The following is a 72,089-nucleotide window of genomic DNA, read 5'->3' as shown; positions in this document are numbered from 1 at the left end:
TCAAGGAACCAGAGGGACCAAGGTAGGTATCAAGAATCCAGAGGGACCAAGGTGGATATTACAGAACCAGAAGGACCAAGGCAGGTATCAAGGAACCAGAGGAACCAAGACAGTTATCAAGGAATGAGAGGGTCCAAGGGAGGTATCAAGGAACCAGAGGGACCAATGCGGGTATTATAGAACCAGTGGGATCAAGGCGGGTATTCAGGAACTAGAGGAAATAATGCAGGTATTACAGAACCAGAGGGACTAAGGCAGGCTATCAAGGAACTAGAGGAAGCAAGGTGGGTATTATAGAACAAGAGGTACCTAGGTGGCTATCAAGGAACCAGAAGAACCAGGAGGGATATTATAGAACCTGAGGGACCAAGATGGCTATCAAGGAACCAGAGGAAGCAAGGCAGGTACTAGAGGGACCAAGCGGAGTATAATTGAACCAGAGGAACAAAGGCGGGCATTACAGAACCTGAAGGTCCAAGGTGGGTACCAAGTAACCCGAGGGACCAAGGTGGGTAGTTTAGATCCAGAGGGACTAAGGTGGGTATCAAGGAACCAGAGGGACCAAGGTGGGTATTATAGAACCAAAGTGACCAAGGTGGGAGCAAGAAACCAGAGGGACCAAGGTGGGTATCAAGGAACCAGTGGGACCAAGGTGGGTATCAAGGAACCAGAGGGACCAAGGTGGGTATAAAGAAACCAGAGCGACCAAGGCAGTTATTATAGAACCAGAGGGACCAAGGTGGGTATCAAGGAACCAGAGGGACCAAGGTGGGTATCAAGGAACCAGAGAGACCAAGGTGGGTATCTAAGAATCCAGAGGGACTAAGGTGGATATAAAGAAACCAGAGGGATCAAGGCAGGTATTATAGAACCAGTGGGACCAAGGTGGGTATCAAGAAACCAGAGGGACCAAGGCAGGTATTATAGAACCAGTGGGACCAAGTGGTTATCAAGGAACCAGAGGGGCCAAGGTGGGTATTATAGAACCAGAGGGACCAAGGTGGGTATCAAGAAACCAGAGGGACCAAGGCAGGTATTATAGAACCAGTGGGACCAAGGTGGGTATCAAGGAATCCAGAAGGACCAAGGTGGGTATCAAGGATCCAGAGGGACCAAGTTGAGTATTATAGAACCAGTGGGACAAGGTGGGTATTTTGGAACCAGTGTGACCAAGGTGGGTATCAAGGAACCAGAGTGACCAAGGTGGGTATCAAGGAACCAGAGGGACCAAGGTGGGTATTATAGAACCAGAGGGACCAAGGTGGGTATTATAGAACCAGAGTGACCAAGGTGGGTATCAAGGAACCAGCGGGAACAAGGTGGGTATCACGAATCCAGAGGGACCAAGGTGGGTATTATAGAACCAGAGGGACCAAGGTGGGTATCAAGAATCCAGAGGGTCCAAGGTGGGTATTATAGAACCTGAGGGACCAAGATGGCTATCAAGGAACCAAAGGAAACAAGGCAGGTACTAGAGGGACCAAGAGGAGTATAATTGAACCAGAGGAACAAAGGCGGGCATTACAGAACCTGAAGGTCCAAGGTGGGTAACAAGTAACCCGAGGGACCAAGGTGGGTAGTTTAGATCCAGAGGGACCAAGGTGGGTATCAAGGAACCAGAGGTACCAAGGTGGCTATCAAAGAACCAGTGGGACCAAGGTGGGTATCAAGGAACCAGAGGGACTAAGGTGGGTATTATAGAACCAGTGGGACCAAGGTGGATATCAAGGAACCAGAGGGACCAAGGTGGATATAAAGAAACCAGAGCGACCAAGGCAGTTATTATAGAACCAGAGGGACCAAGGTGGGTATCAAGGAACCAGAGGGACCAAGGTGGGTATTATAGAACCAAAGTGACCAAGGTGGGTATCAAGAAACCAGAGGGACCAAGGTGGGTATTATAGAACCAGTGGGACAAAGGTGGGTATCAAGGAACCAGAGGGACCAAGGTGGGTATCTAAGAATCCAGAGGGACCAAGGTGGATATAAAGAAACCAGAGGGACCAAGGCAGGTGTTATAGAACCAGTGGGACCAAGGTGGATATAAAGAAACCAGAGAGACCAAGGTGGGTATCTAAGAATCCAGAGGGACCAAGGTGGATATAAAGAAACCAGAGGGACCAAGGCAGGTGTTATAGAACCAGTGGGACCAAGGTGGGTATCAAGAAACCAGAGGGACCAAGGCAGGTATTATAGAACCAGTGGGACCAAGTGGGTATCAAGGAACCAGAGGGGCCAAGGTGGGTATTATAGAACCAGAGGGACCAAGGTGGGTATCAAGAAACCAGAGGAACCAAGGCAGGTATTATAGAACCAGTGGGACCAAGGTGGGTATCAAGGAATCCAGAAGGACCAAGGTGGGTATCAAGGATCCAGAGGGACCAAGTTGAGTATTATAGAACCAGTGGGACAAGGTGGGTATTTTAGAACCAGTGTGACCAAGATGGGTATCAAGGAACCAGAGTGACCAAGGTGGGTATCAAGGAACCAGAGGGACCAAGGTGGGTATTATAGAACCAGAGGGACCAAGGTAGGTATTATAGAACCAGAGTGACCAAGGTGGGTATCAAGGAACCAGTGGGAACAAGGTGGGTATCAAGGAACCAGAGGGACCAAGGTGGGTATTATAGAACCAGAGGGACCAAGGTGGGTATTATCGAACAAGAGTGACCAAGGTGGGTATCAAGGAACCAGTGGGAACAAGGTGGGTATCACGAATCCAGAGGGACCAAGGTGGGTATTATAGAACCAGAGGGACCAAGGTGGGTATCAAGAATCCAGAGGGTCCAAGGTGGGTATTATAGAACCAGAGGGACCAAGGTGGGGATCAAGGAACCAGAGGGACCAAGGTAGGTATCAAGAATCCAGAGGGACCAAGGTGGATATTACAGAACCAGAAGGACCAAGACAGTTATCAAGGAACCAGAGGGTCCAAGGGAGGTATCAAGGAACCAGAGGAACCAATGCGGGTATTATAGAACCAGTGGGATCAAGGCGGGTATCCAGGAACTAGAGGAAATAATGCAGGTATTACAGAACCAGAGGGACTAAGGCAGGCTATCAAGGAACTAGAGGAAGCAAGGTGGGTATTATAGAACAAGAGGTACCTAGGTGGCTATCAAGGAACCAGAAGAACCAGGAGGGATATTATAGAACCTGAGGGACCAAGATGGCTATCAAGGAACCAGAGGAAACAAGGCAGGTACTAGAGGGACCAAGAGGAGTATAATTAAACCAGAGGAACAAAGGCGGCATTACAGAACCTGAAGGTCCAAGGTGGGTAACAAGTAACCCGAGGGACCAAGGTGGGTAGTTTAGATCCAGAGGGACCAAGGTGGGTATCAAGGAACCAGAGGGACCAAGGCAGGTATTAAGGAACCAGAAGAAACAAGATGGTTATTATAAAACCAGCGGGACTAACAGGGGTATTATCGAACCAGAGCAACCAAGGTGCTTAGCAATAAACTAGAGGGACCAAGGCAATTATTATTGAACCAGTGGGACCCAGGCGGGTATCAAGTAACCAGAGGAACAATAGCGGTTATTATAGAGCAAGAGGAACCAAGTTGGGTATTTTGGAACCAGCGGAACAAGGCGGGTATTATAGAACCAGAGGAACCAAGGTGGCTATTAAGGAACCAGAGGGAGCATGGTGGGTATCAAAGAACCAGAGGGACTATGGCAGGCAATCAAGGAACCAGAGGAGCCAAAGTGAGTATTATAGAATGAGAGTCCTTGGTGGGTTTTATAAAACCAGATAACCAAGATGGGTATTAAAGAACCAGAGGGACCAAGGTGGGTATCAAGGAACCAGAAGAACCAACGCGGGTATTATAGAACCAGATTGACCAACGTGGGTATTATAGAACCAGGGGGCACAAGGCAGGTATCAAGAAACCAGAAGAACTAACGTGGGTATTATAGAACCAGTATAGAACCAGAGGGACCAAGACGGATATGATGGTTCCAGAGGAACCAAGGCGCGTATTATCAAAACAGAGAAAACAAGGTGGTTATTATAGAATCAGTGGGACCAACATAGGTATTAGAGAACCAGAGCAACCAAGGTGGTTATCAATGAAGTAGAGGGACCAAGGCAACTATTATTGAACCAGTGGGACCCAGGCAGGTATCAAGAACCAGAGGAACAATAACGGTTATTATAGACCAAGAGGAACCAAGTTGGGTATTATAGAACCAGCGGGCATGGTGGGTATTTTAGAACCAGAGGGACCAAGGTGGGTATCAAGGAACCAGAAGAACCAACGCAGGTATTATAGAACCAGAGAGACCAAGGTGGGTATTAAGGAACCAGAGGAACTAAGGAGGGTATCAGGAACTAGAGGAACCAAGGCGGGTATCAAGGAACTAGAGGGACCAAGGCGGGTATCAATGCACTAGAGGGACCAAGGCGGGTATTATAGAACTAGAGGAACCAAGGCGGGTATCAAGGAACCAAAGGAACCAAGGTGGGTATTATAGAACTAGAGGAACCAAGGCGGGTATCAAGGAACCAAAGGAACCAAGGCGGGTATTATAGAACTAGAGGAACCAAGGCGGGTATCAAGGAACCAAAGGAACCAAGGCGGGTATTATAGAACTAGAGGAACTAAGGCGGGTATCAAGGAACCAAAGGAACCAAGGCGGGTATTATAGAACTAGAGGAACCAAGCAGGGTATCAAGGAACCAAAGAAACCAAGGTGGGTATTATAGTACCAGAGGGTTTCAAGGAACCAGAGGGACCAAGGCAGTTGTTATAGAACCAGAGAGACAAAGGCGGGTATTAAAGAACTAGAGGACCTAAGCCAGGTATCAAGGAACCAAAGGGACCAAGGCAGTTGTTATAGAACCAGAGGGCCCAAGGCGGGTATTTTATAATCAGAGGGATCAAGGTGGGTATCAGGGACTCAGAGGGACCAAGGCAAGTGTGAAGGGACCATAGGGAACAAGGTGGGTATTATAGAGCCAGAGGGATCAAGGTAGGTATCAAGGAACCAGAGGGACAAAGGCGGGTATTAAGGAACTAGAGGAATTAAGGCAGGTATTACAGAACCAGAGGGACCAAGACGGCTTTCAAGGAACGAGAGGAAACAAGACGGGTATCGAGGAACTAAAGGGACCAAGGGGGTTATAATGGAACTAGAGGAACAAAGGCGGGCATTAGAGAACCTGAGGGTCCATGGTGGGGAGCAAGTAACCCGAGGGACCAAGGTGGGTATTTTAGATCCAGAGGGACCAAGGTGGGTATTAAGAAACAGAGGAAACAAGATGGTCATTTTCGAACCAGCTGGACCAACAAGCGTATTATAGAACAAGAGCAACCAAGGTGGTTATCAATGAACTAGAGGGACCAAGGCAATTATTATTGAACCAGTGGGACCCAGACGGGTATCAAGGAACCAGAGGAACAATAGCGTTATTATAGAACAAGAGGAACCAAGTCGGGTATTTTGGAACCAGTGGGACAAAGCGGGTATTATACAACCAGAGCAACCAAGGTGGCTATCAAGGAACTAGAGGGACCAAGGCAATTATTATAGAACCAGTGGGAACCAAGGCGGGTATCAATGAACCAGAGGGACCAAGGTGGGTATCAAGGAACCAGAGGGACCAAGGTGGGTATCAAGGAACCAGAGGGATCAAGGCAGGTATGAAGGAACCAGAGAGACCAAGGCAGTTGTTATCGAACCAGAGGAACCAAGACAGGTATCAGGGAACCAGAGGAACCAAGGCGATTCTCAAGGAACCAGAGTGACCAAGGCAAGTGTCAAGGGACCATAGGGACCAAGGCAGGAATTACAGAGCCAGAGGGATCAAGGTAGGTATCAAGGAACCAGAGGGACAAAGGCGGGTATCAAGGAACTAGAGGAAATAAGGCAGAACCAAAGGGACCAAGATGGCTTTCAAGGAACCAAAGGAAACAAGACGGGTATCGAGGAACTAGAGGGACCAAAGGGGTTATAATGGAACCAGAGGAACCAAAGCGGGTATTATAGAACCAGAGGGACCAGGCGGGTATTATATAACCAGAGGGACCAGGCGGGTATTATAGAACTAGAGGAACCACGGCGGGTATCAAGGAACCAGAGGAACCAAGGCAGGTATCAAGGAACCATGAGAGGACCAAGGCAGGTATCAAGGAACCTGAGGGACCAACACGGGTATTATAGAACAAGGGGGACCAAGGTGGATATGATGGGACCAGAGGAGCAAGGCGGGTATTATAGAACCCGAGAGACCACGGCAGCTATCCAGAACCAGAGGAACCAAGATGGGTACCAAGGAATCAGAGGAACCAAGGCGGGTATTATAGATCCAGAGGGCCCACAGTGAGTATGAAGGAACCAGAGGAATGAAGGCGGTTGTTTTAGAACCAGAGGAACAATATTGGGTATTATAGAACCAGAGGAAACAAGGCAGGTATGAAGGAACCAGAGAGACCAAGGCAGGTATCAAGGAACCTGAGGGACCAACACGGATATTATAGAACAAGGGGGACCAAGGCAGGTATAATAGAACCAGAGCGACCAAGGTGTGTATCAAAGAACCAGAGGGGCCAAGGCGGCTGTTATAGACCCAGAGAGACAAAGGTGGGTATTATAGAACCAGAGGGACCACGGCAGGTATCGAGGCTCTAGAGGGACTAAGGCGGGTATTATAGAAGAGGGACCAAGGCGGGTATGATAGAACCAGAGCAACCAAGGCGGGTATTATAGAACCAGAGGAACCAAGGCGGGTATCAAGGCTCTAGAGGGACTAAGGCGGGTATTAGAGAACAAGAGGAACCTAGGTGGGTTTCAAGGAACTAGAGGGACCCAGGCAGGAATCTAGGAACTAGAGGGACCAAGGCGTCTATTACAGAACCAGAGGAACCATGGTGAGTATCAAGGAACGAGAGGGACCAAGGCAGGTATCAAGGAACCAGAGGGAACAAGGCGGGTATTATAGAACCAGAGGAACAAAGGCGGGTATCAAGGCTTTACAGGGACTAAGGCGGGTATTATAGAACTAGAGGGACCAAGGTGAGTATCAAGGAACTAGAGGGACCAAGGTAGGTATCATAGAACCAGAGCGACCAAGGTGAGTATCAAGGAACCAGAGGGGCCAAGGCGAGTATCAAGGAACCAGAGGGAACAAGGCGGGTATTATAGAACCAGAGGAACAAAGGCGGGTATCAAGGAACTAGAGGGACCAAGGCGGCTATTATAGAACCAGAGGAACCAAGGTGAGCTTCAAGGAACTAGAGGGACCAAGGTGGGTATCATAGAACCAGAGCGACCAAGGTGAGTATCAAGGAACCAGAGGGACCAAGGCGAGTATCAAGGTGAGCTGGCAAGATGGATACAGAAACAAAAACAAGAAATGCTGGATTCACTCAGCAGGTCTGGCAGCATCTGTGGAAAGAGAAGCAGAGTTAACGTTTCGGGTCAGTGACCCTTCTTCTGAAGAAGGGTCACTGACCCGAAACGTTAACTCTGCTTCTCTTTCCACAGATGCTGCCAGACCTGCTGAGTGAATCCAGCATTTCTTGTTTTTGTTTCAGAATTCCAGCATCCGCAGTATTTTGCTTTTATTAAGATGGATACAGAACTGGCTCAGTCATAGAAGACAGAGGGTAACAGTGGATGGGTGTTTTTCTGAATGGAGGGATGTGACTAGTGGTGTTCCGCAGGGATCAGTGCTGGGACCTTTGCTGTTTGTAGTATATATAAATGATTTGGAGGAAAATGTAGCTGGTCTGATTAGTAAGTTTGCGGACGACACAAAGGTTGGTGGAGTTGCGGACAGTGATGAGTATTGTCAGACGATACAGGAGGATATAGATCGGTTGGAGACTTGGGTGGAGAAATGGCAGATGGAGTTTAATCCGGACAAATGTGAGGTAATGCATTTTGGAAGGTCTAATGCAGTTGGGAGGTATACAGTAAATGGCAGAACCCTTAGGAGTATTGACAGGCAGAGAGATCTGGGCGTACAGGTCCACAGATCACTGAAAGTGGCAACGCAGGTGGATACGGTCGTCAAGAGGGCAAACGGCATGCTTGCCTTCATTGGTCGGGGCATAGAGTATAAAAATTGGTAAGTCATGTTGCAGCTGTGCGGAACCTTAGTTAGGCCACACTTAAAATTTTGTGTGCAATTCTGGTCGCCACACTATCAGAAGGACGTGGAGGCTTTGGAGAGGGTACAGAGGAGGTTTACCAGGATGTTGCCTGGTCTGGAGGGCACGAGCTATGAGGAGAGGTTGGAAAAACTCGGATTGTTTTCACTGGAACGACAGAGGTGGAGGGGCGACATGATAGAGGTTTACAAAGTTATGAGCGGCATGGAAAAAGTGGATAGTCAGAAGATTTTTCCCAGGGTGGAAGAGTCAGTTACTAGGGGACATAGGTTTAAGGTACGAGGGGCAAAGTTTATAGGGGATGGGCGAGGCAAGTTCTTTACACAGAGGGTGGTGAGTGCCTGGAACTTGCTGCCAGGGGAGGTGGTGGAAGCAGATACGATAGCGACGTTTAAGAGACATCTTGACAAATATATGAATAGGAAGGGAATAGAGGGATATGGGCCCCGAAAGTGCAGAAGGTGTTAGTTTAGGCAGGCATCAAGATCGGCGCAGGCTTGGAGGGCCGAATGGCGTGTTCCTGTGCTGTACTGTTCTTTGTTCTTTGAACCAGAGGAAACAAGGCGGCTATTATACACACAGAGAGACAAAGGTGGGTGTTATAGAAGCAGAGAGACCAAGGCAGGTATCAAGGAACCAGAGGGACTAAGGTGAGTGTTATAGAAGCAGAGGGACCAAGGCAGGTATCAAGGCTCTAGAGCGACCAAGGCGGGTATTATAGAACCAGAGGAACCAAGGCGGGTATCAAGGAAATTGAGGAACCAAGGCGGGTATCAAGGCACGAGAGGAACAGGGGCACGTATCTAGGCATTAGAGGGACCAAGGCGGGTATTATACAACCAGAGGAACCCTAGCAGGTTTCAAGGCTCCAGAGGGATTAAGGCAGGTATCAAAGAACTAGAGGAACCAAGGCGGATATTCTAGAACCAGAGTGACCAAGGCGGATATTCTAGAACCAGAGTGACCAAGGCGGATATTATAGAACCAGATGGACCAAGGCAGGTATCAAGGAACCAGAGGGACCAAGGCGCATATTGTAGAACCAGAGGGACCAAGGCGCATATAATAGAACCAGAGGGACCAAGGCAGGTATCAAGGAAACAGTGGGACCAAGGCAGGTATCAAGCAACCAGCGGGACCAAGGCGGATAAAATAGAACCAGAGGGACCAAGGCAGGTATCATGGCTATAGAGGAACCAAGGCCGGAATTATAGAACCAGAGGAACCAAGGTGGCTATCAAGGAACTAGAGGGACCAAGGCGGGTATTATAGAACCAGAGGAACCAAGGTGGGTATCAAGGAACTAGAGGAACCAAGGCGGGTATTAGAGAACCAGAGGAACCAAGGCGGGTATCAAGGAACTAGAGGGACCAAGGCGGGTATTAGAGAATTAGAGGGACCAAGGCGGGTATCATAGAACCAGAGGAACCAAGGCGGGTATCATGGCTCTAGAGGAACCAAGGCCGGAATTATAGAACCAGAGGAACCAAGGTGGCTGTCAAGGAACTAGAGGGACCAAGGCGGGTATTATAGAACCAGAGGAACCAAGGTGGGTATCAAGGAACTAGAGGAACCAAGGCGGGTATTATATAATACCCGCCTTGGTCCCTCTAGATCTATAATACCCGCCTTGGTCCCTCCAGAGCGGGTATTATAGAACCAGAGGAACCAAGGCGGGTATCAAGGAACTAGAGGGACCAAGGCAGGCCTTAGAGAACCAGAGGAACCATGGCAGGTATCAAGGCTCTAAAGGGACCAAGGCGGCTATCAGAGAATTAGGGGGACCAAGGCGGGTATCATAGAACCAGAGGAACCAAGGTGGGTATCAAGGAACTAGAGGAACCAAGGCGGTTTTATAGAACTAGAGGAACCAGGACGGGTATCAAGGATCTAGAGGGACTAAGGCGGGGATTATAGAACCAGAAGGACCAAGGCGGATATTCTAGAACTAGAGGGACCAAGGCAGATATCAAGGCTCTCGAGGGACCAAGGCGGGTATTATAGAACCGGAGGAACCAAGGTGGGTATCAAGGAACAAGTGGAACCAAGGCAGGCCGTAGAGAACCAGAGGAACCACGGCAGATATCAAGGCTCTCGAGGGACCAAGGCGGGTATGATAGAACTAGAGGGACTAAGGCGGGTAATATAGAACCAGAGGAACCACGGCAGGTATTAAGGCTCCAGAGGGACCAAGGCGGGTATTATAGAACTTGAGGAACCAAGGTGGGTATCAAGGAACCTCAGGGACCAAGGTGGGTATTATAGAACCAGAGGAACCAAGGCGGGTATCAAGGCTCTAGAGGGACCAAGGCGGGTATTATAGAACCAGAGGAACCAAGTCGGGTATCAAAGTTCCAGAGGGTCTAAGGCGGGTATTATAGAGCCAGAGGAACCAAGGCGGGTATCAAGGCTCTAGAGGGACCAAGCTGGTATTATTGAACCAGAGGAACCAAGGCGGGTATAAAGGCTGTAGAGGGACCAAGGCGGGTATTATAGAACTAGAGGGACCAAGGCGGGTATTATAGAACCAGAGGAACCACAACGGGTATCAAGGCTCGAGAGGGACCAAGGCGGGAATTATAGAACTGGAGGGACCAAGGTGGGTATCAAGGAACGAGAGGGACGAAGGCGGGTATTATAGAACCAGAGGAACCACGACGGGTATCAAGGCTCGAGAGGGAACAAGGCGGGTATTATAGTTCCAGAGGGACCAAGATGGGTATTATAGAACCATAGAAACCATGGCGGGTATCAAGGAACCGGAGCGACGAAGGCGGGTATTATAGAACCAGAGCAACCAAGGTGGATTTCAAGGCTCTAGAGGGACCAAGGCGGGTATTATAGAACCAGAGCAACCAAGGCGGGTATCAAGGCTCCAGAGGGTCTAAGGCGGGTATTATAGAGCCAGAGGAACCAAGGCGGGTATCAAGGCTCTGGAGGGACCAAGCTGGTATTATAGAACCAGAGGAACCAAGTCGGGTATCAAAGTTCCAGAGGGTCTAAGGCGGGTATTATAGAACCAGAGGAACCAAGGCGGGTATCAAGGCTGTAGAGGGACCAAGCTGGTATTATTGAACCAGAGGAACCAAGGCGGGTATAAAGGCTGTAGAGGGACCAAGGCGGGTATTATAGAACTAGAGGGACCAAGGCGGGTATTATAGAACTAGAGTGACCAATGCGGGTATTATAGAACCAGAGGAAGCACGACGGGTATCAAGGCTCGAGAGGGACCAAGGCGGGAATTATAGAACTGGAGGGACCAAGATGGGTATTATAGAACCATTGAAACCATGGCGGGTATCAAGGAACCGGAGGGATGAAGGCGGGTATTATAGAACTAGAGGGACCAAGGCGGGTATTATAGATCCAGAGGAACCACGGCAGGTATCAAGGAACTAGAGGAACCAAGGCGGGTATTATAGAACCGGAGGAACCAAGGCGGGTATTATAGAACCAGAGGAAACAAGGCAGGTATCAAGGAACTAGAGGAACCAAGGTGGGTATTATAGAACCAGAGGAACCAAGGCAGGTATCAAGGAACTAGAGGAACCAAGGTGAGGATAATAGAACCAGAGGAAGTAATGCGGGTATCAAGGCTCTAGAGGGACCATGGCGGGTATTATAGATCTAGAGGGACCAAGGCGGGTATTTTAGAACCAGAGGAACCAAGGCGGGTATCAAGGCTCGAGAGGGACCAAGGCGGGTATTATAAACTAGATGGACCAAGTTCGATATTATAGAACCAGAGGCACCACGGCGGGTATCAAGGAACTAGAGGAACCAAGGCGGGTGTTATAGAACCAGAGGGACCAAGGCGGGTATTCTAGAACTAGAGGGACCAAGGCAGGTATCAAGGCTCTCGAGGGACCAAGGCGGGCATTATAAAACTTGAGTGACCAAGGCAGGTATTATAGAACCAGAGGAACCACGGTGGGTATCAAGGAATTCGAGGGACGAAGGCGGGTATTCTGGAACCAGATGAACCACGGCGGGTATCAAGGAACTAGAGGAACCAAGGCGGGGATTATGGAACCAGAGGGACCAAGGCGGGTATTCTAGAACTAGAGGGACCAAGGCAGGTATCAAGGCTCTCGAGGGACCAAGGCGGGCATTATAAAACTAGAGTGACCAAGGCAGGTATTATAGAACCAGAGGAACCCAGTTGGGTATCAAGGAACTAGAGGAACCAAGGTGGGTATTATGGAACTAGAGGAACCAAGGTGGGTATGAAGGAAGGAGAGGAACCAAGGCAGGTATTCTAGAACTAGAGGGACCAAGGCAGGTATCAAGGCTCTCGAGGGACCAAGGCGGGCATTATAAAACTAGAGTGACCAAGGCAGGTATTATAGAACCAGAGGAACCCAGTTGGGTATCAAGGAACTAGAGGAACCAAGGTGGGTATTATGGAACTAGAGGAACCAAGGTGGGTATGAAGGAAGGAGAGGAACCAAGGCAGGTATTATAGAACCAGAGGAACCCAGTTGGGTATCAAGGAACTAGAGGAACCAAGGTGGGTATTATAGAACTAGAGGGACCAAGGTGGGTATTATAGAACCAGAGGAACCACGGCAGGTATCAAGGCTCTGGAGTGACTAAGGCAGGTATCAAGGCTGTAGAGGGACCAAGGCGGGTATTATAGAACTAGAGGGACCAAGGCGGGTAGTATAGAACCAGAGGAACCACGACGGGTATCAAGGCTCGAGAGGGAACAAGGCGGGTATTATAGAACCAGAGGGACCAAGATGGGTATTATAGAACCATTGAAACCATGGCGGGAATCAAGGAACCGGAGGGATGAAGGCGGGTATTATAGAACTAGAGGGACCAAGGCGGGTATCAAGGCTCCAGAGGAACCAAGGCGGGTATTATAGAACTAGAGGGACCAAGGCGGGTATTATAGAACCAGAGGAAACAAGGCAGGTATCAAGGAACTAGAGGAACCAAGGCAGGTATCAAGGAACTAGAGGAACCAAGGTGGGTATTATAGCACCAGAGGAACCAAGGCAGGTATCAAGGTGGGTATTATAGATCTAGAGAGACCAAGGCTGGTATTATAGAACCAGAGGAACCCAGTTGGGTATCAAGGAACTAGAGGAACCAAGGTGGGTATGAAGGAAGGAGAGGAACCAAGGCTGGTATTATAGAACTAGAGGGACCAAGGTGGGTATTATAGAACCAGAGGAACCACGGCAGGTATCAAGGCTCTGGAGTGACTAAGGCAGGTATCAAGGCTGTAGAGGGACCAAGGCGGGTATTATAGAACTAGAGGGACCAAGGTGGGTATTATAGAACCAGAGGAACCACGGCAGGTATCAAGGCTCTGGAGTGACTAAGGCAGGTATCAAGGCTGTAGAGGGACCAAGGCGGGTAGTATAGAACCAGAGGAACCACGACGGGTATCAAGGCTCGAGAGGGAACAAGGCGGGTATTATAGAACCAGAGGGACCAAGATGGGTATTATAGAACCATTGAAACCATGGCGGGTATCAAAGAACCGGAGGGATGAAGGCGGGTATTATAGAACTAGAGGGACCAAGGCGGGTATTATAGAACCAGAGGAACCACGGCAGGTATCAAGGCTCCAGAGGAACCAAGGCGGGTATTATAGAACTAGAGGGACCAAGGCGGGTATTATAGAACCAGAGGAAACAAGGCAGGTATCAAGGAACTAGAGGAACCAAGGCAGGTATCAAGGAACTAGAGGAACCAAGGTGGGTATTATAGCACCAGAGGAACCAAGGCAGGTATCAAGGAACTCGAGGAACCAAGGCAGGAACCAAGGTGGGTATTATAGATCTAGAGAGACCAAGGCTGGTATTATAGAACCAGAGGAACCACGGCAGGTATCAAGGCTCTACAGGGACCAAGGCGGGTATTAAAGAACTAGAGGGACCAAGGCGGGTATTATAGAACCGGAGGAACCAAGGCGGGTATTATAGAACCAGAGGAAACAAGGCAGGTATCAAGGAACTAGAGGAACCAAGGCAGGTATCAAGGAACTAGAGGAACCAAGGCAGGTATCAAGGAACTAGAGGAGCCAAGGTGAGGATTATAGAACCAGAAGAACCAATGCAGGTATCAAGGCTCTCGAGGGACCAAGGCGGGTATTATAGATCTAGAGGGACCAAGGCGGGTATTTTAGAACCAGAGGAACCAAGGCGGGTATTTAAGAACCAGAGGAACCAAGGCGGGTATCAAGGCTCGAGAGGGACCAAGGCGGGTATTATAGAACTTGTGGAACCAAGTTGGGTATCAAGGAACCTCAGGGACCAAGGTGGGTATTATAGAACCAGAGGAACCAAGGCGGGTATCAAGGCTCTAGAGGGACCAAGCTGGTATTATAGAACCAGAGGAACCAAGTCAGGTATCAAAGTTCCAGAGGGTCTAAGGCAGGTATTAGAGAACCAGAGGAACCAAGGCGGGTATCAAGGCTCTAGAGGAACCCAGGCACGTCTTATAGAACCAGAAGAACGAAGGTGGGTATCAAGGAGCTAGAGGAACCCAGGCAGGTCTTATAGAACCAGAAGAATGAAGGTGGGTATCAAGGAACTAGAGGAACCCAGGCAGGTCTTATAGAACCAGAAGAACGAAGGTGGGTATCAAGGAACTAGAGGAACCAAATCGGGTATCAAGGAACTAGAGGGACCAGCGTGCGTATTATAGAACCAGAGGAACCACGGCAGGTATCAAGGCTCGAGAGGGACCAAGGCAGATATTATAGAATCAGAGGAACCACGGCTGGTATCAAGGCTCGAGAGCGACTAAGGCGGGTATTATAGAACTAGAGGGACCAAGGCGGGTATTATAGAACCAGAGGAATCAAGGTGGGTATCAAGGAACTAGAGGGACCAAGGCAGGTATTATAGAACCAGAGGTACCAAGGCGGATATTATAGAACCAGAGGGACCAAGGCAGGTATCAAGGCTCTAGAGGGACTAATGCGGGTATTGTAGAACTAGAGGGACCAAGCAGGTATTATTGAACCAGAGGAACCATGGAGAGTATCAAGAAACTAGAGGAACCAAGGCCGGTATTATAGAACCAGAGGTACCAAGGCGGGTATCAAGGAACTAGAGGGACCAAGGTGGGTATTATAGAACCAGAGGAACCAAGGAGGGTTTCAAGGAACTAGAGGGACCAAGGCGGGTATTATAGAAACAGAGGAACCAAGGCGGGTATCAAGGAACTAGAGGGACCAAGGTGGGTATTATAGAACCAGAGGAACCACGGCAGGTATCAAAGCTCTAGAGTGACCAAGGCGAGTATTATAGAACCAGAGGAACCAAGGTGAGTATCAAGGAACTAGAGGGACCAATGTGGGTATTATAGAACCAGAGTGACCAAGGTGAGTATCAAGGAACCAGAGGCATCAAGGCGGCTCCTACACACCCTGAGAGACAAATATGTGTATTATACAACCAGTGGGACCAAGGCACGTGTCATGGAACCAGAGAGACCAAGGTGGGTGTTATAGAACCAGAGGGGCCAAGGCGAGTATCAAAGAACCAGAGGGACCGAGGCACGTGTCAAGGAACCAGAGGGACCAAGGTGGGTGTTCTCGAAGCAGAGAGACCCAGGCAGGGATCAAGGAACCAGAGGGACCAAGGCGGATATTATAGAACCAGAGGGACCAAGGCAGAAATCAAGGAACCAGAGGGACCAAGGTGGGTATTATAGAACCAGTGGAACCAAGGCGGGTCTCAAGGAACTAGAGGAACCAAGGCAGGTCTTATCGAACCAGAGGAACCAAGGCAGGTCTTAAAGAACCGGAGGAACCAAGGCGGGTATCAAGGAACTAGAGGAACCAACGCGGGTATCAAGGAACTAGAGGGACCAAGGCAGGTCTTATAGAACCAGAGGAACAAAGGTGGGTATCAAGGAACTAGAGGAACCAAGGCGGGTATTATAGAACCAGAGGAACCAAGGCGGGTATCAAGGAAGCAGAGGAACCAAGGCGGGAATCAAGGAACTAGAGGGACCAAGGTGGGTATTATAGAACCAGAGGAACCACGGCAGGTATCAAGGCTCTAGACGGACTAAGGCAGGTATTATAGAACCAGAAGAACCAAGGCGGGTATCAAGGTTCTAGAGGGACTAAGGTGGGTATTATAGAACCAGAGGAACCAAGGCGGGTCTCAAGGAACTAGAGGAGCCCAGGCAGGTCTTATAGAACCAGAGGAACAAAGGCGGGTATCAAGGAACTAGAGGGACCAAGGCAGGTCTTATAGAAGCAGAGGAACCAAGGCGGGTATCAAGGAACTAGAGGTACCAAGGCAGGTCTTATAGAACCAGAGGAACCAAGGCGGGTATCAAGGAACTAGAGGTACAAGGCGGGTATCAAGGAACTAGAGGGACCAAGGCAGGTCTTATAGAACCAGAGGAACCAAGGCGGGTATCAAGGAACTAGAGGTACCAAGGCGGGTATCAAGGAACTAGAGGGACCAGGGTGCGCATTATAGAACCAGAGGAACCACAGCAGGTATCAAGGCTCTAGAGGGACCAAGGCGGTATTATAGAACCAGAGGAACCACGGCGGGTATCAAGGCTCGAGAGCGACTAAGGCGGGTCTTATGGAACTAGAGGGACCAGGGTGCGTATTATAGAACCAGAGGAACCATGGCAGGTATCAAGGCTCTAGAGGGACCAAGGCGGGTATTATAGAACCAGAGGGACCAAGCCAGATATTATAGAACCAGAGAAACCAAGGTGGGTATTATAGAACAAGAGGAACCACGGCGGGTATCAAGGCTGTAGAGGGACTAAGGCAGGTATTAAAGAACCAGAGGGACCAAGGCGTGTATTATCGAACTAGGGGGACCAAGGAGGGTATTATAGAAACAGAGGAACCAAGGCGGGTATCAGGGAACTAGAGGAACCAAGGCAGTTATTGTAGAACTAGAGGAACCAAGGCAGGTACATGGAGTTAAGATATAGATCAGTGAGAATCTAATTGAGTGATAGAGTAAATACCATTCATCCCATTTTCCTGTGCTTTGCAAGGTTCCTCTGTGGAGGTGATGGAGGATGGTTTGGAGAACGCCTTGTGGAAATTCACCCTCTTTTTATGCCAACAGATTGGTGTTGATTGGAACCCATGTCTCAGAGAAATAAGATCAACCAATCCTAGCATCAAGATTCGTTTAATCGACTTGCTGACAAGATTCAGATCTGATTGGAGGATGCAGCTCAATCTGTTCTCCGATTGGGCGGTGACCTGTGGCTTATTGATCGAAATCGAGTGGTGAGGGAGGGAGGACCACACATCAGAATGATTGTTTTGGGCTTTGCAAGCTGGGGATAGCAGGGGAATCTTTAAACCCTGCAGGAAAAGTATGACTCAACATTTTCAAAAATATTGCTCAACTATTTCTACCCTTCTGCTTCCCCTTCTCATCCCATTCTCCTTCTTTTTCTCATTCTCTCTTTCCCTCTCCCCCTTCTTCCCTTTTCCCTTTCCTTCCTCCTCATCCCATTCCCCTTCTCCGTCTCCTTCTCCTTGCCCCCATCCTTCCTTCTGCCCAAATTAGAAACAGCCCATATTGTGAATATATTCCTTTTAACGTTATCTGGTAAAATTCCTGAACCCGTGCAAATTAAAGCGACCACATATATGAGTGAGCTTTCGAGTTGCAGGCTGAGGCAGTCAAGACCCTTTAATAAAATTTAAAAATACTGAAAAAGAGTTTCTTTAGCATTTTTTCCCTTTACCCTCAACAGTAAATTAAATGAGACAAAAGAGGCCCGGACAATGCAGTCAGCAATGATGCACACAAGTGCTGCAGCAGCAAATTCATCACAGCACAATTTTAGCTTGAATGGAAACAGGAATTTGTTATAAACCAGTCGAATAACATGACTGTCAGTACTTAGCCACTCTTCAGTCTGCCCCTCTACCTCTGCTATAAACGAGGTGACCTGGTTTCTGGAATAGCCCATTAGATCTGGGCCATCAACAGTAAATCAACGAGCAATTTTCTCATGGCATCCACCTTCATTTGGGAAAGGTTGAATTTGTGTTATTCAAGGTAATTTAAGAAAAAGAATGCAAAACCTGCATTTATATAGTGCGTTTCACGTTCTTGGAAGTTCCAAAGCACATTACAGCTAATGAAGTAATTTTGAAGTATTGTCACTGTTGTATTTTGGGAAATGCGGCCTCAGTTTGCACAAGATCCCACAAACAGCATTGAGGTAATGACCAGATCATCTGTTTAACAATAGTCAGTGTGAACTGGCACCACCTAACCTGCATTTTAGTGTCACCCATGACTGAGACTCTCGAGATTTGTGCACACAAATCTCGACCAACACTCCAGTACTGAGGGAGTACTGTACTGTCAGAGGTGCTGACTTTCAGGTGGATTTTCAAGGCCCCATCTGCTCTCTCAGACGTAAAAGATCCCACAGCAATATTGTGAAGAAGAGCAATAGAGTGCTCCCTGGTGTCCTGGCCGATTTTCATCCCTCAATCAACATCACTAAAAAAAAAGGATGATCTGCTCCTTATCACATTGCTGTTTGTGGGAGCTTGCTGCACACATTGGCTGTGTTTTTCCTACATTACAAAAGTGACTATACTTCAAAAGTATTTAATTGGTTGTAAAATACTTTGGGATGTTGTGAAAAATGCTACATAAATGCAAGGCTTTCTTTCATATTATCAGTAAACTTTGAAACTAGCTGATAACTAAGAAAGGAGTCCTGATCTGGCATCACTCTATTTGTCCTTTTGACACCCCCGTTCCCCCCAAAATCCCATCCAACTTAAAGTGGGGTGCGGGAAATCCCATACCCTCCTGTCCATCTGGCACTCTCCCAGAGCATCATGTATTACTATTGGGTTCGCCATCAAACAATAGAGGGAGGTCTGCCAAAGACACCCAGAGCACATCAGGAACTGTCGGCTCAGGTAACCATATTACCAACCCCTCCATTTCCTCCCACTCAGGTTTTTTCACTTCAGTGTTCTGTTCCTCCTCTCCTACATGTGTTGTCTCTCGCTGGATTACGATTCTGTGGGTGTAAACTGCACCACTTTCAGTACGTCTTGCTTTATGCATGAACTGTTCTGGGTTGGTCTTTGGTATTGCCTGTGGCTCAGTCACAGCAGTCTTCCTTCTGAGTTAGAAGGCTGTGGGTTCTAATCCCACGCTGGAGACTTGAGTGTAAACACTTTGGTTGACACTCCAGTACTGCTGTTTCCTACCAGGCAATGAACAGAGATATGGGCTGATGTTCTCTTACCTCTCTCATGTGTTAAGGTGGAAGGAAGGGGTAAGAATCAGAGTTCTTTCTCCTGACTGATATCCACTGACTTCTGCTGGGAAGTGTGTGTAAATGAACATTCAGTAAAGGAAAGCTTAGATTTGGTTGTGATGTATCTAAAGGCCTGTTAACACTCAGATCAATTTAAAATTGGCATTAAAGGGTCAGTTGAGATGCTGCCCTGTTTTTCTGGGGCCTTCCTTTGGTGCAGCCACCTGGTTCAGGCAGTAGGCCTCATTGCTGCACAAATCAGCACATAGTTTTTGCATTTTCTTCAGGGACACATTGGCGAAACAAGTGCCAAGCTGCCTCTGCCCAAGTGTTCTGGGGCTGAGTGACCTGATCAACTCAGGAACTGCCATTGGCCACTCCAAAAGAATTGGCCCAGAACAGTTTCTGGATTATGTTTGTTGTGGAGACGAGAGGAGTGGGATACTGCAAGTCACCGTCAACCCCAGCTCACTCCCCACCCCTTTCTTTTCACCTGTGCAACCCTCAGCATCTACCTATAGAGGGACACTCGATTGGGGCCTCCGCTCATTGCTGAGATTCAAATGAAGCTCGAGCTCACATTTGGCTTGGACCTCCTTGGCCTGTTGGTCTGTCGGGCAGGATAGAAAGCGCTAGTTGGAGGCCCAGAACTGGAAATCTGCCCTGCTCAAGTGTAGAATGGATGATTGGATGTGGGATTGGTAATGCAGCCAATCCTATAGGCAGTATAAGACTTGGAAGAGCAGAAAGACTGACCAAAAAATAGGCCCAACGTTGCACCAGCAGGGAAACAACACAGAAAGAGGCCATTCGAGCCACTGTGCCTGTGCTGACTCTTTGAAAGAGTTATCCAAATCCTGCACCTAACCCCCACCTCCACCCTTCATGTTCCCTATAGACCTCTGCAGTTTTCCTTTTCAAGTATTTATCCAATTCCTTTTGAAAGTTACCATTGAATCTCCTTCCACCACTCTTTCAGGAAGTTCATTCCAGATCACAACTCATTGCGTTAAAACACTTCTCCTAATCTCTCCCCTGGTTCTTTTGCCAATCACCTTAAATCTATATCCATTGATTAATGACCCTCCTGCCACGGAAAACAGTTTCTTCCTATTTACTCTATCAAAGCCCTCATAATCGAACATCTCTATTAAATTTTGCTTTTATCTCTATTAAATCTCCTCTTAGCCTTTCTGCTGTAAGGAGAACAGCTCCAGTTTCTCCAGTCTTTCCATGTAACTGAAGTCCCTCATCCTTGGCACCATTCTAGTAAATCTCTTATGCATCCATTCCAGAGCTCCACAGGCTGATCTTTCTTATCTCTGCCGCCGGCTGAATTCAAATTCTTTGCTTGTTGCAGCTCCTGAAACCATGCCGAACGGCAACATCTTTTCCATTGGATCATTAGCTGCCGCAGTTCGCTGGTGTTTACAATGAAGTCTGCAAATGCAGGTTCGTTTTCTAATCCAATTGGCAGCAGAAGCTCCAGTTTCAACTCCTACCAGCTGGCCGATTACTTATATTTATAAAAAGTATGTATTTCCCTGTTGCTGTAGAAACACTTTTGCTCACAGAATAATTTAGGAAGATTGTATGTGTGTTATGTTGTTGCCTGGTGCTAGCAAGGGTAGACCAGTCCATCTTGCTGGAAGCTTGGGTTCTGGGAATTAATGGCTGTCATTGTCACTGCTTGGAAAGGTGTTTGGGCCTCTGTCTAAGAACACAGGAACAGGAGGAGGGCCACTCAACCCCTCAAGCCTGTTCCGCCCCATTCAGTTAGATCATGGCTGATCTTAACTTCATCTACCTATCTTGGTTCTGTAGTCCTGAATAACCTTGCCCAACAAAAGTCTTTCAATCCTAATTGTGAAATTTTCAATTGACCCTCAGCATCAACAGATTGTTCAGGAACAAGTTCCAATTTTCCACCACCGTTTGTGTGAAGAAGGGCTTCCTGACATCACCTCGAATGTCCAAGCTCTATCTTTAAGGTCATGTTCCCTTGTTCTGAACTCAAAGGAAATTCACAGGTCTCTACCTGAATGATAATGCATCAAGGCTTCCTTCACAGGCATTGAGCAGAGCGAACGATGGGCTGTTGCAAGAGGGAAATTGGGCAGACATCAGCACTTGCTCTGGCATCCACAAGCATAGTGCTGCAACCCAACAGCATCCTTAGATGAGGATGGACAATCCATGGGCTCCACCCAGACATCCCCAGCATTCCCATCACCAACACTCTAATCATAAAATGTAAAACAGTGATATCCTTGAGGTCACAGCCTTGACTCAGTGGTAGCACTCACAGTTCTGAGTTAGAAGTTCGTGGGTTCAAGTTTGACTCCAGAGACTTGAGCACATAATCTAGGCCAGTGGTCCCCAAACTTTACATATTTCATTTCCCCTTCCAGCTCTATTAGGTGCCTACATAACTGACCAACATAAACCTTTAATGACCAAGCAGTGTGCAAAATGTACTAATTATAATATACATGTAAACCTAAAACAATGGCTTAATATTATTTAATGTGACAGAGGAGCTTGTTTGTTTGAGTGTAGGGACATAATGTTCAGAGTGATAGGTGATAGTTTGAGTCATAAGTTGCTTGCTACACAAAGTGCAGGATTTCCGGGCTGTGCCAAGGTCAGGAACAGAGGTGGACGGGGCCTGAAAATACCAACGTTGGGCAGCATGCTGGTTTCCTGACACCATTCATGGCACTGGCCATTTTGATGGAGGTGGGTTTGGGGCCCAACAAGGCTGCTTGTCCCCATGAGACTGGCAGCCAATTAGGCTTATTAAGAGCCTTGTTAAGGACACTGACAGGAGGCTGACTGGGATTTTGCAGTTGGCCTCTAGTTTCCTGACACAACAGGGGGGGCATATTGACAGCCTGAAGATGGGTTGCCAGTGGCAGGCCAGGGTTCCAGAGCTCCAGGAAGGCCAACAGGATGCAGCCAAGGGCCACCATGCAGAGGAACTTCTGCCTCACAGTGCTGGCCTGGCTACTTATTTTATTTTTTAATTAAAGTTTAAAAAAATTTGCTGAGCAGGCACCTTCATGCTGAAGTGCCCTCTCAGTTACTTACCTTTTAATGCAGCCAGGTGCTCCTTTGACGCTGGAAGACCTCTGATTGCCCCTCCTGCTTCAAAAGCCTATCCATTGCCCTTAATTGGATAGGGAACTTCTCTCTGTGGCGCTCCAGTCAAAATCCCAATGAGTGACTGTTTCCCCCTGGGGACAGGTTTGGGAACTAGAAACAGTCCTGGCTCCTGTTTCCTACTTCAAAGTGGAAATTCAGCCCAAAGACTCTGACAATATCTTGATTTCACTCAGATTAAGTTGTAGTAAACTGTAGCAAAAGCCAACAGTCCTGTCTGACAATTCAGGGAACTCATCTCGCATTGAGACCTAAAACTCAGCCAGATGCTTTTGTTGGAATTCAATCTCGAGTCTGCCATCAGTTGAGATGTCCAGGAAGTTCTCTGGTTCTTTTATTGACAGCTATTGCAGCATGGGTACTGCAGAAAAATCTGTGAAAGGGGAGCAGACCCGGCTCTTTGTGCTTTCCACTGAGGGAAGTAATCACGTAATTGCCTGGCCAGTTCAGTGAGATGTTACTTGCCGTTGATCACCTTTAACACTGTCTTGTAACTGGAGTTCATTCGTTGCCTGGAATTCATGCATGTTTTGGAAAATTTCAGTGTTGTTTTCCTCTCCAAATGTGAGCCCAGAATGCCAACCTTTTATCATTGATTCACAATTTTGTCCTGGACACTGAAGATGGTTGCACTCATCCCTTGAAGTCCTAGAATTAGCTCAGGCAAGAATATATATCTGACAAGTTACCCAGCTGTGAGAGCTAGGCCCTGTTAGACAGTGAGAGAGTGGGAATGGATGGTCTGTAAATAGAGTGAAGTTCAAAGAAACGTGCTAGGACCTTGCCACATGACAGCCATCATTGCTTCATGTGCTCACTTCCCATCTCAATACATAGAGCAGAAAATATTCTGGAATTCAAGGGTTGAACTTTTATAAAGTTTACCATCTTTTCAGCACCGTCCAGGATCTCCTTCAAGTTGGTAGGTTTGCTTTTGACAGCGAGTGCATCCCTAAGTATACTGCAATGCACCCACATTGCATTGGGAACAACTGCTGTGATACGTGTCACTACTCTACTGTTCCTACCAGCCATCAGTGTGTAGGTGCCAATATACTGTGATCAGCTGATAGCATGAAGCCATCAAGCAACCAGAACATCTCCTCAGCTCTTGTTCTGGAAGGCAAAATGTCCTCTTGTGTTGCATCTTTGTAAATACACCTCATGTACACGGGAAGGTGAGCTAAGCCTGACACAATTGTAAATTATTTGGCCACAGAACAAAGTACTGGCTGCTGACACAGTTCACTAATTCAGGTAGGACATCATTGGCCATATCATTAATTTGATGTGACTCTGTTGTTTGATAATGGCTTTAAATGAATTGATTATTGGGCCTTCTATCCAAGCATAGTGCTTACCATGTCTGCAGCTGTAGGTATTATTAGTTCCTCTGCTATGTTGCGAGGTTTGTCTGACTTCACAACACTATAACTTAGTCTGAGGGTTCAAGCCCCTTAATATTGTCAGCAGCAGAGCACAAAACTGTCTTGATTGCCATTAGCTGTGCCCATGTCTGCTTGAAAAATTTTGGTGGTTTGTCCTTCTGTTGTTCGTACTTTGTTTCCAAAGCATCTGCATAGATGGGGTGACTTTAGGCTATTATTTGAAAGGACATCACTACATAACACACACTACAGCTGAGGACATTCACAGCTCTAGACCTGGCAAGTCCCATTTTGATGTACCTTTGTTATATTTATCTTTTTATTATTTATTCGAGGGATGTGGGCATCGCTGGCAGGCCAGCATTTATTGACCATTTCTAACTACCCTTGAGAAGGAGGCGGTGAGTCACCGTCTTGACAACTGAATGGCTTTCTAGGCCATTCAGGGGACAGTTAAAAGTCAATTCCATTGCTATGGGTGTGGACTCACACATAGATACAGATCCTGTTTTGCACCTGATGTCAATGTTTCCCTTCACAATCTGAGATTCATATGTTGGCCAGAATTTTCCTGGTTGGGCCACAAACCCAACATTGGGCTCATACGTGTGATCTGAGCCCATGCTTACCGGCAGCAAGCCACCAGTGCAAATTTATGGGAGATGGCCAATTAAGAGTCCACCTCTGCACATTCACTGTCCTGTTAACAATGGCGGGCGGGTTCCTGAGGTGGGAGGCCGAAGCAGAGGGCCCACTGCACAGGACAGCTGGCAGCCCCACCAAGAGATGTGAGGCAGAAAAGTGAGTCTGCGCACACCTCAAAAAGGAGGCACTCTGAGACGCCTGCTGCAAAGTTGAGAACGAAGAGCCCCATAGATAGAAGGGCTTTTGGGGAAGAGAGGAATCCCCTCCACAGGATTGATTTTGGCTGTGGCTGTGGCTTTTCATCCTGATGGCTCCTTCATTGGGGTGTGGAGCCTCTTGCTCTGCTGCTGGGAGGCCGCCTCCAAGGAGCTTCTGTGCTCAGCACTGGCGACTGCTTAGATGGCATTAAACTGCTGTTGCTTTTGGAAAATTCTCCTAAGTGGGGCCTTAATTGGTCTAATTAGCTTGCCCACCTCTGTGGAATGGGCTGCTAACTTTGCTCTCAGCCCATCCCTGGGAAATTTCCCTGGAGGCAGGAAGGCATTGGCTTCTGTAATATTCTTTGTTCCTTTGGTATGTGAACTATTGTAAGATTCACAGGACTCCAAGTAATATCCAAAGAATATGTGGAGGTTTATTAACTGGAACATATATCAGCTACTGCAGGAGCCACATCTTACTCTGTTGGGCTACACCCACAACTCCCTGGTCACGTGTGACGTGACTTCACTTCCTCCAGTGACTTTCACTTACAGCTTCTTAAGGAGGTCTTCACTTAAGGTCATCCCACAACATCCCCCTTTTTTCCAAAGATAAAAACATATGTACACTATACAATGATGTTGAGGTTCGGGCTAACTATACATGATTAAAGCAGAATGTTATTTACAAGTAAGCAAGGTTAACAATCTCTAAAATATAGAGGACATTTGCTTATTCGTCCCGATTTTGATATCTAAACATCTTTCCAGAACTGAGTTGTCTTGATGACTCCTCTGAGACACTGCTGGTTTGGAACTCTGGTTAACATGTTCTTCCGCTGTATGTCCATCTTCAGACTTTGTCTTTGAATGAGTCCGAGAAGCCACAGTGTTGTCACATGTAGTGTTGTCGTACAGCTCTCTGAGTTGACCTCGGTTCCATCTGACAATGGCCCCATTGGGTGTCTGGACCTCATACGATTGGGGCTGGTCACATATCTTACCAACATCTGCAGGATACCAAGTTCCCGATGCCTGACTGAGGACTCTCACCTCCTGTCCTACTTGCAATCGAGCTAATTTTGGTCCTGCTTGCCTGTCATACGGTGCCTTCACCTTCCCTTGTTTGGAAAGCTTAGAAAAATGATGACTTGCAACATCACCATCACCGACAATCCCTCTGGCCTTCGAATACTTGCTGCAACAAACTGAAGCCTGGAGAGACACCCAGTCATATCGCCTCTTCATGTTAAGATTCCCAGCCTTTACATCGTCCTTTACATGGACTAACCTGATACACTCGACCTGGATATTTTGTACCAGCTTCAGTGCATTACTGACTTCATGTATTGTGACAATTCGTGGACCTCAGCATACTGGAAGTTCTGTGACAGCAGGTCCAGTTGTGTCTACAATATAAAACGTTTGTGGTAGCCATTCGGAGCTCCCATAGCTGCACTGTAAGGTTATCGTTCCAATGCACTTGATTGGAGAACCATTGTAGGCCGTCAGCCTGGCTGTGGTGGGTCACACCATAGATTCCCATTTTGTTAAGTACATGTCCTTCAGTATACGGATGGGCAGAATATTTGCACTTGCTCCCGTATCAATTTTTACTCTGAGCTTATGCTTGCCAAGTCTACTGCGGACATATAACCCCGAATGTGGTGAATACCGCAGATTGTGTGATAACATTGATATATTGATCCAAGTTAACTATGTGAAATCATCCCACAATCTGCTCCGTTCCAATGGAAACAGCCTCAATGCAATCTCAGTGTGCACAATTGTAAATGATGTACAAGGAAAATCTCCAGCAGCAACACCCATCTGGAAACTTAGCTGAGAAATGTTTAAAACACAAGGGTTTAGAAATATTGTTGCCCAACACCTGTTTTTCTGATACTAAACGGCCTCCAACACGGCCAACAAGAAGTGCATGCTCATTAAAAGCTAGAAGAGTGCCACCTGCTGGCTTGACTCAGCCAATATTTATCTCTTAACCAATGGCACTGAAACAGATTATCTAGTCATTAGCATATTGCTGTTTGTGGGAGCTTGCTGTGCATTAATTGGCTACTGTGTTTCCTGCATTACAACAGTGACTACACTTCAAAAGTACCTCATTGGTTGTAGCACGCTTTGGGATGTCCTGAAATTGTGAAAGGCGCCAGATAAATACAAGCTCTTTCTTTATGATCAAGGCCAAAAGGTTGCCGTGGAATCCCACACTGAGGACATAAAACAGTCATGAGACCCTTTAACTATGCTAATAAGGGGCCTAATGCTTGCTTGAGGTGAACTGTGGATTGGCTTGCTCTGAGACGGTGCCAGCTGTACTCAGGAAAATCAGGGGTTCGTAAAGGGATGGTTGCAGGCCACAACCAAGAGGTAACACAGCAAAATATACTTGAGCAAAATAGTGCAGTTGTTGGAAATCTGAAATGAAGACAGAATATGCTGGAAATATTCAGGAGGTCAGGCAGGAACTGTGGAGAAAGAAACAAGAGTTAACATTTCAGGTCTGTGATCATTCATATGGATAGTTCCAATGAAAGGTCATCAACCAAAAACATTAACTCTGTTTCTCGCGGCACAGATGTTGCCTGACCTGCTCAGTATTTGTAACACTTTCTGTCTTGAGGTCAAAATATACTTACCTGATTGTGCAGCTGGGAGCAACTGGAATGATCACGTTTCCTCACCCATCTATACTGCACATTCAAGGAAAGCAAACTGATCACTGCTGTCAGGCAACAATCCCCACCCCATGATCATGACCACGACCGACTCCCCACCCCATGATCATTACCACGACCGTATCTCCACCCCATGATCATTACTATTACCCACTCCTCCCCCATGATCATTACCATTACCCACTCCTGTCCCACGATCATTAGCACTACCCACTCCTCCCCCATGATCATTACCATTACCCACTCCTCCCCCATGATCATTACCATTACCCACTCCTCCCCCATTATCATTACTATTACCCACTCCTCCCCCATGATCATTACCATTACCCACTCCTGTCCCACGATCATTAGCACTACCCACTCCTCCCCCATGATCATTACCATTACCCACTCCTCCCCCATGATCATTACCATTACCCACTCCTCCCCCATTATCATTACTATTACCCACTCCTCCCCCATGATCATTACCATTACCCACTCCTGTCCCACGATCATTAGCACTACCCACTCCTCCCCCATGATCATTACCATTACCCACTCCTCCCCCATGATCATTACCATTACCCACTCCTCCCCCATTATCATTACTATTACCCACTCCTCCCCCATGATCATTACTATTACCCACTCCTCCCCCATGATCATTACCATTACCCACTCCTGTCCCACGATCATTAGCACTACCCACTCCTCCCCCATGATCATTACCATTACCCACTCCTGTCCCACGATCATTAGCACTACCCACTCCTCCCCCATGATCATTACCATTACCCACTCCTCCCCCATGATCATTACCATTACCCACTCCTCCCCCATGATCGTTAACATTACCAACTCCTGCCCCATGATCTTTAATATTACCCACTCCTCCCCCATGATCATTACTATTACCCACTCCTCCCCCATGATCATTACCATTACCCACTCCTGTCCCACGATCATTACCACTACCCACTCCTCCCCCATGATCATTACTATTACCCACTCCTCCCCCATGATCGTTACCACGACCCACTCCTCCCCCATGATCATTACTATTACCCACTCCTCCCCCATGATCGTTACCACGACCCACTCCTCCCCCATGATCATTACTATTACCCACTCCTCCCCCATGATCGTTACCACGACCCACTCCTCCCCCATGATCATTACTATTACCAACTCCTCCCCCATGATCATTACTATTACCAACTCCTCCCCCATGATCATTACTATTACCCACTCCTCCCCCATGATCGTTACCACGACCCACTCCTCCCCCATGATCATTACTATTACCCACTCCTCCCCCATGATCGTTACCACGACCCACTCCTCCCCCATGATCATTACTATTACCAACTCCTCCCCCATGATCATTACTATTACCCACTCCTCCCCCATGATCGTTACCACGACCCACTCCTCCCCCATGATCATTACTATTACCCACTCCTCCCCCATGATCGTTACCACGACCCACTCCTCCCCCATGATCATTACTATTACCAACTCCTCCCCCATGATCATTACTATTACCAACTCCTCCCCCATGATCAATACCACTACCCACTCCACACCCATTATCATTACTATTACCCACTCCTCCCTCATGATCATTAGTATTACCCACTCCTACCCCAATGATTATGACCACTATCCAATCCTCCCCCATGATCATTACTATTACCCACTCCTCAAGCATTATCATTACTATTACCCACTCCTCCCCCAGGTTCATTACTATTACCCACTCCTCCCCCATGATCATTACTATTACCCACTCCTCACCCATGATCATTACCATTACCCACTCCTCAAGCATTATCATTACTATTACCCACTCCTCCCCCAGGTTCATTACTATTACCCACTCCTCCCCCATGATCATTACTATTACCCACTCCTCACCCATGATCATTACTATTACCCACTCCTCAAGCATTATCATTACTATTACCCACTCCTCCCCCAGGTTCATTACTATTACCCACTCCTCCCCCATGATCATTACTATAACCAACTCCTCCCCCATGATCATTACCATTACCCACTCCTCAAGCATTATCATTACTATTACCCACTCCTCCCCCAGGTTCATTACTATTACCCACTCCTCCCCCATGATCATTACTATAACCAACTCCTCCCCCATGGTCATTACCACTACCCTCTCCTCCCCCATGATCATGACTATTACCAACTCCTCCCCCATGCTCATTACCATGACCCACTCCTCACCCATGATCATTACCACTAACAACTCCTCCCCCATGATCATTACCACTCCCCACTCCACACCCATTATCATTACTATTACCCACTCCCCTCTCATGATCATTACCATTACCCACTCCTCAATCATTATCATTACTATTACCCACTCCTCCCCCATGATCATTACCGTTACCCACTCCTCCCCCATGATCATTACTATTACCAACTCCTCCCCCATGATCATTACCACTACCCACTCCTCCCCCATGATCATTACTATTACCAACACCTCCCCCATGATCATTACCACTACCCACTCCTCCCCCATGAGCATTAGTATTACCCACTCCTCCCCCATGGTCATCACCATTACGCACTCCTCACCCATTATCATTACCAATACCCACTCATCCCCCATGATCATTACTATTACCAACACCTCCCCCATGATCATTACCACTACCCACTCCTCCCCCATGAGCATTAGTATTACCAACACCTCCCCCATGATCATTACCACTACCCACTCATCCCCCATGATCATTACCATTACCCACTCCTCCCCCATGATCATTACTATTACCAACTCCTCCCCCATGATCATTACCACTACCCACTCCTCCCCCATGATCATTACTATTACCAACACCTCCCCCATGATCATTACCACTACCCACTCCTCCCCCATGAGCATTAGTATTACCCACTCATCCCCCATGATCATTACCATTACCCACTCCTCCCCCATGATCATTACTATTACCAACTCCTCCCCCATGATCATTACCACTACCCACTCCTCCCCCATGATCATTACTATTACCAACACCTCCCCCATGATCATTACCACTACCCACTCCTCCCCCATGAGCATTAGTATTACCCACTCATCCCCCATGATCATTACCATTACCCACTCCTCCCCCATGATTATTACCATTATCCACTCATCCCCATTGATCATTACCACTACCCACTCCTGCCCCATGAACATTACCATTACCCACTCATCAAGCATTATCATTATTATTACCCACTCCTCCCCCCCCCATTATCATCAACAATACCCACTCCTCCCCAAAAATCATTACCACGACCCACTCCTCCCCCATGATCATTACGACTACCCACTCCTCCCCAATGATCATTACCACTCCCCACTCTGCCCCCATGATCAATACCACTACCCACTCCACACCCATGATCATTACCATTACCCACTCCTGAATCATTATCATTACTATTACCCACTCCAACCCCATGATCATTACTATTACCAACTCCCCCCCCATGACCATTACCACTACCCACTCCTCCCCCATGATCATTACCATTACCCACTCCTCCCCCATGATCATTACCACTACCCACTCCAACCCCATGATCATTACTATTACCAACTCCTCCCCCATGATCATTACCACTACCCACTCCAACCCCATGATCATTACTATTACCAACTCCCCCCCCATGACCATTACCACTACCCACTCCTCCCCCATGATCATCACCACTACCCACTCCTCCCTCATGATCATTAGTATTACCCACTCCTCCCCCATGATCATCACCACTACCCACTCCTCCCTCATGATCATTAGTATTACCCACTCCTCTCCCATGATTATTACCATTACCCACTCCTCAAGCATTATCATTACTATTACCCACTCCCCCCCACTTTGTCAACAACACTACCCACTCCTCCCCAATAATCATTACCACTACCCACTCCTCCCCCATGATTATGACCACTACCCACTCCTCCCCCATGATCATTACCACTACCCACTCCTCCCCAATGATCATTACCACTCCCCACTCTTCCCCCATGATCATTACAATTACCCACTCCTCCCCTATGATCATTACCACTACCCAATCCTCCCCCATGATCATTAATATTACCCACTCCTCACCCATGATCATTACCATTACCCACTCCTCAAGCATTATCATTACTATTACCCACTCCTCCCCCATGATCATTACTATTACCAACTCCGCCCCCATGATCATTACCACTACCCACTCCGCCCCCATGATCATTACCACTACCCACTCCTCCCCCATGATCATTACCACTACCCACTCCTCCCCCATGATCATTAATATTACCAACTCCTCCCCCATGATCATTACCACTACCCACTCCTCCCCCATGATCATTACCACTACCCACTCCTCCCCCATGATCATTAAGATTACCAACTCCTCCCCCATGATCATTACCACTACCCACTCCGCCCCCATGATCATTACCACTACCCACTCCTCCCCCATGATCATTAAGATTACCCACTCCTCCCCCATGATCAACACCACTACCCACTCCTCCCCATGATCATTACCGCTACCCACTCCTCCCCCATGATCATTACTATTACCCACTCCTCACCCATGATCATTACCACTACCCACTCCTCCCCCATGATCATTAATATTACCCACTCCTCCCCCATGATCAACACCACTACCCACTCCTCCCCATGATCATTACCGCTACCCACTCCTCCCCCATGATCATTACCATTACCCACTCCTCAAGCATTATCATTACTATTACCCACTCCTCCCCCATGATCATTACTATTACCCACTCCTCCCCCATGATCATTACTATTACCAACTCCTCCCCCATGGTCATTACCACTACCCTCTCCTCCCCCATGATCATTACTATTACCAACTCCTCCCCCATGCTCATTACCATGACCCACTCCTCACCCATGATCATTACCACTACCAACTCCTCCCCCATGATCATTACCACTACCCACTCCTCCCCCATGATCATTACTATTACCAACTCCTCCCCCATGATCATTACTATTACCAACTCCTCCCCCATGATCATTACCACTCCCCACTCCACACCCATTATCATTACTATTACCCACTCCCCTCCCATGATCATTACCATTACCCACTCCTCAATCATTATCATTACTATTACCCACTCCTCCCCCATGATCATTACCGTTACCCACTCCTCCCCCATGATCATTACTATTACCAACTCCACCCCCATGATCATTACCACTCCCCACTCCACACCCATTATCATTACTATTACCCACTCCCCTCCCATGATCATTACCATTACCCACTCCTCAATCATTATCATTACTATTACCCACTCCTCCCCCATGATCATTACCGTTACCCACTCCTCCCCCATGATCATTACTATTACCAACTCCACCCCCATGATCATGACCACTACCCACTTCTCGCCCATGATCATTACTATTACCAACTCCTCCCCCATGATCATTACCACTACCCACTCCTCCCCCATGATCATCACCACTTCCCACTCCTCCCCCATGATTATTACCATCACCCGCTCCTCCCCCAAGATCATCACCACTACCCACTCATCCCCCATGATCATTACCACTACCCACACCTCCCCCATGATCATCACTACTACCCACTCCTCACTCATTATCATTACCACTACCCACTCCTCCGCCATGATCATTACCACTAGCCACTCCTCCCCCATGCTCATTACCACTACCACTCTTCCCCCATGATCATTGCAATTACCCACTCCTCCCCTATGATCATTACCACTATCCACTCCTCCCCCATGATCATCACCATAACCCACTCCTCACCCATTATCATTACCACTACCCACTCATCCCCCATGATCATCAGCATTACCCACACGTCCCCCATGATCATTACCATTACCCACTCCTCAAGCATTATCATTACTATTACCCACTCCTCCCCCATGATCATTGCTATTACCCACTCCTCCCCCATGATCATTACTATTACCAACTCCTCCCCCATGATCATTACTATTACCAACTCCTCCCCCATGATCATTACTATTACCCACTCCTCCCCCATGATCATTACTATTACCCACTCCTCCCCCATGATCATTACTATTACCAACTCCTCCCCCATGATCATTACTATTACCCACTCCTCCCCCATGATCATTGCTATTACCCACTCCTCCCCCATGATCATTACTATTACCAATTCCTCCCCCATGCTCATTACCATGACCCACTCCTCACCCATGATCATTACCACTACCAACTCCTCCCCCATGATCATTACCACTCCCCACTCCACACCCATTATCATTACTATTACCCACTCCCCTCCCATGATCATTACCATTACCCACTCCTCAATCATTATCATTACTATTACCCACTCCTCCCCCATGATCATTACTATTACCAACTCCACCCCCATGATCATGACCACTACCCACTTCTCGCCCATGATCATTACTATTACCAACTCCTCCCCCATGATCATTACCACTACCCACTCTTCCCCAATGATCATTACCACTACCCTCTCCTCCCCCATGATCATTACTATTACCAACTCTTCCCCAATGCTCATTACCACTACCCTCTCCTCCCCCATGATCATTACCACTACCCACTCCTCCCCCATGATCATCACCACTTCCCACTCCTCCCCCATGATCATTAGTATTACCCACTCCTCCCCCATGATCATCACCATTACCCACTCCTCCCCCATGATTATTACCATTACCCACTCCTCAAGCATTGTCATTACTATTACCCGCTCCCCCCCCATTATCATCAACACTACCCACTCCTCCCCAAAAATCATGACCACTACCCACTCCTCCCCCATGATTATGACCACTACCCACTCCTCCCCCATTATCATTACCACTACCCACTCCTCCCCAATGATCATTACCACTCCCCACTCTTCCCCCATGATCATTACCACTACCAACTCCTCCCCCATGATCATTACCACGACCCACTCCTCACCCATATCATTACCACTACCAACTCCTCCCCCATGATCATGACCACTACCCACTCCACACCCATTATCATTACTATTACCCACTCCTCTCCCATGATCATTACCATTACCCACTCCTCAATCATTATCATTACTATTACCCACTCCTCCCCCATGATCATTACCATTACCCACTCCTCCCCCATGATCATTACTATTACCAACTCCTCCCCCATGATCATTACCACTACCCACTCCTCCCCCATGATCATTACTATTACCAACTCCTCCCCCATGACCATTACCACTAACCACTCCTCCCCCATGATCATCACCACTACCCACTCATCCCCCATGATCATCAGCATTACCCACACGTCCCCCATGATTATTACCATTACCCACTCATCCCCATTGATCATTACCACTACCCACTCCTGCCCCATGAACATTACCATTACCCACTCCTCAAGCATTATCATTACTATTACCCACTCCCCCCCCCCCTCATTTTCATTAACACTACCCACTCCTCCCCAATAATCATTACCACTACCCACTCCTCCCCCATGATTATGACCACTACCCACTCCTCCCCAATGATCATTACCACTCCCCACTCTTCCCCCATGATCATTACAATTACCCACTCCTCCCCTATGATCATTACCACTATCCAATCCTCCCCCATGATCATTACTATTACCCACTCCTCACCCATGATCATTACCATTACCCACTCCTCAAGCATTATCATTACTATTACCCACTCCTCCCCCATGATCATTACTATTACCCACTCCTCCCCCATGATCATTACTATTACCAACTCCTCCCCCATGGTCATTACCACTACCCTCTCCTCCCCCATGATCATTACTATTACCAACTCCTCCCCCATGCTCATTACCATGACCCACTCCTCACCCATGATCATTACCACTACCAACTCCTCCCCCATGATCATTACCACTCCCCACTCCACACCCATTATCATTACTATTACCCACTCCCCTCCCATGATCATTACCATTACCCACTCCTCAATCATTATCATTACTATTACCCACTCCTCCCCCATGATCATTACCGTTACCAACTCCACCCCCATGATCATGACCACTACCCAGTCCTCCCCCATCTTCATTACCACTACCCACTCCTGCCCCATGAACATTACCATTACCCACTCATCAAGCATTATCATTATTATTACCCACTCCTCCCCCCCCCATTATCATCAACAATACCCACTCCTCCCCAAAAATCATTACCACTACCCACTCCTCCCCCATGATTATGACCACGACCCACTCCTCCCCCATGATCATTACCACTACCCACTCCTCCCCAATGATCATTACCACTCCCCACTCTGCCCCCATGATCATTACCACTACCCTCTCCTCCCCCATGATCATTACTATTACCAACTCCTCCCCCATGATCATTACCACGACCCACTCCTCCCCAATGATCATTACCACTCCCCACTCTTCCCCCATGATCATTACCACTACCAACTCCTCCCCCATGATCATTACCACGACCCACTCCTCATCCATATCATTACCACTACCAACTCCTCCCCCATGATCATGACCACTACCCGCTCCACACCCATTATCATTACTATTACCCACTCCTCTCCCATGATCACTACCATTACCCACTCCTCCAGCATGATCATTACTATTACCAACTCCTCCCCCATGATCATCACCACTACCCACTCCTCCCTCATGATCATTAGTATTACCCACTCCTCCCCCATGATCATCATCATTACCCACTCCTCCCTCATGATTATTACCATTACCCACTCCTCAAGCATTATCATTACTATTACCCACTCCCCCCCACTTTCTCATCAACACTACCCACTCCTCCCCAATAATCATTACCACTACCCACTCCTCCCCCATGATTATGACCACTACTCACTCCCCCCCATGATCATTACCACTACCCACTCCTCCCCAATGATCATTACCACTCCCCACTCTTCCCCCATGATCATTACAATTACCCACTCCTCCCCTATGATCATTACCACGACCCAATCCTCCCCCATGATCATTAATATTACCCACTCCTCACCCATGATCATTACCATTACCCACTCCTCAAGCATTATCATTACTATTACCCACTCCTCCCCCATGATCATTACTATTACCAACTCCTCCCCCATGATCATTACCACTACCCACTCCTCCCCCATGATCATTACTATTACCAACTCCTCCCCCATGATCATTACCACTACCCACTCCTCCCCCATGATCATTACTATTACCAACTCCTCCCCCATTATCATTACCACTACCCTCCTCCCCCATGATCATTACTATTACCAACTCCTCCCCCATGCTCATTACCACGACCCACTCCTCCCTCATGATCATTAGTATTACCCACTCCTACCCCATGCTCATTACCACGACCCACTCCACACCCATTATCATTACTATTACCCACTCCTCTCCCATGATCATTACCATTACCCACTCCTACCACAGGATTATTACCATTACCCACTCATCCCCCATGATCATTAACACTACCCAATCCACCGCCATGATCATCACCATTACCCACTCCTCCCCCATGATCATTACAACTACCCACTCCTCCCCCATGATCATCACCACTACCCACTCCTCCCCCATGATCATTATCACCACCCACTCCTCCCCCATGATCATCACCATTACCCACTCCTCCGCCATGATCATCACCATTACCCACTCTTCCCCCATGAGCATTACCACTACCCAATCCTCCCCCATGATCATCACCACTACCCACTACTCCCCCATGATCATTCCCACCACCCACTCCTCCCCATGTTCATCACCATTACCCACTCCTCCCCCATGATCATTACCATAGCCCACGCCTCCCCCAAGATCATCACTATTACCCACTCCTCCCCCATGATCATTACCATTACCCACTCCGCCCCCATGATCATCACCATTACCCACTCCTCCCCATGATCATTTCCACTACCCACTCCTCCCCCATGATGATTACCATTACCCACTCCTCCCCCTTGATCATTCCCATTACCCACTCCTCCCCCATGATCATCACCATGACCCACTCCTCCCCAATGATCATTACCATTATCCACTTCTCCCCCAGATCATCACCACAACCCACTCATCCCCCATGATCATTACAACTACCCACTCCTCCCCCATGATCATTACCACAACCCACTCCTGCCCCATGATCATTACCACAACCCACTCCTCCCCATGATCATCACCACTACCCACTCCTCCCCCATGATCATTACCACTAACCACTCCTCCCCATGATCATCACCATTACCCACTCCTCCCCCATGATCATTACCACTACCCACTCCTCCCCCATGATCATCACCATTACCCACTCCTCCCCCATGATCATCACCATTGCCCACTCCTCCCCCATGATCATTACCACTACCGACTCCTCCCCCATGAACATTACCACTACCCACTCCTCTCCCATGATCATCACCACTACCCACTCCTCCCCCATGATCATCACCACTACCCACTCCTCCCCCATGATCATTACCATTACCCACTCCTCCCCCATGATTATTACCATTACCCACTCCTCCCCCATGAACATTACCATTAGCCACTCCTCCCCCATGGTCATTACCATTACCCACTCCTCCATGCATGATCATTACCATTAACCACTTCTCCCTCAAGATAATCACCATTACCCACTCATCCCCCATGATCATCACCACTACCCACTCCTCCCCCATGATCATTACCACTACCCACTCCTCCCACAGGATCTAAATCAGAACCTGCCGTTCTTACCCAGTCTGGTCTAAATCAGAAACTGCCATCCTCAACCAGTCTGGTCTAAATCAGAAACTGCCATCCTCACCCAGAGTGGTCTAAATCAGAACCTGCCATTCTCACCGAGTCTGTTCCAAATCAGAAACTGCGATCCTCACCCAGTTTGGTCGAAATCAGACATTGCCATCCTCACCCAGTTTGGTCAAAATCAGAAACTGCCATCATCACCCAGTTTGGTCTACATCAGAAACTGCCGTCCTCACCCAGTCTGGTCGAAATCAGAGTCAGCCATCCTCACTCAGTTTGGTCCAAATCAGAAACTGCCATCTTCCCCCAGTTTGGTCTAAATCAGAATCTGCCATCCTCAACCAGTCTGGTCCAAATGAGAGTCTGCCATCCTCACCCAGTTTTGTCTAAATTAAAAACTGCCATCATCACCCAGTTTTGTCTAAATTAAAAACTGCCATCATCACCCAGTCTGGTCTAAATTAGAAACTGCCATCATCACCCAGTCTGGTCTAAATTAGAAACTGCCATCATCACCCAGTTTTGTCTAAATTAAAAACTGCCATCATCACCCAGTCTGGTCTAAATTAGAAACTGCCATCATCACCCAGTCTGGTCTAAATTAGAAACTGCCATCATCACCCAGTCTGGTCTAAATTAGAAACTGCCATCATCACCCAGTCTGGTCTAAATTAGAAACTGCCATCATCACCCAGTCTGGTTAAATTAGAAACTGCCATCATGACCCAGTCTGGTCTAAATTAGAAACTGCCATCATCACCCAGTTTTGTCTCAATTAAAAACTGCCATCAGCACCCAGTCGGGTCGAAATTAGAAACTGCCATCATCACCCAGTCTGGTCTAAATTAGAAACTGCCATCATCACCCAGTTTTGTCTAAAGTAAAAACTGCCATCATCACCCAGTCTGGTCGAAATTAGAAACTGCCATCATCACCCAGTCTGGTCTAAATTAGAAACTGCCATCATCACCCAGTCTGGTCTAAATTAGAAACTGCCATCATCACCCAGTCTGGTCTAATTTAGAAACTGCCATCATCACCCAGTTTTGTCTAAATTAAAAACTACCATCATCACCCAGTTTTGTCTAAATTAGAAACTGCCATCATCACCCAGTGTGGTCTAAATTAGAAACTGCCATCATCACCCAGTCTGGTCTAAATTAGAAACTGCCATCATCACCCAGTCTGGTCTAAATTAGAAACTGCCATCATCACCCAGTTCTGTCTAAATTAAAAACTGCCATCATCACCCAGTTTTGTCTAAATTAGAAACTGCCATCATCACCCAGTCTGGTCTAAATTAGAAACTGCAATCATCACCCAGTTTTGTCTAAATTAAAAACTGCCATCATCACCCAGTTTTGTCTAAATTAGAAACTGCCATCATCACCCAGTCTGGTCGAAATTAGAAACTGCCATCATCATCCAGTCTGGTCTAAATTAGAAACTGCCATCATCACCCAGTCTGGTCTAAATTAGAAAATGCCATCATCACCCAGCCTGGTCGAAATAAGAAACTGCCATCATTAGCCAGTCTGGTCTAAATTAGAAAATACCATCATCACCCAGTCTGGTCTAAATTAGAAACTGCCATCATCACCCAGTCTGGTCTAAATTAGAAAATGCCATCATCACCCAGTCTGGTCTAAATTAGAAAATGCCATCATCACCCAGTCTGGTCTGAATTAGAAACTGCCATCATCACCCAGTCTGGTCTAAATTAGAAAATGCCATCATCAACCATTCTGGTCTAAATTAGAAAATGCCATCATCAACCATTCTGGTCTAAATTAGAAACTGCCATCCTCACCCAGTCTGGTCTAAATTAAAAACTACCATCATCACCCAGTTTTGTCTAAATTAGAAACTGCCATCATCACCCAGTGTGGTCTAAATTAGAAACTGCCATCATCACCCAGTCTGGTCTAAATTAGAAACTGCCATCATCACCCAGTCTGGTCTAAATTAGAAACTGCCATCATCACCCAGTTTTGTCTAAATTAAAAACTGCCATCATCACCCAGTTTTGTCTAAATTAGAAACTGCCATCATCACCCAGTCTGGTCTAAATTAGAAACTGCAATCATCACCCAGTTTTGTCTAAATTAAAAACTGCCATCATCACCCAGTTTTGTCTAAATTAGAAACTGCCATCATCACCCAGTCTGGTCGAAATTAGAAACTGCCATCATCATCCAGTCTGGTCTAAATTAGAAACTGCCATCATCACCCAGTCTGGTCTAAATTAGAAAATGCCATCATCACCCAGCCTGGTCGAAATAAGAAACTGCCATCATCACCCAGTCTGGTCTAAATTAGAAAATACCATCATCACCCAGTCTGGTCTAAATTAGAAACTGCCATCATCACCCAGTCTGGTCTAAATTAGAAAATGCCATCATCACCCAGTCTGGTCTAAATTAGAAAATGCCATCATCACCCAGTCTGGTCTGAATTAGAAACTGCCATCATCACCCAGTCTGGTCTAAATTAGAAAATGCCATCATCAACCATTCTGGTCTAAATTAGAAAATGCCATCATCAACCATTCTGGTCTAAATTAGAAAATGCCATCCTCACCCAGTCTGGTCTAAATTAGAAACTGCCATCATCACCCAGTCTGGTCTAAATTAGAAAATGCCATCATCACCCAGTCTGGTCTATATTAGAAAATGCCATCATCACCCAGTCTGGTCTAAATTAGAAACTGCCATCATCACCCAGTCTGCTCTAAATTAGAAAATACCATCATCACCCAGTCTGCTCTAAATTAGAAACTGCCATCATCATCCAGTCTGGTCTAAATTAGAAAATGCCATCATCACCCAGTCTGGTCTAAATTAGAAACTGCCATCATCACCCAGTTTGGTCTAAATTAGAAACTGCCATCATCACCCAGTCTGGTCTAAATTAGAAACTGCCTTCATCACCCAGTCTGGTCTAAATTAGAAAATGCCATCATCACCCAGCCTGGTCGAAATAAGAAACTGCCATCATTAGCCAGTCTGGTCTAAATTAGAAAATACCATCATCACCCAGTCTGGTCTAAATTAGAAACTGCCATCATCACCCAGTCTGGTCTAAATTAGAAAATGCCATCATCACCCAGTCTGGTCTAAATTAGAAAATGCCATCATCACCCAGTCTGGTCTGAATTAGAAACTGCCATCATCACCCAGTCTGGTCTAAATTAGAAAATGCCATCATCAACCATTCTGGTCTAAATTAGAAAATGCCATCATCAACCATTCTGGTCTAAATTAGAAACTGCCATCCTCACCCAGTCTGGTCTAAATTAAAAACTACCATCATCACCCAGTTTTGTCTAAATTAGAAACTGCCATCATCACCCAGTGTGGTCTAAATTAGAAACTGCCATCATCACCCAGTCTGGTCTAAATTAGAAACTGCCATCATCACCCAGTCTGGTCTAAATTAGAAACTGCCATCATCACCCAGTTTTGTCTAAATTAAAAACTGCCATCATCACCCAGTTTTGTCTAAATTAGAAACTGCCATCATCACCCAGTCTGGTCTAAATTAGAAACTGCAATCATCACCCAGTTTTGTCTAAATTAAAAACTGCCATCATCACCCAGTTTTGTCTAAATTAGAAACTGCCATCATCACCCAGTCTGGTCGAAATTAGAAACTGCCATCATCATCCAGTCTGGTCTAAATTAGAAACTGCCATCATCACCCAGTCTGGTCTAAATTAGAAAATGCCATCATCACCCAGCCTGGTCGAAATAAGAAACTGCCATCATCACCCAGTCTGGTCTAAATTAGAAAATACCATCATCACCCAGTCTGGTCTAAATTAGAAACTGCCATCATCACCCAATCTGGTCTAAATTAGAAAATGCCATCATCACCCAGTCTGGTCTAAATTAGAAAATGCCATCATCACCCAGTCTGGTCTGAATTAGAAACTGCCATCATCACCCAGTCTGGTCTAAATTAGAAAATGCCATCATCAACCATTCTGGTCTAAATTAGAAAATGCCATCATCAACCATTCTGGTCTAAATTAGAAAATGCCATCCTCACCCAGTCTGGTCTAAATTAGAAACTGCCATCATCACCCAGTCTGGTCTAAATTAGAAAATGCCATCATCACCCAGTCTGGTCTAAATTAGAAAATGCCATCATCACCCAGTCTGGTCTAAATTAGAAACTGCCATCATCACCCAGTCTGCTCTAAATTAGAAAATACCATCATCACCCAGTCTGCTCTAAATTAGAAACTGCCATCATCATCCAGTCTGGTCTAAATTAGAAAATGCCATCATCACCCAGTCTGGTCTAAATTAGAAACTGCCATCATCACCCAGTTTGGTCTAAATTAGAAACTGCCATCATCACCCAGTCTGGTCTAAATTAGAAACTGCCTTCATCACCCAGTCTGGTCTAAATTAGAAAATACGATCATCACCCAGTCTGGTCTAAATTAGAAAATGCCATCATCACCCAGTCTGGTCTAAATTAGAAAATGCCATCATCACCCAGTCTGGTCTAAATTAGAAAATGCCATCATCACCCAGTCTGGTCTAAATTAGAAACTGCCATCATCACCCAGTCTGGTCTAAATTAGAAACTGCCATCATCACCCAGTCTGGTCTAAATTAGAAAATGCCATCATCACCCAGTCTGGACTAAATTAGAAAATGCCATCATCACCCAGTCTGGTCTAAATTAGAAAATGCCATCATCACCCAGTCTGGTCTAAATTAGAAAATGCCATCATCACCCAGTCTGGTCTAAATTAGAAAATGCCATCATCACCCAGTCTGGTCTAAACTAGAAACTGCCATCATCACCCAGTCTGGTCTAAATTAGAAAATACCATCATCACCCAGTCTGCTCTAAATTAGAAACTGCCATCATCATCCAGTCTGGTCTAAATTAGAAAATGCCATCATCACCCAGTCTGGTCTAAATTAGAAAATGCCATCATCACCCAGTCTGGTCTAAATTAGAAACTGCCATCATCACCCAGTCTGGTCTAAATTAGAAACTGCCATCATCACCCAGTCTGGTCTAAATTAGAAACTGCCATCATCACCCAGTCTGGTCTAAATTAGAAAATACCATCATCACCCAGTCTTGTCTAAATTAGAAAATGCCATCATCACCCAGTCTGGTCTAAATTAGAAAATGCCATCATCACCCAGTCTGGTCTAAATTAGAAAATGCCATCATCACCCAGTCTGGTCTAAATTAGAAAATGCCATCATCACCCAGTCTGGTCTAAATTAGAAAATGCCATCATCACCCAGCCTGGTCGAAATAAGAAACTGCCATCATCACCCAGTCTGGTCTAAATTAGAAAATACCATCATCACCCAGTCTGGTCTAAATTAGAAACTGCCATCATCACCCAGTCTGGTCTAAATTAGAAAATGCCATCATCACCCAGTCTGGTCTAAATTAGAAAATGCCATCATCACCCAGTCTGGTCTGAATTAGAAACTGCCATCATCACCCAGTCTGGTCTAAATTAGAAAATGCCATCATCAACCATTCTGGTCTAAATTAGAAAATGCCATCATCAACCATTCTGGTCTAAATTAGAAACTGCCATCATCACCCAGTCTGGTCTAAATTAGAAACTGCCTTCATCACCCAGTCTGGTCTAAATTAGAAAATACCATCATCACCCAGTCTGGTCTAAATTAGAAACTGCCATCATCACCCAGTCTGGTCTAAATTAGAAACTGCCTTCATCACCCAGTCTGGTCTAAATTAGAAAATACCATCATCACCCAGTCTGGTCTAAATTAGAAAATGCCATCATCACCCAGTCTGGTCTAAATTAGAAAATGCCATCATCACCCAGTCTGGTCTAAATTAGAAAATGCCATCATCACCCAGTCTGGTCTAAATTAGAAACTGCCATCATCACCCAGTCTGGTCTAAATTAGAAACTGCCATCATCACCCAGTCTGGTCTAAATTAGAAAATGCCATCATCACCCAGTCTGGACTAAATTAGAAAATGCCATCATCACCCAGTCTGGTCTAAATTAGAAAATGCCATCATCACCCAGTCTGGTCTAAATTAGAAAATGCCATCATCACCCAGTCTGGTCTAAATTAGAAAATGCCATCATCACCCAGTCTGGTCTAAATTAGAAACTGCCATCATCACCCAGTCTGGTCTAAATTAGAAAATACCATCATCACCCAGTCTGCTCTAAATTAGAAACTGCCATCATCATCCAGTCTGGTCTAAATTAGAAAATGCCATCATCACCCAGTCTGGTCTAAATTAGAAAATGCCATCATCACCCAGTCTGGTCTAAATTAGAAACTGCCATCATCACCCAGTCTGGTCTAAATTAGAAACTGCCATCATCACCCAGTCTGGTCTAAATTCGAAACTGCCATCATCACCCAGTCTGGTCTAAATTAGAAAATACCATCATCACCCAGTCTTGTCTAAATTAGAAAATGCCATCATCACCCAGTCTGGTCTAAATTAGAAAATGCCATCATCACCCAGTCTGGTCTAAATTAGAAAATGCCATCATCACCCAGTCTGGTCTAAATTAGAAAATGCCATCATCACCCAGTCTGGTCTAAATTAGAAAATGCCATCATCACCCAGTCTGGTCTAAATTAGAAACTGCCATCATCACCCAGTCTGGTCTAAATTAGAAAATACCATCATCACCCAGTCTGCTCTAAATTAGAAACTGCCATCATCATCCAGTCTGGTCTAAATTAGAAAATGCCATCATCACCCAGTCTGGTCTAAATTAGAAAATGCCATCATCACCCAGTCTGGTCTAAATTAGAAACTGCCATCATCACCCAGTCTGGTCTAAATTAGAAACTGCCATCATCACCCAGTCTGGTCTAAATTAGAAACTGCCATCATCACCCAGTCTGGTCTAAATTAGAAAATACCATCATCACCCAGTCTTGTCTAAATTAGAAAATGCCATCATCACCCAGTCTGGTCTAAATTAGAAAATGCCATCATCACCCAGTCTGGTCTAAATTAGAAAATGCCATCATCACCCAGTCTGGTCTAAATTAGAAAATGCCATCATCACCCAGTCTGGTCTAAATTAGAAAATGCCATCATCACCCAGCCTGGTCGAAATAAGAAACTGCCATCATCACCCAGTCTGGTCTAAATTAGAAAATACCATCATCACCCAGTCTGGTCTAAATTAGAAACTGCCATCATCACCCAGTCTGGTCTAAATTAGAAAATGCCATCATCACCCAGTCTGGTCTAAATTAGAAAATGCCATCATCACCCAGTCTGGTCTGAATTAGAAACTGCCATCATCACCCAGTCTGGTCTAAATTAGAAAATGCCATCATCAACCATTCTGGTCTAAATTAGAAAATGCCATCATCAACCATTCTGGTCTAAATTAGAAACTGCCATCATCACCCAGTCTTGTCTAAATTAGAAACTGCCTTCATCACCCAGTCTGGTCTAAATTAGAAAATACCATCATCACCCAGTCTGGTCTAAATTAGAAAATGCCATCATCACCCAGTCTGGTCTAAATTAGAAACTGCCTTCATCACCCAGTCTGGTCTAAATTAGAAAATACCATCATCAGCCAGTCTGGTCTAAATTAGAAAATGCCATCATCACCCAGTCTGGTCTAAATTAGAAAATGCCATCATCACCCAGTCTGGTCTAAATTAGAAAATGCCATCATCACCCAGTCTGGTCTAAATTAGAAACTGCCATCATCACCCAGTCTGGTCTAAATTAGAAAATACCATCATCACCCAGTCTGGTCTAAATTAGAAAATGCCATCATCACCCAGTCTGGACTAAATTAGAAAATGCCATCATCACCCAGTCTGGTCTAAATTAGAAAATGCCATCATCACCCAGTCTGGTCTAAATTAGAAAATGCCATCATCACCCAGTCTGGTCTAAATTAGAAAATGCCATCATCACCCAGTCTGGTCTAAATTAGAAACTGCCATCATCACCCAGTCTGGTCTAAATTAGAAAATACCATCATCACCCAGTCTGCTCTAAATTAGAAACTGCCATCATCATCCAGTCTGGTCTAAATTAGAAAATGCCATCATCACCCAGTCTGGTCTAAATTAGAAAATGCCATCATCACCCAGTCTGGTCTAAATTAGAAACTGCCATCATCACCCAGTCTGGTCTAAATTAGAAACTGCCATCATCACCCAGTCTGGTCTAAATTCGAAACTGCCATCATCACCCAGTCTGGTCTAAATTAGAAAATACCATCATCACCCAGTCTTGTCTAAATTAGAAAATGCCATCATCACCCAGTCTGGTCTAAATTAGAAAATGCCATCATCACCCAGTCTGGTCTAAATTAGAAAATGCCATCATCACCCAGTCTGGTCTAAATTAGAAAATGCCATCATCACCCAGTCTGGTCTAAATTAGAAAATGCCATCATCACCCAGCCTGGTCGAAATAAGAAACTGCCATCATCACCCAGTCTGGTCTAAATTAGAAAATACCATCATCACCCAGTCTGGTCTAAATTAGAAACTGCCATCATCACCCAGTCTGGTCTAAATTAGAAAATGCCATCATCACCCAGTCTGGTCTAAATTAGAAAATGCCATCATCACCCAGTCTGGTCTGAATTAGAAACTGCCATCATCACCCAGTCTGGTCTAAATTAGAAAATGCCATCATCAACCATTCTGGTCTAAATTAGAAAATGCCATCATCAACCATTCTGGTCTAAATTAGAAAATGCCATCCTCACCCAGTCTGGTCTAAATTAGAAACTGCCATCATCACCCAGTCTGGTCTAAATTAGAAAATGCCATCATCACCCAGTCTGGTCTAAATTAGAAAATGCCATCATCACCCAGTCTGGTCTAAATTAGAAACTGCCATCATCACCCAGTCTGCTCTAAATTAGAAAATACCATCATCACCCAGTCTGCTCTAAATTAGAAACTGCCATCATCATCCAGTCTGGTCTAAATTAGAAAATGCCATCATCACCCAGTCTGGTCTAAATTAGAAACTGCCATCATCACCCAGTTTGGTCTAAATTAGAAACTGCCATCATCACCCAGTCTGGTCTAAATTAGAAACTGCCTTCATCACCCAGTCTGGTCTAAATTAGAAAATACCATCATCACCCAGTCTGGTCTAAATTAGAAAATGTCATCATCACCCAGTCTGGTCTAAATTAGAAAATGCCATCATCACCCAGTCTGGTCTAAATTAGAAAATGCCATCATCACCCAGTCTGGTCTAAATTAGAAACTGCCATCATCACCCAGTCTGGTCTAAATTAGAAACTGCCATCATCACCCAGTCTGGTCTAAATTAGAAAATGCCATCATCACCCAGTCTGGACTAAATTAGAAAATGCCATCATCACCCAGTCTGGTCTAAATTAGAAAATGCCATCATCACCCAGTCTGGTCTAAATTAGAAAATGCCATCATCACCCAGTCTGGTCTAAATTAGAAAATGCCATCATCACCCAGTCTGGTCTAAATTAGAAACTGCCATCATCACCCAGTCTGGTCTAAATTAGAAAATACCATCATCACCCAGTCTGCTCTAAATTAGAAACTGCCATCATCATCCAGTCTGGTCTAAATTAGAAAATGCCATCATCACCCAGTCTGGTCTAAATTAGAAAATGCCATCATCACCCAGTCTGGTCTAAATTAGAAACTGCCATCATCACCCAGTCTGGTCTAAATTAGAAACTGCCATCATCACCCAGTCTGGTCTAAATTAGAAACTGCCATCATCACCCAGTCTGGTCTAAATTAGAAAATACCATCATCACCCAGTCTTGTCTAAATTAGAAAATGCCATCATCACCCAGTCTGGTCTAAATTAGAAAATGCCATCATCACCCAGTCTGGTCTAAATTAGAAAATGCCATCATCACCCAGTCTGGTCTAAATTAGAAAATGCCATCATCACCCAGCCTGGTCGAAATAAGAAACTGCCATCATCACCCAGTCTGGTCTAAATTAGAAAATACCATCATCACCCAGTCTGGTCTAAATTAGAAACTGCCATCATCACCCAGTCTGGTCTAAATTAGAAAATGCCATCATCACCCAGTCTGGTCTAAATTAGAAAATGCCATCATCACCCAGTCTGGTCTGAATTAGAAACTGCCATCATCACCCAGTCTGGTCTAAATTAGAAAATGCCATCATCAACCATTCTGGTCTAAATTAGAAAATGCCATCATCAACCATTCTGGTCTAAATTAGAAACTGCCATCCTCACCCAGTCTGGTCTAAATTAGAAACTGCCATCATCACCCAGTCTGGTCTAAATTAGAAAATGCCATCATCACCCAGTCTGGTCTAAATTAGAAACTGCCATCCTCACCCAGTCTGGTCGAAATTAGAAAACGCCAACATCACCCAGTCTGGTCTACATTAAAAACTGCAATCATCACCCAGTCTGGTCTAAATTAGAAAATGCCATCCTCACCCAGTCTGGTCGAAATTAGAAAATGCCATCATCACCCAGTCTGGTCTAAATTAGAAAATGCCATCATCACCCAGTGTGGTCTAAATTAGTAACTGCCATCCTCACCCAGTCTGGTCGAAATTAGAAAAAGCCATCATCACCCAGTCTGGTCTAAATTAGAAAATGCCATCATCACCCAGTCTGGTCTAAATTAGAAAATGCCATCATCAACCAGTCTGGTCGAAATTAGAAAATGCCATCATCACCCAGTCTGGTATAAATTAGAAAATGCCATCATCACCCAGTCTGGTCTAAATTAGAAAATGCCATCATCACCCAGTCTGGTCTAAATTAGAAAATGCCATCATCACCCAGTCTGGTCTAAATTAGAAACTGCCATCATAACCCAGTCTGGTCTAAATTAGAAACTGCCATCATCACCCAGTCTGGTCTAAATTAGAAAATGCCATCAACACCCAGTCCGGTCTAAATTAGAAAATGCAATCATCACCCAGTCTGGTCTAAATTAGTAACTGCCATCATCACCCAGTCTGGTCTAAATTAGAAACTGCCATCATCACCCAATCTGGTCTAAATTAGAAACTGCCATCATCACCCAGTCTGGTCTAAATTAGAAACTGCCAGCATCACCCAGTCTGGTCTAAATTAGAAACTGCCATCATCATCCAGTCTGATCTAAATTAGAAACTGCCATCATCATCCAGTCTGGTCTGAATTAGAAACTGCCATCCTCACCAAATCTGGTCTAAATCAGAAACTGCCATCATCACCCAGTATGGTCTAAATTAGAAACTGCCATCATCACCCAGTCTGGTCTAAATTAGAAAATGCCATCATCACCCAGTCTGGTCTAAATTAGAAACTGCCATCATCACCCAGTATGGTCTAAATTAGAAACTGCCATCATCACCCAGTCTGGTCGAAATTAGAAAATGTAATCATCACCCATTCTGGTCTAAATTAGTAACTGCCATCATCACCCAGTCTGGTCTAAATTAGAAACTGCCATCATCACCCAGTCTGGTCTAAATTAGAAACTGCCATCATCACCCAGTCTGGTCTAAATTAGAAACTGCCAGCATCACCTAGTCTGGTCTAAATTAGAAAATGCCATCAGCATTCAGTCTGGTCTAAATTAGAAAATGCCATCATCACCCAGTCTGGTCTAAATTAGAAAATGCCATCATCACCCAGTCTGGTCTAAATTAGAAACTGCCATCATCACCCAGTCTGGTCTAAATTAGAAAATACCATCATCACCCAGTCTGGTCTAAATTAGAAAATGCCATCATCACCCAGTCTGATCTAAATTAGAAAATGCCATCATCACCCAGTCTGGTCTAAATTAGAAACTGCCATCATCACCCAGTCTGGTCTAAATTAGAAAATACCATCATCACCCAGTCTGGTCTAAATTAGAAAATGCCATCATCACCCAGTCTGATCTAAATTAGAAAATGCCATCATCACCCAGTCTGGTCTAAATTAGAAAATGCCATCATCACCCAGTCTGGTCTAAATTAGAAAATGCCATCATCACCCAGTCTGGTCTAAATTAGAAACTGCCATCATCACCCAGTCTGGTCTAAATTAGAAAATGCCATCATCACCCAGTCTGGTCTAAATTAGAAACTGCCATCATCGCCCAGTCTGGTCTAAATTAGAAACTGCCATCATCACCCAGTCTGGTCTAAATTAGAAAATGCCATCATCACCCAGTCTGGTCTAAATTAGAAAATGCCATAATCACCCAGACTTTTCTAAATTAGAAAATGCCATCATCACCCAGTCTGGTCTAAATTAGAAAATGCAATCATCACCCAGTCTGGTCTAAATTAGAAAATGCCATCATCACCCAGTCTGGTCTAAATTAGAAAATGCCATCATCACCCAGTCTTGTCTAAATTAGAAAATGCCATCACCAAGTCTGGTCTAAATTAGAAAATGCCATCATCACACAGTCTGGTCTAAATTAGAAAATGCCATCATCACCCAGTCTGGTCTAAATTAGAAAATGCCATCATCACCCAGTCTGGTCTAAATTAGAAAATGCCATCATCACCCAGTCTGGTCTAAATTATAAACTGCCATCATCACCCAGTCTGGTATAAATTAGAAACTGCCATCATCACCCAGTCTGGTCTAAATTAGAAACTGCCATCATGACCCAGTCTGCTCTAAATTAGAAAATGCCATCATCACCCAGTCTGGTCTAAATTAGAAAATGCCATCATCACCCAGTCTGGTCTAAATTAGAAAATGCCATCATCACCCAGTCTGGTCTAAATTAGAAAATGCCATCATCACCCAGTCTGTTCTAAATTAGAAAATGCCATCATCACCCAGTCTTCTCTAAATTAGAAACTGCCATCATCACCCAGTCTGGTCTAAATTAGAAAATGCCATCCTCACCCAGTCTGGTCTATATTAGAAACTGCCATCATCACCCAGTCTGGTCTAAATTAGAAACTGCCATCCTCACCCAGTCTGGTCTAAATTAGAAACTGCCATCATCACCCAGTCTGGTCTAAATTAGAAAATGCCAAAATCACCCAGTATGGTCTAAATTAGAAACTGCCATCATCACCCAGTCTGGTCTAAATTAGAAAATGCCATCATCACCCAGTCTGGTCTAAATTAGAAACTGCCATCATCACCCAGTATGGTCTAAATTAGAAACTGCCATCATCACCCAGTCTGGTCTAAATTAGAAAATGCAATCATCACCCATTCTGGTCTAAATTAGTAACTGCCATCATCACCCAGTCTGGTCTAAATTAGAAACTGCCATCATCACCCAGTCTGGTCTAAATTAGAAACTGCCATCATCACCCAGTCTGGTCTAAATTAGAAACTGCCAGCATCACCCAGTCTGGTCTAAATTAGAAAATGCCATCATCATCCAGTCTGGTCTAAATTAGAAAATGCCATCATCACCCAGTCTGGTCTAAATTAGAAAATGCCATCATCACCCAGTCTGGTCTAAATTAGAAACTGCCATCATCACCCAGTCTGGTCTAAATTAGAAAATACCATCATCACCCAGTCTGGTCTAAATTAGAAAATGCCATCATCACCCAGTCTGATCTAAATTAGAAAATGCCATCATCACCCAGTCTGGTCTAAATTAGAAAATGCCATCATCACCCAGTCTGGTCTAAATTAGAAAATGCCATCATCACCCAGCCTGGTCTAAATTAGAAACTGCCATCATCACCCAGTCTGGTCTAAATTAGAAACTGCCATCATCACCCAGTCTGGTCTAAATTAGAAACTGCCATCATCACCCAGTCTGGTCTAAATTAGAAAATGCCATCATCACCCAGTCTGGTCTAAATTAGAAACTGCCATCATCGCCCAGTCTGGTCTAAATTAGAAACTGCCATCATCACCCAGTCTGGTCTAAATTAGAAAATGCCATCATCACCCAGTCTGGTCTAAATTAGAAAATGCCATAATCACCCAGACTTTTCTAAATTAGAAAATGCCATCATCACCCAGTCTGGTCTAAATTAGAAAATGCAATCATCACCCAGTCTGGTCTAAATTAGAAAATGCCATCATCACCCAGTCTGGTCTAAATTAGAAAATGCCATCATCACCCAGTCTTGTCTAAATTAGAAAATGCCATCACCAAGTCTGGTCTAAATTAGAAAATGCCATCATCACCCAGTCTGGTCTAAATTAGAAAATGCCATCATCACCCAGTCTGGTCTAAATTAGAAAATGCCATCATCACCCAGTCTGGTCTAAATTAGAAAATGCCATCATCACCCAGTCTGGTCTAAATTATAAACTGCCATCATCACCCAGTCTGGTATAAATTAGAAACTGCCATCATCACCCAGTCTGGTCTAAATTAGAAACTGCCATCATGACCCAGTCTGCTCTAAATTAGAAAATGCCATCATCACCCAGTCTGGTCTAAATTAGAAAATGCCATCATCACCCAGTCAGGTCTAAATTAGAAAATGCCATCATCACCCAGTCTGGTCTAAATTAGAAAATGCCATCATCACCCAGTCTGTTCTAAATTAGAAAATGCCTTCATCACCCAGTCTGGTCTAAATTAGAAAATGCCATCATCACCCAGTCTTCTCTAAATTAGAAACTGCCATCATCACCCAGTCTGGTCTAAATTAGAAAATGCCATCCTCACCCAGTCTGGTCTATATTAGAAACTGCCATCATCACCCAGTCTGGTCTAAATTAGAAAATGCCATCATCACCCAGTCTGGTCTAAATTAGAAAATGCCATCATCACCCAGTCTGGTCTAAATTAGAAAATGCCATCATTACCCAGTCTGGTCTAAATTAAAAAATGCCATCATCACCCAGTCTGCTCTAAATTAGAAAATGCCATCATCACCCAGTCTGCTCTAAATTAGAAACTGCCATCATGACCCAGTCTGGTCTAAATTAGAAAATACCATCATCACCCAGTCTGGTCTAAATTAGAAAATGCCATCATTACCCAGTCTGGTCTAAATTAAAAAATGCCATCATCACCCAGTCTGGTCTAAATTTAAAAATGCCATCATCACCCAGTCTGCTCTAAATTAGAAAATGCCATCATCACCCAGTCTGCTCTATATTAGAAAATGGCATCCACACCCAGTCTGGTCTATATTAGAAACTGCCATCATCACCCAGTCTGGTCTAAATTAGAAAATGCCATCATCACCCAGTCTGGTCTAAATTAGAAAATGCCATCATCACCCAGTTGGTCTAAATTAGAAAATGCCATCATTACCCAGTCTGGTCTAAATTAAAAAATGCCATCATCACCCAGTCTGCTCTAAATTAGAAAATGCCATCATCACCCAGTCTGCTCTAAATTAGAAACTGCCATCATGACCCAGTCTGCTCTAAATTAGAAAATGCCATCATCATCCAGTCTGGTCTAAGTTAGAAAATGCCATCATCACCCAGTCTGGTCTAAATTAGAAAATCCCATCGTCACCCAGTCTGGTCTAAATTAGAAAATGCCATCATCACCCAGTCTGGTCTAAATTAGAAACTGCCATCATCACCCAGTCTGGTCTAAATTAGAAACTGCCATCAAGACCCAGTCTGGTCTAAATTAGAAACTGCCATCATCACCCAATCTGCTCTAAATTAGAAAATGCCATCATCACCCAGTCTGGTCTAAATTAGAAAATGCCATCATCACCCAGTCTGGTCTAAATTAGAAAATGCCATCATCACGCAGTCTGGTCTAAATTAGAAAATGCCATCATCACCCAGTCTTCTCTAAATTAGAAACTGCCATCATCACCCAGTCTGGTCTAAATTAGAAAATGCCACCCTCACCCAGTCTGGTCGATATTAGAAACTGCCATCATCACCCAGTCTGGTCTAAATTAGAAAATGCCATCATCACCCAGTCTGGTCTAAATTAGAAAATGCCATCATCACCCAGTGTGGTCTAAATTAGAAAATGCCATCATTACCCAGTCTGGTCTAAATTAGAAAATGCCATCATCACCCAGTCTGGTCTAAATTAGAAAATGCCATCATCACCGAGTCTGCTCTAAATTAGAAACTGCCATCATGACCCAGTCTGGTCTAAATTAGAAAATACCATCATCACCCAGTCTGGTCTAAATTAGAAAATGCCATCATCACCCAGTCTGGTCTAAATTAGAAAATGCCATCATCACTCAGTCTGGTCTAAAATAGAAAATGCCATCATCACCCAGTCTGGTCTAAATTAGAAAATGCCATCATCACCCAGTCTGGTCTAAATTAGAAAATGCCATCATCACCCAGTCTGGTCCAAATTAGAAACTGCCATCATCACCCAGTCTGGTCTAAATTAGAAACTGCCATCATCACCCAGTCTGGTCTAAATTAGAAACTGCCATCATCACCCAGTCTGGTCTAAATTAGAAAATGCCATCATTACCCAGTCTGGTCTAAATTAAAAAATGCCATCATCACCCAGTCTGCTCTAAATTAGAAAATGCCATCATCACCCAGTCTGCTCTAAATTAGAAACTGCCATCATGACCCAGTCTGGTCTAAATTAGAAAATACCATCATCACCCAGTCTGGTCTAAATTAGAAAATGCCATCATTACCCAGTCTGGTCTAAATTAAAAAATGCCATCATCACCCAGTCTGGTCTAAATTTAAAAATGCCATCATCACCCAGTCTGCTCTAAATTAGAAAATGCCATCATCACCCAGTCTGCTCTATATTAGAAAATGGCATCCACACCCAGTCTGGTCTATATTAGAAACTGCCATCATCACCCAGTCTGGTCTAAATTAGAAAATGCCATCATCACCCAGTCTGGTCTAAATTAGAAAATGCCATCATCACCCAGTTGGTCTAAATTAGAAAATGCCATCATTACCCAGTCTGGTCTAAATTAAAAAATGCCATCATCACCCAGTCTGCTCTAAATTAGAAAATGCCATCATCACCCAGTCTGCTCTAAATTAGAAACTGCCATCATGACCCAGTCTGCTCTAAATTAGAAAATGCCATCATCATCCAGTCTGGTCTAAGTTAGAAAATGCCATCATCACCCAGTCTGGTCTAAATTAGAAAATCCCATCGTCACCCAGTCTGGTCTAAATTAGAAAATGCCATCATCACCCAGTCTGGTCTAAATTAGAAACTGCCATCATCACCCAGTCTGGTCTAAATTAGAAACTGCCATCAAGACCCAGTCTGGTCTAAATTAGAAACTGCCATCATCACCCAATCTGCTCTAAATTAGAAAATGCCATCATCACCCAGTCTGGTCTAAATTAGAAAATGCCATCATCACCCAGTCTGGTCTAAATTAGAAAATGCCATCATCACGCAGTCTGGTCTAAATTAGAAAATGCCATCATCACCCAGTCTTCTCTAAATTAGAAACTGCCATCATCACCCAGTCTGGTCTAAATTAGAAAATGCCACCCTCACCCAGTCTGGTCGATATTAGAAACTGCCATCATCACCCAGTCTGGTCTAAATTAGAAAATGCCATCATCACCCAGTCTGGTCTAAATTAGAAAATGCCATCATCACCCAGTGTGGTCTAAATTAGAAAATGCCATCATTACCCAGTCTGGTCTAAATTAGAAAATGCCATCATCACCCAGTCTGGTCTAAATTAGAAAATGCCATCATCACCGAGTCTGCTCTAAATTAGAAACTGCCATCATGACCCAGTCTGGTCTAAATTAGAAAATACCATCATCACCCAGTCTGGTCTAAATTAGAAAATGCCATCATCACCCAGTCTGGTCTAAATTAGAAAATGCCATCATCACTCAGTCTGGTCTAAAATAGAAAATGCCATCATCACCCAGTCTGGTCTAAATTAGAAAATGCCATCATCACCCAGTCTGGTCTAAATTAGAAAATGCCATCATCACCCAGTCTGGTCCAAATTAGAAACTGCCATCATCACCCAGTCTGGTCTAAATTAGAAACTGCCATCATCACCCAGTCTGGTCTAAATTAGAAACTGCCATCATCACCCAGTCTGGTCTAAATTAAAAAATGCCATCATCACCCAGTCTGGACTAAATTAGAAAATGCGATCATCACCCAGTCTGGTCTAAATTAGAAAATGCCATCATCACCCAGTCTGGTCTAAATTAGAAAATGCCATCATCACCCAGTCTGGTCTAAATTAGAAACTGCCATCATCACCCAGTCTGCTCTAAATTAGAAAATACCATCATCACCCAGTCTGCTCTAAATTAGAAACTGCCATCATCATCCAGTCTGGTCTAAATTAGAAAATGCCATCATCACCCAGTCTGGTCTAAATTAGAAACTGCCATCATCACCCAGTTTGGTCTAAATTAAAACTGCCATCATCACCCAGTCTGGTCTAAATTAGAAACTGCCATCATCACCCAGTCTGGTCTAAATTAGAAAATACCATCATCACCCAGTCTGGTCTAAATTAGAAAATGCCATCATCACCCAGTCTGGTCTAAATTAGAAAATGCCATCATCACCCAGTCTGGTCTAAATTAGAAAATGCCATCATCACCCAGTCTGGTCTAAATTAGAAAATGCCATCATCACCCAGTCTGGTCTAAATTAGAAACTGCCATCATCACCCAGTCTGGTCGAAATTAGAAACTTCCATCATCACCCAGTCTGGTCTAAATTAGAAACTGCCATCATCACCCAGTCTGGTCTAAATTAGAAAATACCATCATCACCCAGTCTGGTCTAAATTAGAAAATGCCATCATCACCCAGTCTGGTCTAAATTAGAAAATGCCATCATCACCCAGTCTGGTCTAAATTAGAAAATGCCATCATCACCCAGTCTGGTCTAAATTAGAAAATGCCATCATCACCCAGTCTGGTCTAAATTAGAAACTGCCATCATCACCCAGTCTGGTCGAAATTAGAAACTTCCATCATCACCCAGTCTGGTCTAAATTAGAAAATGCCATCATCACCCAGTCTGGACTAAATTAGAAAATGCCATCATCACCCAGTCTGGTCTAAATTAGAAAATGCCATCATCACCCAGTCTGGTCTAAATTAGAAAATGCCATCATCACCCAGTCTGGTCTAAATTAGAAAATGCCATCATCACCCAGTCTGGTCTAAATTAGAAAATGCCATCATCAACCAGTCTGGCCGAAATTAGAAAATGCCATCATCACCCAGTCTGGTCTAAATTAGAAAATGCCATCATCACCCAGTCTGGTCTAAATTAGAAAATGCCATCATCACCCAGTCTGGTCTAAATTAGAAAATGCCATCATCACCCTGTCTGGTCTAAATTAGAAAATGCCATCATCACCCATTCTGGTCTAAATTAGAAACTGCAATCATAACCCAGTCTGGTCTAAATTAGAAACTGCCATCATCACCCAGTCTGGTCTAAATTAGAAAATGCCATCATCACCCAGTCTGCTCTAAATTAGAAAATGCCATCATCACCCAGTCTGCTCTAAATTAGAAACTGCCATCATGACCCAGTCTGGTCTAAATTAGAAAATACCATCATCACCCAGTCTGGTCTAAATTAGAAACTGCCATCATCACCCAGTCTGGTCTAAATTAGAAACTGCCAGCTTCACCCAGTCTGGTCTAAATTAGAAACTGCCAGCATCACCCAGTCTGGTCTAAATTAGAAACTGCCATCATCATCCAGTATGATCTCAATTAGAAACTGCCATCATCACCCAGTCTGGTCTGAATTAGAAACTTCCATCCTCACCAAATCTGGTCTAAATCAGAAACTGCCATCATCACCCAGTCTGGTCTAAATTAGAAACTGCCATCATCACCCAGTCTGGTCTAAATTAGAAAATGCCATCATCAGCCAGACTGGTCTAAATTAGAAAATGCCATCATCACCCAGTCTGTTCTAAATTAGAAAATGCCTTCATCACCCAGTCTGGTCTAAATTAGAAAATGCCATCATCACCCAGTCTTCTCTAAATTAGAAACTGCCATCATCACCCAGTCTGGTCTAAATTAGAAAATGCCATCCTCACCCACTCTGGTCTATATTAGAAACTGCCATCATCACCCAGTCTGATCTAAATTAGAAACTGCCATCCTCACCCAGTCTGGTCTAAATTAGAAACTGCCATCATCACCCAGTCTGCTCTAAATTAGAAACTGCCATCCTCACCCAGTCTGCTCTATATTAGAAAATGGCATCCACACCCAGTCTGGTCTATATTAGAAACTGCCATCATCACCCAGTCAGGTCTAAATTAGAAAATGCCATCATCACCCAGTCTGGTCTAAATTAGAAAATGCCATCATCACCCAGTCTGGTCTAAATTAGAAAATGCCATCATTACCCAGTCTGGTCTAAATTAAAAAATGCCATCATCACCCAGTCTGCTCTAAATTAGAAAATGCCATCATCACCCAGTCTGCTCTAAATTAGAAACTGCCATCATGACCCAGTCTGGTCTAAATTAGAAAATACCATCATCACCCAGTCTGGTCTAAATTAAAAAATGCCATCATCACCCAGTCTGCTCTAAATTAGAAAATGCCATCATCACCCAGTCTGCTCTATATTAGAAAATGGCATCCACACCCAGTCTGGTCTATATTAGAAACTGCCATCATCACCCAGTCTGGTCTAAATTAGAAAATGCCATCATCACCCAGTCTGGTCTAAATTAGAAAATGCCATCATCACCCAGTCTGGTCTAAATTAGAAAATGCCATCATTACCCAGTCTGGTCTAAATTAAAAAATGCCATCATCACCCAGTCTGCTCTAAATTAGAAAATGCCATCATCACCCAGTCTGCTCTAAATTAGAAACTGCCATCATGACCCAGCCTGCTCTAAATTAGAAAATGCCATCATCACCCAGTCTGGTCTAAATTAGAAAATGCCATCATCACCCATTCTGGTCTAAATTAGAAAATGCCATCGTCACCCAGTCTGGTCTAAATTAGAAAATGCCATCATCACCCAGTCTGGTCTAAATTAGAAACTGCCATCATCACCCAGTCTGGTCTAAATTAGAAACTGCCATCAAGACCCAGTCTGGTCTAAATTAGAAACTGCCATCATCACCCAATCTGCTCTAAATTAGAAAATGCCATCATCACCCAGTCTGGTCTAAATTAGAAAATGCCATCATCACCCAGTCTGGTCTAAATTAGAAAATGCCATCATCACGCAGTCTGGTCTAAATTAGAAAATGCCATCATCACCCAGTCTTCTCTAAATTAGAAACTGCCATCATCACCCAGTCTGGTCTAAATTAGAAAATGCCACCCTCACCCAGTCTGGTCGATATTAGAAACTGCCATCATCACCCAGTCTGGTCTAAATTAGAAAATGCCATCATCACCCAGTCTGGTCTAAATTAGAAAATGCCATCATCACCCAGTGTGGTCTAAATTAGAAAATGCCATCATTACCCAGTCTGGTCTAAATTAGAAAATGCCATCATCACCCAGTCTGGTCTAAATTAGAAAATGCCATCATCACCGAGTCTGCTCTAAATTAGAAACTGCCATCATGACCCAGTCTGGTCTAAATTAGAAAATACCATCATCACCCAGTCTGGTCTAAATTAGAAAATGCCATCATCACCCAGTCTGGTCCAAATTAGAAAATGCCATCATCACTCAGTCTCGTCTAAAATAGAAAATGCCATCATCACCCAGTCTGGTCTAAATTAGAAAATGCCATCATCACCCAGTCTGGTCTAAATTAGAAAATGCCATCATCACCCAGTCTGGTCCAAATTAGAAACTGCCATCATCACCCAGTCTGGTCTAAATTAGAAACTGCCATCATCACCCAGTCTGGTCTAAATTAGAAACTGCCATCATCACCCAGTCTGGTCTAAATTAGAAAATGCCATCATCACCCAGTCTGGACTAAATTAGAAAATGCGATCATCACCCAGTCTGGTCTAAATTAGAAAATGCCATCATCACCCAGTCTGGTCTAAATTAGAAAATGCCATCATCACCCAGTCTGGTCTAAATTAGAAACTGCCATCATCACCCAGTCTGCTCTAAATTAGAAAATACCATCATCACCCAGTCTGCTCTGAATTAGAAACTGCCATCATCATCCAGTCTGGTCTAAATTAGAAAATGCCATCATCACCCAGTCTGGTCTAAATTAGAAACTGCCATCATCACCCAGTTTGGTCTAAATTAGAAACTGCCATCATCACCCAGTCTGGTCTAAATTAGAAACTGCCATCATCACCCAGTCTGGTCTAAATTAGAAAATACCATCATCACCCAGTCTGGTCTAAATTAGAAAATGCCATCATCACCCAGTCTGGTCTAAATTAGAAAATGCCATCATCACCCAGTCTGGTCTAAATTATAAAATGCCATCATCACCCAGTCTGGTCTAAATTAGAAAATGCCATCATCACCCAGTCTGGTCTAAATTAGAAACTGCCATCATCACCCAGTCTGGTCGAAATTAGAAACTTCCATCATCACCCAGTCTGGTCTAAATTAGAAACTGCCATCATCACCCAGTCTGGTCTAAATTAGAAAATACCATCATCACCCAGTCTGGTCTAAATTAGAAAATGCCATCATCACCCAGTCTGGTCTAAATTAGAAAATGCCATCATCACCCAGTCTGGTCTAAATTAGAAAATGCCATCATCACCCAGTCTGGTCTAAATTAGAAAATGCCATCATCACCCAGTCTGGTCTAAATTAGAAACTGCCATCATCACCCAGAGTGGTCGAAATTAGAAACTTCCATCATCACCCAGTCTGGTCTAAATTAGAAAATGCCATCATCACCCAGTCTGGACTAAATTAGAAAATGCCATCATCACCCAGTCTGGTCTAAATTAGAAAATGCCATCATCACCCAGTCTGGTCTAAATTAGAAAATGCCATCATCACCCAGTCTGGTCTAAATTAGAAAATGCCATCATCACCCAGTCTGGTCTAAATTAGAAAATGCCATCATCAACCAGTCTGGCCGAAATTAGAAAATGCCATCATCACCCAGTCTGGTCTAAATTAGAAAATGCCATCATCACCCAGTCTGGTCTAAATTAGAAAATGCCATCATCACCCAGTCTGGTCTAAATTAGAAAATGCCATCATCACCCAGTCTGGTCTAAATTAGAAAATGCCATCATCACCCAGTCTGGTCTAAATTAGAAACTGCCATCATAACCCAGTCTGGTCTAAATTAGAAACTGCCATCATCACCCAGTCTGGTCTAAATTAGAAAATGCCATCATCACCCAGTCTGGTCTAAATTAGAAAATGCAATCATCACCCAGTCTGGTCTAAATTAGTAACTGCCATCATCACCCAGTCTGGTCTAAATTAGAAACTGCCATCATCACCCAGTCTGGTCTAAATTAGAAACTGCCATCATCACCCAGTCTGGTCTAAATTAGAAACTGCCAGCTTCACCCAGTCTGGTCTAAATTAGAAACTGCCAGCATCACCCAGTCTGGTCTAAATTAGAAACTGCCATCATCATCCAGTATGATCTCAATTAGAAACTGCCATCATCACCCAGTCTGGTCTGAATTAGAAACTGCCATCCTCACCAAATCTGGTCTAAATCAGAAACTGCCATCATCACCCAGTCTGGTCTAAATTAGAAACTGCCATCATCACCCAGTCTGGTCTAAATTAGAAAATGCCATCATCAGCCAGACTGGTCTAAATTAGAAAATGCCATCATCACCCAGACTGGTCTAAATTAGAAAATGCCATCATCATCCAGTCTGGTCTAAATTAGAAAATGCCATCATCACCCAGTCTGGTCTAAATTAGAAAATGCCATCATCACCCAGTCTGGTCTAAATTAGAAACTGCCATCATCACCCAGTCTGGTCTAAATTAGAAAATACCATCATCACCCAGTCTGGTCTAAATTAGAAAATGCCATCATCACCCAGTCTGATCTAAATTAGAAAATGCCATCATCACCCAGTCTGGTCTAAATTAGAAAATGCCATCATCACCCAGTCTGGTCTAAATTAGAAAATGCCATCATCACCCAGCCTGGTCTATATTAGAAACTGCCATCATCACCCAGTCTGTTCTAAATTAGAAAATGCCATCATCACCCAGTCTGCTCTAACTTAGAAAATGCCATCATCACCCAGTCTGGTCTAAATTAGAAAATGCCATCATCACCCAGTCTGGTCTAAATTAGAAACTGCCATCATCACCCAGTCTGGTCTAAATTAGAAACTGCCATCATCACCCAGTCTGGTCTAAATTAGAAAATGCCATCATCACCCAGTCTGGTCTAAATTAGAAAATGCCATAATCACCCAGACTTTTCTAAATTAGAAAATGCCATCATCACCCAGTCTGGTCTAAATTAGAAAATGCAATCATCACCCAGTCTGGTCTAAATTAGAAAATGCCATCATCACCCAGTCTGGTCTAAATTAGAAAATGCCATCATCACCCAGTCTTGTCTAAATTAGAAAATGCCATCACCAAGTCTGGTCTAAATTAGAAAATGCCATCATCACCCAGTCTGGTCTAAATTAGAAACTGCCATCATCACCCAGTCTGGTCTAAATTAGAAAATACCATCATCACCCAGTCTGGTCTAAATTAGAAACTGCCATCATCACCCAGTCTGGTCTAAATTAGAAAATGCCATCATCACCCAGTCTGGTCTAAATTAGAAACTGCCATCATCACCCAGTCTGGTCTAAATTAGAAAATGCCATCATCACCCAGTCTGGTCTAAATTAGAAAGTGCCATCATCACCCAGTCTGGTCTAAATTAGAAAATGCCATCATCACTCAGTCTGGTCTCTATTCGAAACAGCCATCCTCACCCAGTCTGGTCTAAATTAGAAAATGCCATCATCACCCAGTCTGGTCTAAATTAGAAACTGCCATCATCACCCAGTCTGGTCTAAATTAGTAACTGCCATCATCACCCAGTCTGGTCTAAATTAGAAAATGCCATCATCACCCAGTCTCTTCTAAATTAGAAACTGCCATCATCACCTAGTCTGGTCTAAATTAGAAACTGCCAGCATCACCCAGTCTGGTCTAAATTAGAAACTGCCATCATCATCCAGTCTGAACTAAATTAGAAACTGCCATCATCATCCAGTCTGGTCTGAATTAGAAACTGCCATCCTCACCAAATCTGGTCTAAATCAGAAACTGCCATCATCACCCAGCATGGTCTAAATTAGAAACTGCCATCATAACCCAGTCTGGTCTAAATTAGAAACTGCCATCATCACCCAGTCTGGTCTAAATTAGTAACTGCCATCATCACCCAGTCTGGTCTAAATTAGAAACTGCCATCATCACCCAGTCTGGTCTAAATTAGAAACTGCCATCATCACCTAGTCTGATCTAAATTAGAAACTGCCAGCATCACCCAGTCTGGTCTAAATTAGAAACTGCCATCATCATCCAGTCTGATCTAAATTAGAAACTGCCATCATCATCCAGTCTGGTCTGAATTAGAAACTGCCATCCTCACCAAATCTGGTCTAAATCAGAAACTGCCATCATCACCCAGTATGGTCTAAATTAGAAACTGCCATCATCACCCAGTCTGTTCTAAATTAGAAACTGCCATCATCACCCAACTGGTCTAAATTAGAAAATGCCATCATCACCCAGTCTGGTCCTAATTAGAAAATGCAATCATCACCCAGTCTGGTCTAAATTAGTAACTGCCATCATCACCCAGTCTGGTCTAAATTAGAAACTGCCATCATCACCCAGTCTGGTCTAAATTAGAAACTGCCATCATCACCCAGTCTGGTCTAAATTAGAAACTGCCATCATCACCCAGTCTGATCTAAATTAGAAACTTTGATCATCACCCAGTCTGGTCTGAATTAGAAACTGCCAGCCTCACCAAATCTGGTCTAAATCAGAAACTGCCATCATCACCCAGTCTGGTCTAAATTAGAAAATGCCATCCTCACCAAATCAGGTCTAAACCAGAAACTGCCATCATCACCCAGTCTGGTCTGAATTAGAAACTGCCATCCTCACCAAATCTGGTCTAAATCAGAAACTGCCATCATCACCCAGTCTGGTCTAAATTAGAAAATGCCATCATCAACCAGTCTGGTCTAAGTTAGAAACTGCCATCATCTGCTCGTCTGGTCAAAATTAGAAAATGCCATCATCACCCAGTCTGGTCTAAATTAGAAACTGCCATCCTCACCCAGTCTGGTCGAAATTAGAAAAAGCCATCATCACCCAGTCTGGTCTAAATTAGAAAATGCCATCATCACCCAGTCTGGTCTAAATTAGAAAATGCCATCATCAACCAGTCTGGCCGAAATTAGAAAATGCCATCATCACCCAGTCTGGTCTAAATTAGAAAATGCCATCATCACCCAGTCTGGTCTAAATTAGAAAATGCCATCATCACCCAGTCTGGTCTAAATTAGAAAATGCCATCATCACCCAGTCTGGTCTAAATTAGAAAATGCCATCATCACCCAGTCTGGTCTAAATTAGAAACTGCCATCATAACCCAGTCTGGTCTAAATTAGAAACTGCCATCATCACCCAGTCTGGTCTAAATTAGAAAATGCCATCATCACCCAGTCTGGTCTAAATTAGAAAATGCAATCATCACCCAGTCTGGTCTAAATTAGTAACTGCCATCATCACCCAGTCTGGTCTAAATTAGAAACTGCCATCATCACCCAGTCTAGTCTAAATTAGAAACTGCCATCATCACCCAGTCTGGTCTAAATTAGAAACTGCCAGCTTCACCCAGTCTGGTCTAAATTAGAAACTGCCAGCATCACCCAGTCTGGTCTAAATTAGAAACTGCCATCATCATCCAGTATGATCTCAATTAGAAACTGCGATCATCACCCAGTCTGGTCTGAATTAGAAACTGCCATCCTCACCTAATCTGGTCTAAATCAGAAACTGCCATCATCACCCAGTCTGGTCTAAATTAGAAACTGCCATCATCACCCAGTCTGTTCTAAATTAGAAACTGCCATCATCACCCAATCTGGTCTAAATTAGAAAATGCCATCATCACCCAGTCTGGTCCAAATTAGAAAATGCAATCATCACCCAGTCTGGTCTAAATTAGTAACTGCCATCATCACCCAGTCTGGTCTAAAATAGAAACTGCCATCATCACTCAGTCTGGTCTAAATTAGAAACTGCCATCATCACCTAGTCTGGTCTAAATTAGAAACTGCCATCATCACCCAGTCTGGTCTAAATTAGAAACTGCCATCATCACCCAGTCTGGTCTAAATTAGAAACTGCCAGCATCACCCAGTCTGGTCTAAATTAGAAACTGCCATCATCATCCAGTCTGATCTAAATTAGAAACTGCCATCATCATCCAGTCTGGTCTGAATTAGAAACTGCCATCATCACCCAGTCTGGTCTAAATTAGAAAATGCCATCATCACCCAGTCTGGTCTAAATTAGAAAATGCAATCATCACCCAGTCTGGTCTAAATTAGTAACTGCCATCATCACCCAGTCTGGTCTAAATTAGAAACTGCCATCATCACCCAGTCTAGTCTAAATTAGAAACTGCCATCATCACCCAGTCTGGTCTAAATTAGAAACTGCCAGCTTCACCCAGTCTGGTCTAAATTAGAAACTGCCAGCATCACCCAGTCTGGTCTAAATTAGAAACTGCCATCATCATCCAGTATGATCTCAATTAGAAACTGCGATCATCACCCAGTCTGGTCTGAATTAGAAACTGCCATCCTCACCTAATCTGGTCTAAATCAGAAACTGCCATCATCACCCAGTCTGGTCTAAATTAGAAACTGCCATCATCACCCAGTCTGTTCTAAATTAGAAACTGCCATCATCACCCAATCTGGTCTAAATTAGAAAATGCCATCATCACCCAGTCTGGTCCAAATTAGAAAATGCAATCATCACCCAGTCTGGTCTAAATTAGTAACTGCCATCATCACCCAGTCTGGTCTAAAATAGAAACTGCCATCATCACTCAGTCTGGTCTAAATTAGAAACTGCCATCATCACCTAGTCTGGTCTAAATTAGAAACTGCCATCATCACCCAGTCTGGTCTAAATTAGAAACTGCCATCATCACCCAGTCTGGTCTAAATTAGAAACTGCCAGCATCACCCAGTCTGGTCTAAATTAGAAACTGCCATCATCATCCAGTCTGATCTAAATTAGAAACTGCCATCATCATCCAGTCTGGTCTGAATTAGAAACTGCCATCCTCACCAAATCTGGTCTAAATCAGAAACTGCCATCATCACCCAGTATGGTCTAAATTAGAAACTGCCAGCATCACCCAGTCTGGTCTAAATTAGAAAATGCCATCATCATCCAGTCTGGTCTAAATTAGAAAATGCCATCATCACCCAGTCTGGTCTAAATTAGAAAATGCCATCATCACTCAGTCTGGTCTAAATTAGAAACTGCCAGCATCACCCAGTCTGGTCTAAATTTGAAAATACCATCATCACCCAGTCTGGTCTAAATTAGAAAATGCCATCATCACCCAGTCTGATCTAAATTAGAAAATGCCATCATCACCCAGTCTGGTCCAAATTAGAAAATGCCATCATCACCCAGTCTGGTCTAAATTAGAAAATGCCATCATCACCCAGCCTGGTCTAAATTAGAAACTGCCATCATCACCCAGTCTGGTCTAAATTAGAAAATGCCATCATCACCCAGTCTGGTCTAAATTAGAAACTGCCATCATCACCCAGTCTGGTCTAAATTAGAAAATGCCATCATCACCCAGTCTGGTCTAAATTAGAAACTGCCATCATCACCCAGTCTGGTCTAAATTAGAAACTGCCATCATCACCCAGTCTGGTCTAAATTAGAAAATGCCATCATCACCCAGTCTGGTCTAAATTAGAAAATGCCATAATCACCCAGAATTTTCTAAATTAGAAAATGCCATCATCACCCAGTCTGGTCTAAATTAGAAAATGCAATCATCACCCAGTCTGGTCTAAATTAGAAAATGCCATCATCACCCAGTCTGGTCTAAATTAGAAAATGCCATCATCACCCAGTCTTGTCTAAATTAGAAAATGCCATCACCAAGTCTGGTCTAAATTAGAAAATGCCATCATCACCCAGTGTGGTCTAAATTAGAAACTGCCATCATCACCCAGTCTGGTCTAAATTAGAAAATACCATCATCACCCAGTCTGGTCTAAATTAGAAACTGCCATCATCACCCAGTCTGGTCTAAATTAGAAAATGCCATGATCACCCAGTCTGGTCTAAATTAGAAAGTGCCATCATCACCCAGTCTGGTCTAAATTAGAAAATGCCATCATCACTCAGTCTGGTCTCTATTAGAAACAGCCATCCTCACCCAGTCTGGTCTAAATTAGAAAATGCCATCATCACCCAGTCTGGTCTAAATTAGAAACTGCCATCATCACCCAGTCTGGTCTAAATTAGAAAATGCCATCATCACCCAGTCTGGTCTAAATTAGAAACTGCCGTCATCACCCAGTCTGGTCTAAATTAGAAAATGCCATCATCAACCAGTCTGGTCTAAATTAGAAAATGCCATCATCACCCAGTCTGGTCTAAATTAGAAAATGCCATCATCAGCCAGACTGGTCTAAATTAGAAAATGCCATCATCACCCAGACTGGTCTCTATTAGAAACAGCCATACTCACCCAGTCTGGTCTAAAGTAGAAAATGCCATCATCACCCAGTCTGGTCTAAATTAGAAAATGCCATCATCAACCATTCTGGTCTAAATTCGAAAATGCCATAATCACCCAGAATTTTCTAAATTAGAAAATGCCATCATCACCCAGTCTGGTCTAAATTAGAAAATGCAATCATCACCCAGTCTGGTCTAAATTAGAAAATGCCATCATCACCCAGTCTGGTCTAAATTAGAAAATGCCATCATCACCCAGTCTTGTCTAAATTAGAAAATGCCATCACCAAGTCTGGTCTAAATTAGAAAATGCCATCATCACCCAGTGTGGTCTAAATTAGAAACTGCCATCATCACCCAGTCTGGTCTAAATTAGAAAATACCATCATCACCCAGTCTGGTCTAAATTAGAAACTGCCATCATCACCCAGTCTGGTCTAAATTAGAAAATGCCATCATCACCCAGTCTGGTCTAAATTAGAAAATGCCATAATCACCCAGAATTTTCTAAATTAGAAAATGCCATCATCACCCAGTCTGGTCTAAATTAGAAAATGCAATCATCACCCAGTCTGGTCTAAATTAGAAAATGCCATCATCACCCAGTCTGGTCTAAATTAGAAAATGCCATCATCACCCAGTCTTGTCTAAATTAGAAAATGCCATCATCAAGACTGGTCTAAAATAGAAAATGCCATCATCACCCAGTGTGGTCTAAATTAGAAACTGCCATCATCACCCAGTCTGGTCTAAATTAGAAAATACCATCATCACCCAGTCTGGTCTAAATTAGAAAATGCCATCATCACCCAGTCTGGTCTAAATTAGAAAATGCCATCATCACCCAGTCTGGTCTAAATTAGAAAGTGCCATCATCACCCAGTCTGGTCTAAATTAGAAAATGCCATCATCACTCAGTCTGGTCTCTATTAGAAACAGCCATCCTCACCCAGTCTGGTCTAAATTAGAAAATGCCATCATCACCCAGTCTGGTCTAAATTAGAAACTGCCATCATCACCCAGTCTGGTCTAAATTAGAAAATGCCATCATCACCCAGTCTGGTCTAAATTAGAAACTGCCGTCATCACCCAGTCTGGTCTAAATTAGAAAATGCCATCATCAACCAGTCTGGTCTAAATTAGAAAATGCCATCATCACCCAGTCTGGTCTAAATTAGAAAATGCCATCATCAGCCAGACTGGTCTAAATTAGAAAATGCCATCATCACCCAGACTGGTCTCTAATAGAAACAGCCATACTCACCCAGTCTGGTCTAAAGTAGAAAATGCCATCATCACCCAGTCTGGTCTAAATTAGAAAATGCCATCATCAACCATTCTGGTCTAAATTAGAAACTGCCATCCTCACCCAGTCTGGTCTAAATTAGAAACTGCCATCATCACCCAGTCTGGTCGAAATTAGAAAATGCCATCATCACCCAGTCTGGTCTAAATTAGAAACTGCCATCCTCACCCAGTCTGGTCGAAATTAGAAAATGCCATCATCACCCAGTCTGGTCTAAATTCGAAAATGTCATCATCACCCAGTCTGGTCTAAATTAGAAAATGCCATCATCACCCAGTCTGGTCTAAATTAGAAACTGCCATCATCACCCAGTCTGGTCTAAATTAGTAAATGCCATCATCACCCAGTCTGGTCTAAATTAGAAAATGCAATCATCACCCAGTCTGGTCTAAATTAGTAACTGCCATCATCACCCAGTCTGGTCTAAATTAGAAACTGCCATCATCACCCAGTCTGGTCTAAATTAGAAACTGCCATCATCACCTAGTCTGGTCTAAATTAGAAACTGCCAGCATCACCCAGTCTGGTCTAAATTAGAAACTGCCATCATCATCCAGTCTGATCTAAATTAGAAACTGCCATCATCATCCAGTCTGGTCTGAATTAGAAACTGCCATCCTCACCAAATCTGGTCTAAATCAGAAACTGCCATCATCACCCAGTATGGTCTAAATTAGAAACTGCCATCATAACCCAGTCTGGTCTAAATTAGAAACTGCCATCATCACCCAGTCTGGTCTAAATTAGAAAATGCCATCATCACCCAGTCTGGTCTAAATTAGTAACTGCCATCATCACCCAGTCTGGTCTAAATTAGAAACTGCCAACATCACCCAGTCTGGTCTAAATTAGAAACTGCCATCATCACCTAGTCTGGTCTAAATTAGAAACTGCCAGCATCACCCAGTCTGGTCTAAATTAGAAACTGCCATCATCATCCAGTCTGATCCAAATTAGAAACTGCCATCATCATCCAGTCTGGTCTGAATTAGAAACTGCCATCCTCACCAAATCTGGTCTAAATCAGAAACTGCCATCATCACACAGTATGGTCAAAATTAGAAACTGCCATCATCACCCAGTCTGTTCTAAATTAGAAACTGCCATCATCACCCAGTCTGGTCTAAATTAGAAAATGCCATCATCACCCAGTCTGGTCCAAATTAGAAAATGCAATCATCACCCAGTCTGGTCTAAATTAGTAACTGCCATCATCACCCAGTCTGGTCTAAATTAGAAACTGCCATCATCACCCAGTCTGGTCTAAATAAAAACTGCCATCATCACCCAGTCTGGTCTAAATTAGAAACTGCCAGCATCACCCAGTCTGGTCTAAATTAGAAACTGCCATCATCACCCAGTCTGATCTAAATTAGAAACTTTGATCATCACCCAGTCTGGTCTGAATTAGAAACTGCCAGCCTCACCAAATCTGGTCTAAATCAGAAACTGCCATCATCACCCAGTCTGGTCTAAATTAGAAAATGCCATCCTCACCAAATCAGGTCTAAACCAGAAACTGCCATCATCACCCAGTCTGGTCTGAATTAGAAACTGCCATCCTCACCAAATCTGGTCTAAATCAGAAACTGCCATCATCACCCAGTCTGGTCTAAATTAGAAAATGCCATCATCAACCAGTCTGGTCTAAGTTAGAAACTGCCATCATCTGCTCGTCTGGTCAAAATTAGAAAATGCCATCATCACCCAGTCTGGTCTAAATTAGAAACTGCCATCCTCACCCAGTCTGGTCGAAATTAGAAAATGCCATCATCACCCAGTCTTGTCTAAATTAGAAAATGCCATCACCAAGTCTGGTCTAAATTAGAAAATGCCATCATCACCCAGTGTGGTCTAAATTAGAAACTGCCATCATCACCCAGTCTGGTCTAAATTAGAAAATACCATCATCACCCAGTCTGGTCTAAATTAGAAAATGCCATCATCACCCAGTCTGGTCTAAATTAGAAAATGCCATCATCACCCAGTCTGGTCTAAATTAGAAACTGCCGTCATCACCCAGTCTGGTCTAAATTAGAAAATGCCATCATCAACCAGTCTGGTCTAAATTAGAAAATGCCATCATCACCCAGTCTGGTCTAAATAAGAAAATGCCATCATCAGCCAGACTGGTCTAAATTAGAAAATGCCATCATCACCCAGACTGGTCTCTATTAGAAACAGCCATACTCACCCAGTCTGGTCTAAAGTAGAAAATGCCATCATCACCCAGTCTGGTCTAAATTAGAAAATGCAATCATCACCCAGTCTGGTCTAAATTAGAAAATGCCATCATCACCCAGTCTGGTCTAAATTAGAAAATGCCATCATCACCCAGTCTTGTCTAAATTAGAAAATGCCATCACCAAGTCTGGTCTAAATTAGAAAATGCCATCATCACCCAGTGTGGTCTAAATTAGAAACTGCCATCATCACCCAGTCTGGTCTAAATTAGAAAATGCCATCATCAGCCAGACTGGTCTAAATTAGAAAATGCCATCATCACCCAGTCTGGTCTAAATTAGAAAATGCCATCATCAGCCAGACTGGTCTAAATTAGAAAATGCCATCATCACCCAGACTGGTCTCTATTAGAAACAGCCATACTCACCCAGTCTGGTCTAAAGTAGAAAATGCCATCATCACCCAGTCTGGTCTAAATTAGAAAATGCAATCATCACCCAGTCTGGTCTAAATTAGAAAATGCCATCATCACCCAGTCTGGTCTAAATTAGAAAATGCCATCATCACCCAGTCTTGTCTAAATTAGAAAATGCCATCACCAAGTCTGGTCTAAATTAGAAAATGCCATCATCACCCAGTGTGGTCTAAATTAGAAACTGCCATCATCACCCAGTCTGGTCTAAATTAGAAAATACCATCATCACCCAGTCTGGTCTAAATTAGAAACTGCCATCATCACCCAGTCTGGTCTAAATTAGAAA

The sequence above is a fragment of the Heterodontus francisci genome, chromosome 12 (genome assembly GCF_036365525.1).
Source record: "Heterodontus francisci isolate sHetFra1 chromosome 12, sHetFra1.hap1, whole genome shotgun sequence".
In the NCBI taxonomy this organism is placed as follows: Eukaryota; Metazoa; Chordata; class Chondrichthyes; order Heterodontiformes; family Heterodontidae; genus Heterodontus; species Heterodontus francisci.
This window is presented reverse-complemented; position numbering follows the sequence as displayed.